Source organism: Hippoglossus stenolepis, chromosome 3 (genome assembly GCF_022539355.2).
Source record: "Hippoglossus stenolepis isolate QCI-W04-F060 chromosome 3, HSTE1.2, whole genome shotgun sequence".
Classification (NCBI taxonomy): Eukaryota; Metazoa; Chordata; class Actinopteri; order Pleuronectiformes; family Pleuronectidae; genus Hippoglossus; species Hippoglossus stenolepis.
Window position 1 is genome coordinate 26,838,499 of NC_061485.1, and position 54,278 is coordinate 26,892,776.

The 54,278-nt window shown below is 41.2% G+C and overlaps 2 protein-coding genes and 1 long non-coding RNA gene across 4 annotated transcripts; 2 read left to right on the forward strand and 1 right to left on the reverse strand.

The window, feature by feature from the left end:
• Positions 1-855: 855 nt before the first annotated feature.
• On the forward strand, positions 856-9,159 carry si:ch211-112f3.4 (EF-hand and coiled-coil domain-containing protein 1). Its single transcript, XM_035152432.2, has 9 exons — positions 856-1,686; positions 2,748-3,189; positions 3,279-3,413; positions 5,235-5,323; positions 5,565-5,706; positions 6,865-7,015; positions 8,112-8,228; positions 8,632-8,701; positions 8,794-9,159. The coding sequence occupies exons 1-9, from the start codon at positions 1,098-1,100 to the stop codon at positions 8,967-8,969; spliced, it is 1,911 nt and encodes a 636-aa protein (XP_035008323.2). The 5' UTR covers positions 856-1,097; the 3' UTR covers positions 8,970-9,159.
• Positions 9,160-10,102: 943 nt separating this feature from the next.
• slc41a1 (solute carrier family 41 member 1) lies at positions 10,103-39,939 on the reverse strand. Of its 2 annotated transcripts, XM_035149723.2 has the most exons (12): positions 39,642-39,939; positions 37,713-37,826; positions 36,679-37,476; positions 30,688-30,795; positions 23,180-23,251; positions 20,776-20,920; positions 19,627-19,773; positions 17,340-17,487; positions 16,940-17,019; positions 16,263-16,397; positions 15,924-16,072; positions 10,103-14,612 (listed from the first exon to the last, which is right to left on the reverse strand). In XM_035149723.2, exons 3-12 carry the CDS (start codon positions 37,162-37,164, stop codon positions 14,427-14,429), a joined length of 1,656 nt encoding a protein of 551 aa, XP_035005614.1. In that variant the 5' UTR covers positions 37,165-37,476; positions 37,713-37,826; positions 39,642-39,939; the 3' UTR covers positions 10,103-14,426. The 2 variants fall into 2 exon arrangements, with proteins under 2 accessions (XP_035005614.1, XP_035005606.1); XM_035149715.2 differs by lacking the exons at positions 37,713-37,826; positions 39,642-39,939 and having other exon boundaries at positions 36,679-37,706.
• Positions 39,940-40,871: 932 nt separating this feature from the next.
• On the forward strand, positions 40,872-43,203 carry LOC118105303. Its single transcript, XR_004695111.2, has 4 exons — positions 40,872-40,952; positions 42,115-42,265; positions 42,449-42,522; positions 42,886-43,203. It is a non-coding gene; the product is annotated as an uncharacterized LOC118105303 (long non-coding RNA).
• Positions 43,204-54,278: the final 11,075 nt, after the last annotated feature.

A 54,278-nucleotide genomic window follows, 5' to 3' on the forward strand; every position in this document is an offset into this window, starting at 1 on the left:
TAGATTTACAAATCACAATTTGCCATAGGGCTAAACAAGCTGCGACAGGTGAGAGGTCTCTGCCCTACTCAAACCCACAGACTCTGAACTCACAGTACAAGGTTTTCATCACATCTGACAGGAGGACAGGATGAAATCATTTGCTACTTATTAATGCTCAGTTGATTCATTCTCTGCCAATTGGCAAATAGTTTTGGCACAAGTTCTGATATACTGAAATGTTGTCACTGTGTAATGCATCATGCTTTGGAATTCATGTGTGATTTGTGTGTATGTGGTCTAGTCATGGGAGTGTAATCAAGATGCTCCCTTTGCTTGTGGTTGTCAGGTATGTGATAAGTGGTGAGGTCAAGGTGTGCGAAGGTATTTCCGCTGGGAGTTGTTCAGTTTCAGGAAACTAAGTCGCATTTGACTTCCAAGGGAAGTTTGCCTGATGAGAAATGAGTAGATTGGGAGACTGCAGTCAGGGGGTGCTGAGTGTCAGGAGTCGTTTTACATTTTATTGTTGTTGCTGCCACACAGGGAGTGAGTCAGATCCACTCAAGATCCATTCTGGTAAAGGTGAAAACTAAAACCAACCATGACTCACTGTGGGCTGCTGTGGTTTGTTTTTGTCACAAGATGACAGGAGCCACAAAATACCCTTAAACTCTGGAAACTCTATCATTCACCTCCAAAACACACAAACTCACCTGTGTGACTCCGTAGTTCTCACTCCTGCAGAAAACTGTAGTGTGCCATCTCTTGATATGTGAGTTGTAATGGAGATTAACAACAGCACCGACATTCTCGCATAACTAATTATAAAAGGTGAAAGCCCCTTACTTGTAGTGCTACACACACACATGTGGTCAGACTCTGCACTCAAAAGGGTGGAGTCGGTGCAGTGGGATTTCTTTCCCCACTCGAGGGCATCAGATCTTGACTTGATGCGCCGGGAAGGAATCCAAGGTGAGGCTTTCACGGAATTACGCTGCGTAAAACCAAAGGAGGGAGGGTTTTCTGGTTTGAAGTCATATCCTGTGCTAATTTCCATAGTTCCATAACTTTTATTTGGTGACCTCTACGAAGAAGAAAATCGCACTTTATGTGAAGTCATGGACCGCAGAGCATTTCCCCTGTCGCGCGTCGACCCGTCGCCGCGAGCAGCGCGTAAAAGCGAGTGGCTCCGGAGCGCTCTGGCGCACCACCACTCCCCCGACCCCGGCGTGGAGAACGAAATCGTCGTCCTGGCCACAGGCATTGACCAATACCTGCAGGAGGTCTTCCACCACCTGGCCTACCCCAACCGGGACGACACAGTGACGGCGGAGGATTTCGGAGCGCTGTGCGCAGTGCTGGGGCTCAACGGAGCTGGGGGGAGGACGAGCAAAGCAAAGGACGGGACAGGCGATGGAGAGAAAGACGAGGAGGATGAAGAGTTTAGGGATGTGTGTTCTCGGCTGCCCTGTCAGCTGTCATTTAAAGACTTCCACTCTCGGCTGTGTGGGTATTTCCGTGTGCGCAGTGCGCGCAGAGGCACCGGGGACTGCGCCGGGCGCTTGCCCCTCACTGAGGACACGGAGCTGGTGGAGAGACAGATCCGACTGCGGTGGCCGCGGGTCAGGCGGAGGAAAAATGTCAGTTTTGATCTGCCCGGGGACCAGAGTGGACCTGTACCCAGTAAAAGTGGAGACCGTGAGACAGGTACTGTACCAGGACGACATGCTGTTGCTTTAAAAAACTTATTTCACCATTATTGAACGAACTCCTGCTTATTAGTGTATATGACATGATCTATAGTGACTCTGTTGTTGTACCTTGTAACTGACTATTATCTCCTGACTAATACACAGCAGGTATTGTTGTGAGGGAGGTGAGAGGGGAGGAAGCCCTGCAGGCTAAAGGCACCAATTACTGCAACTCGTTTCCCCTCCTGTCATTTTTCTCTCAAGCAGCAGCACTCCCCTCTTTACTTTGTTTGGTGCTGTCACTCCTCTTCCATCTCCTGCACCATCTGCTCTGCCAACAGTCTTTCATACAGGAAGAAAAGTCTGATCAGTTACATATGTGGTAATACTCCATCCCAAGTCCTGCAGCACTACTGGAGAACTTTGCCCCTGCAAGTGTTTCTGGTACATTATTATATAACAATATTGATCCATCAACGTGTAAGCCTATTACAGTAGCTGCTTGAGGTGGAGCCAGTTGTAACTACTACTGTTTTCTTCAGTGGTTCCCAGCCTAAGGGTCGGGCCCCTCCAAATTGTCCCGGTATGCATCTGAAGGATCAAGACAAAAGTGATTCAAGTTTTTGGTCTTTTTTCAATTTAAATAAGAAAAGGGGATGAATGCCTCATGTTAGTTTGAAGGTCTTCCGCACTATTTGATGATAAGTTGCTAACCACCAGAAGATATTTGTGACCACTAGCGGATGTTAGTGATATATCAGTTGTGTACCTTAGTGTCATTGGGTGTCAATCACAAGACACTCTCTTCTAAGGCAGGTCCACCACTGGCTGATCAGACCTGGGTGTGTGTCCCTAACATCTTGGGGCCCAGTTGGGGTCTTTCTTCCTGATCCAGAGCCATTGGCTGCAGCGTTCGGCAGTCTGTGATGTGAATTTTTCCCTCATGTCTATGAAAAGACATTTTTTCAGTGTATTTTCTCAACAGTGCATTCTAGTTTAAGCTCATCATATGTTTATGTAAAATCGAACTGTGTAAAATAACTAATGACTCCTCACCTCTTTGATTTTCCTCTCCAGATGAGGTGTCAGCTCTGAGGGAGCTGGTGGAGGACCTCCGCTCGGCGCTGCAGGGGAGCGATGCTCGCTGCCTCGCCCTGGAGGTGGCCCTCCAACGGGCAAGGAGCTGCACCCTCCCTTCTCCCTCCAGCTGTACCTCCACTGTTTCATCTCCCACAACTTCCATCACCTTTGTTCAGGGAAAACTGGTCCCAACACACAGAATTAAAGGACAGTGCAGTGGTGCTGGAGCAGGCAGGGCGAAGAGAGCGGTGAGGTCACAGGACATCAGGGACACACTTCTGAGGGAGCTGAAGCTGATTCGCTCCTCACGTGACGGACAGCTGGGGGAGGCCATCAAGTTCAATGAGCGTTTGGAGAAGGAGCTGCAGTGGGCCTATCAAGGAGTGCGCAAACTGCAGGGGGCGGAGTCCGCACTGAGGAAAGAGAACAATCACATCAGGTTAGTTTTTATTGCTGGGAGTTTTTAAAGTTGACTGGAAGGATACAGTTTGAACTGCAGTGAAGCTGATTGTGCGTGATCTCCACCAGGAAGCGAGCAGAGGAGGCCAGGGAGGCTCTGAGTTTGGGGCTGCAGCGAGTTCGGCTGATCCAGGAGCAGGCACAGGCTGTTCCACAGCTCCAGTCCAGGATCAGTCAGCTAGAGACTGAACTGCACCAGTACAGGTAGAAACCCTCTGTGTGTTTGTGTGGGTGTGTCTGTGAGCATGGGTGTGTTCGTGCATCCATTTACACATCATTTGCCTCTGTGCTCTGCTGATTTGAAATTCAATGCATTAAAGCCCTCAGCTTAAGTTACACACAAGTGACAACTTAATTTGAGTGTAGGGTAAAATTAATATTAAATTAAATGGAAACTACTGCAATTCATGTTTAAGAGACTGTATAACCCTTGTTTGTGATTAGATCAAACAGATTCATTTGCAATTCCTCTGTGCATTAAATACATTTCTGATGGTTGTGAAAGAAACATTTGACATAACAAACTATAAATATTAAATCAGCTAATGTGATTAAAATTAAAGTTATCATGTCACAGATGTTTTTCTGAAGAAATAGTCAACAAATTCCTCCCACAACCTTATTTTTTGCTATTTCTCTTCTCACCAGTCTCATCTACCTTGTTTCAGGGAGCTGGTTCAAATTAAAAAGCTCATAATCCCCCGTATTCTACCAGCTCAGCACAAAACTAGCTGGTGTTCATGGTGAAACATTAAGCAGCTAAAGTGCCAGTATTTTCTAAGAAGTGGAAGAAGAACACAACAGTCCCTGTCTGACTGTAGCAACATACTTACAAAAATCCTGGTGGGTGTCGAACAAGCAGCGATGACCGTTCTTTAATATTAAAATGAACTACACTAGAATATGTTACATGCACAGTTATCCCCAATGTTCTGCCAACTTCAACGTGCACACAGTCCAATTGTTTTAATCCTGGTTTAATTGTAATCTGTGTATTTCAGATGTAGACATGATGAGAATCGAAAATCTAACATGTTAATGTGCAAAACTAAATATAGCAGGTTGCTCTTACTGGCAACAGCTCACAATAAGCAGATAGCAGTGTAACATGTGTATTTCAAGAACATACTGTAGTTTAGGATCACATAAGACTATATCAGGAACAAATATGAGTGTCAAGCTCAACAGTTTGTTGTTTTATCAGACATAGAATGTTCAAAAAGAAAGAGTCTACGTCTAGTACACAATGTCATGATGGAAAGAATGGAATGTCCGAATCTTTTGCCATCTCTCCTGTTTGTAACCAGATTTCAGATTTGTTTTAGTCCACATCTGCCTGATGCCCTTATTAACGTATATAAATGACAAATGACTGCAAGTTGTTATGGGCTATGAATTTCCCGTGTAGTCTGACATGTCTCACAGTGCCATGATAATATGAATCTGACATAGAAAGATACTGTGTGAATGACTATTTTTACATGAACAAAAATATTTCTACTCATGATCTTATTCAGACATTATTTCTCCCTCAGCTCAGAAATGTGACTTGTTCATAGTGACAGCCATCCTGTGCACAGGGAATGTGTTGTCAAGCAGTTGGTAACATATTGTTAACTAACCTAAAGAATGTAAGGATGTGATTAAGACACGTCTACATAATGAGACTAAGGTCTGAATACTCCATGTTTTATTTTGATTCATGCTTATTCTGAGTATGACCTTATTCAGGTTAAGATCATCAGAAAATGCTGTTTACATGCAGGTCTTATTTATCAGCTTGATATCAGAATATTAGTGACCCTGCATGATCTAAAACATCACATGTGGTATCTTTTGTGACTCTACTGTATGTGTGTGTGGTATAATTACGCAGAATTGTGTGACATCAACCTTTATTCTATGCGAGAGGAGAGGAATGAGGACAGTTTTCATTAGACAGGTCCAAGTCAGTGTATAAATTACATAAGAGGTGAAATGACCCACATAGAAAAGCACAGATTTTAAGTTGTTCTCTACCTTTAGCTCCCTCAGATCCGGCTGTAGCTGCCTCTTAGACTCCTCCTGTCAACAAACGTATCCATTCAGAGCAGAAGACACATGCAACAGGACAGGTGAGTGATGAATCACTGAGCAATGAGGGTTCAGAGATAACGTGTTCTTAACAAAGCTTTTGTTTGCAGTTTGTCTTTGGGATTTGGAAAGTTTTGTATTGGTGGGGGAAACATTACTCATCCAACAATGCTTTGCAACGACAAAAATCACCTTAAATTTATGTCAAAATATCAATTCATACATGTGCATGATCCTTAAGTTGTCTTTGGGCAGTAAGGTAAATACCTCTGTTGTGTGCAGATGCAGATTGTCTGCAGAGAGCAGTGGAGGGGAGAGCTGCCTCTGATGAAGAGGAGGAGGACAGGGGGCCAAGGGAGGAAGGAGAATGGTGCCGGTTAGAGGTGAAGAAGCAAATCAGCCAACTGCACGACTGTGGCAAAGGGTAAGCAAACATTTAACTCACACACACACACATGTCACCTGTATTAGTCCCACATCATGTCTGGAGCTTCAGTGGGTACCTGTAACTTTCTTTGTTAATGACATGACAGCTCTCCAAAAGTGAGGCCAAAACATCTTGATCATCCCCTGGTGGCTGGCTGCAGTATAGATCATAAACCCCTGACTTGTGATTGGTTGCATGTGTATCGCGGATCTACTCCCCTATTATAGGGGACCTATTCTGGTTTTTCAGTCTTTCTCTGTCCTCTAGTGGGTTGTATATGGGTTTTGTGAATGTATACTGTGTGCATGGTCCAAAATCCCAAAGTCCGCAGCCGAGGGAGCAGTTTTCCGGAGGGTGATGAAACGGCTCCTAGTGGAGTTTTCTAATACTTCCACCCCATCATAAATGCCCAGCAGCTAGTCAGACAAGCCCCCAAACAACGGGACAAATTGCAACCTAAGATGGGAGGAGGAGAGAGCAGCGTTTGTAATGCAAGTTAAATTTAGTTTTTCGGTGCTGCCTTAAAAGCTGTCGGAAAATCAAAACACTACACAGAGTTCAACCAAGCGAAAGTCTCCTGGTCTACACAGTTTGCCTTTTTACTACGGCCCAGTGGGCTTTGTAACAGATTGTTTTTACATATTTTAAATGAATTACACCTGTATAATAAAAAAAAACGTCAGTGTTGTGTTTAATTGCAGCGACGTCTAGCGAGGGGGGATAGGAGCTGAATCCAGTCGTGAGAGTCTCTTGCTGCTGCAGTAATGAATAGAATAAAGAAACTAAAGCATTTTCTGAACATTGGAGCCTGTAAACCTTTTCAAGTAGTGCCCCAAATTAAAATTATGAACCCCAAAAAACGAGCATAATAGGTCTCCTTTAATACGGCACAGATTCTGGCACCTAATGACGTCATCAGCACTAGATGGCAGCACCCACATCCAGGATATTTTGGCTTCACTTTTGTACAGTGGGTGGAAGTGGAGAGGAAGTATCTTTATATACAGTCACTGGCTACAATAGGTGCTAGCCATTATGCTACGTGAGAAATTCCAATCAGACTTTGTGAAGTGGGTGTAGATAGAGGTACAATTACACACACAGACAATCACACAACACACACACAACAATCACATCTCTTTTGTCTCCTTCCAGATGTCGGAACCAAACGTTCCATCATCTCTCTCAGAGTCACCTGCATGATAAGAACCTCATCAGCACTCCTAAAGACAGCGGAGGGAGCCCGGGCTGGAGGGGACCAAACCACGAGCAGCAAGAGAGAAGCAGAGGCCTTGAAAAAGAAAAGGTGAGAGACAGATGATGGTAGCTGCAGTTAATGAGTTCCTTTGAGACTAAGTAACATATTTAAATCGTTGTAGGCAACAGGGTCAGAGAATGAACTCTCTGTGGATTACTAAAGAATGAGCTGAACATTACCTGTTAGATTAATTATTATTGTTCAAGTCTCAAAAATGTTTTAGACGGAACATATTTAGGTCTTAATGTTTTTTCCATTGTAGGTGTGCTAGAAAGTACATATATACACACATATACATTTACACATAGAAAGAATAAACATAAAATACCCCAAAACTGTATATTGCATGAGTAAATAATAATAAGTAGTGACAGTAGTTTATAAACAAGGTTTCATAAAAAATACCTATTTTTCCTCTTTAAGGTGAAATTATTTAAACAAAAAAGCAAAAATTCGAGAAAAACTTAAAAAAGAATGAAATACATTTGCACGTCAGTCTTTTTTAAAATCTTCTTTTCTCAATAATTATCCAATGACCCATCAGATTTATCATGTTAACATTTGGAGAGGCCACACCTTTATGTTCGAACCCCTGGACTAAACCAGCCAATAACAACAACACCACAACCCTGCTGTAGTATTAACTATCACAATATTGTAATTATGACAATGACGGGGTAATCAGACTCTGATGCAGAGAACACTCAGGGACAGACATGGGCTTAAGGCACCAGCTGTTGTCTTCGTCAGATCAAATGTTCATACACAAGACGTCCGTAGAAAAGCAAGCAAAAGGGAAAACAACAGAGAAAGGCAGGCAAGAAACACCAGCTTGACATGGAATGTATTCGCACAAGGGTTACAAAACAAATCTGGCAGAGAAGGAAGGGGAAGGGCAGGCTATTATTATTATTTACGGGATTCCTTGGCAGAAAAGTGCAGGAACAGGAAACTCTCTAGGTTTATAGTCATATACTGATTTTTAAAAATTGTATACAGTAAATACACATTTTGAGACACAAGTCACTTCTAATGGAGTATTTTTACATTGTTGTGTTGGTACTTTTATTTAAGTTAAGAATCTGAATGCTGTTTCCGAAACTTGTTTAGCTTGTTTGCATTAATTTGTTCCTCCTTCCGGCAGCGGCCTGAGGAAGAGGAAGATCAGACAAGGCTGGATGAGAAAGAAAAGACGCGTCTGTCTCTGCTGGAGGAGAAACTCACAGCTGCCCTCACACTGCTGCTGCAGCTACGCAACAAGGTGCGACACAAACACAGTTCACACACTCCGCACACCGTTCACATCAGCAGCACCCATACACACCTCTTCACTGCCATCTAGAGGTCATCGCAGGAGGCCATTTTGTGTCACTGATCCAGGTCACAGTCATTTATGCTTGAGAGCTACTTTCACCACAAATTCATTTACTCATGATTGTAATTAGGATTCTACATACTGTCTTATTCCATTCAGGGACAGTGGAGGTTGAGTTCAGGGAGCGTATCCCATCATGCTTCTGGGCAGGTTGCTTTCATAGGTGTGCAACCCAGATGAACAAAAACATGTTGCACTCATGATGTGATTTTAATTTTTTTAGACTCCTTTGAATCAGTGTCCCACCATATAACATCAAAAAGTTAAAAGCTTGTATTTCTTCCTGTAGAACATGTCACGCAGGGTGCTGGGGAAGATTGTGATGGACGCTCTTGATGTCTGCAGCAGGGCTGGAGATGGTGAGTCTGTTCAACAGCTTTCAAATAGTCCAAATATTCACATTTTAGTGTTGCTTCACTTTTTAAAGGTGCTTTTCAATTTCTCCACCCAGGACGATCCAGGGTCCTACAGGTAGCTGATGCTCTTTGCCTCCATCTGTCCTCTAGTGATCTTCTCGGAGACGGAGGGGACAATGGAGGTGGAGGAAGAGACAGCAGAGAGAAACTCCTGGTTACATCTTCTGGGCGTCAGACCAGCAGCCCCAACCCTCTACTCATCTCCTGTTGAACAAGCTACTTAGATGGTACTTTATGGTTATCATCATCCTCCTTTTTTGGACTTGTTTGCACCCTTGCAAATTTCCCAGTTGCGTATTACACATTTTTAAAACTGGTTTTAATGTATTTAAAGTTTAATTTTATTTCCTTCATTAAATGTCTTAGCGTTGTATTTAGTATTTATTTAATGTAAACAATTACAGGTGACCCATTATGCTTTTTAGCATAGTATAGTAAATATAATAATAAAGTTTTTATACAAACCCTTGTTGGAACCTTGTGTAAAGAGTTAATGCACAAACCTTTGATGAGATGAAAGGAAAATGTGATTGTTTCAGCGCAATTTCATTCTCTGTGCTTTCTTTATCTGGGGAATAAACTTCCCACTGATAAAACCAAACAGTAGCTTCACTCATTTTCGCAGGGTCACTTACTAAAGGCCACTTGCATGAAAATACATTTTGCAAGTGAATCAACTTTAACGTTTCACATGAAAAACCCGCCGGGAGGTTTTAATAGTTTCTAAACACAAGGCATGGGGTAAAAAGGACTTCACACGTGGCGCTACAAGTAATTGCTGTTTAAATGAACGTCCTATATCCTCTCTATTTTAGCCCTGTTTTTGGTCTACCTACTTCTGTGGGAAATATCTGCCTTCTTAGCTTCACCAGCAAAGTCTGTGTTAGCTGGTTGTTGCTGTTAGCTGGTTGTTGCTGATCAGGTTGTGTAGAGCTTTTTGTGCCTGGTATAATTTGTAATTATAAGTTACAGTAAAGAAATACAAATACATACTAATAATAACAATAACAATAAATAGCAAATGAAAACATTTAACTTTCTTTATAACAAATCAGTGAGGTACTTTTTCTGTAAAATGTGTCTATGTAGATGTGCCAAATAGGGTTCTTACTTACTAAACACACTTGTGGGTGAACTTTCACTTCCAGTTGGGAAGTCATCTTGATCTCAACAAATACCAAAGAAATACATTTTGATATTTATTACTACTAGAAATTTTAAGGTAAACTTTCAGTGTGTAAAAACACGTTAAATATGCTCTACAAATTTAGGGGGGTTTGCCCGGGTTAAGAAAACAATCAGTACATTTCCAGTTAAACAAAAACAGACACAATGACAGGGGAATGGTATGAAATAATATAGTCCTTTATTTCCAGCAATTTACAAAGTCCTGCAGGGAGAAAGCCTTCCTCCTGCCTCACAGAGGGAGGGCTTTTACAAGAAGAACACACAGAGAACATAAAGACCTCAGCCCCAGTAAGACTGTACATGTTTCTACAGCAGTTTCTTCCTTATAGGCAACATTACTGGCTGGGACAGGTGGACATTTAGAGTCTGAATCAAAGTCTCGATCTTGATGTGGATGTTGGCAGCCTGAGGATCAGCATGGTTCCCTGTGAGTTCAGGGGCTCAAGGGTTTGAAGCACTGAGGTTAACAAGGCAGTAGTTGGATGGAGGGTTTTAAGGCTGCGTGTGTTATATAGCAGAGGAAACATCATTTTTTGCACTTGTATTGTTTGTAGGTTGATATATATATTACTTCTACTGGTAATTTGAATTCAGACCTTTCATGAGCCCTGTAAATCCAACCTGCTGGTTTTCCACTCAGCTCGTCCTGATTTTTGCAGATTCACTTGAACAAAAGGTTGTAACTGACGCTGCCAGCCCTTACAATCTTTATTACATTACACATCATAATCAACATAACGTACATCTTTTATTAATCAAAACTAATCAAAGAGTTGCTACTCAGTGGCACACCTAGCTCCTGATTGGTTACTCTGACTCGAGCTTGGCTCTGATAGGTTAAGGCCTTTCTATGTCTTATAATACCTGCATGAGACAAGTTGTGTGTGTGTGTGTGTGTGTGTGTGTGTGTGTGTGTGTGTGTGTGTGTGTGTGTGTGTGTGTGTGTGTGTGTGTGTGTGTGTGTGAAGTGTGTAAGACTGGTATTAGGCACTGTGCTATTCATTAGCATCACCGACATCCTATTGCGTAAGCGCCAAAAAGCTCTACTGGCCTTTGCAAAAAAAATAGAACACATTAAAGAGAAGAGAAAATGACAATAACATGATTATAAAGAAACTGAGCCAAAATGAAATTACAAAATAAACAACCTTATATATAGAATAAATATAGTATGTACAATTTGCTTTGTGTGCTTCTAAAAATAAATAGACAAAGCATTACTTGCCCCCCTTATAGAAGTATTCACAACTTTCCATTGACATAGAGGCAGAATGCTGGCACCTGGTCAGTAAGAGAGTGGAGTATACAGACTGAAAGATGACGGATCGAAGGACGCAACTTTTTCAACATGGTAAATGTTGAGAAAAGGCGAATGTGACTCAGGGTGGACACCAGTGGGTTTGAATCAAGGGGGACACAGAGCTGCACAGAGAAGTTGGGCAGTTGAGAGAATCCCTGTGGTGCCCTCTGTTGTCTATTCTGCAGATTACAGTACTTCTGTGTTTGACCAGCGTCAGAGAAGTTGCTTCATCTTTACAGTGGTTGTTTTGCTCAGGGAAATTCATGACACAAAACAAGAATCATCAATAGTTAAAAAGATTAGGGGAAGGAATAAAAAGAAAAAAATCACAACTGTAACATCATTGACACATACAAAAAAATAATCTGACTAAAAGATTTTTGACAGATTAAAAAATCACATTTTGCACATCCTATGTGCCCTGCACATGCATTCTGCTGGCCCCATTGAAACAGCACAGAAGTTTGGCAAGCGCCGGATAAGTCAAGCATCACATGCAGGTTTCTCCTAAGACACTGGGCTTCACCTCTGGGTTAACGTCTGTACTCGGTACAGTCTGTACTCACAGCTTCCTTTGTCGTTCCCCTCCTCACATGTAAGCCCTTAGAGAGAGAGTCCGCTCAGGTCGGCTGAGTCTGGTGGACGTTTATGTGAGTGTGTGTGTGTGTAGTTATTTCATTATTTTTATGTATAAAAAGTTTTCTATAACTTTAAGGACCCAGTCACACCAGACACTACCAGAGAAAAATGTATTTGTATGTCTGAATATAGATATCAGACAATTAGGAAAGAAATGTGTTTGCGACATGAACGTCTGGCTAATGGCTCACAAGAGACTGCAGCTCTATCATGGAGCAGACAGTTTATTCTAAAGTATAAAGTATAAAATGTATTGCTGTAACACAGCTAATATCTTAGCTAGCCTCAGATTCCTATAGGTTGGTGCCAAAATCCAAACAATTCCTCGTCGATGCACAAGCTGTGATCAAACAATTTATAAGCATTAGCAACAAGCTGCAACTCACAGTAGCTCCGCTAGTTCCGATTTTCTCTGTGCTGTGGCTTTTACTAAGCCCTGGTGTTTTATTGTCCATATTGTAAATCAGCTAACAAAAGCTAACACAACTTGCCAACTGACAGAAACCTTGCTGGCTTCAATAATCACTAATGGGGCAACAAGTTAACACAGTTTGTTTAAAAGATGGATATCCTGTTTCATTATTGTCTATTGCTAATATGATAGCTCCCTCCATTTTAGATTCCTTTCACTCCCCACACTCGCAGGACTTTTAACCACAAGTAAAGTTCACTTGAGTTGAACTCAATGTGAAATATTTGCTTCACCAAGGTCTGATTCAAGAGGGAGCACACTGGAAGTTGTTGTAAAAGGATCATTTGCAGGGGTTTATGGGATGCATAGTTCCTTCACTCGAAAGGAACGGGAACTCTACTTCTGGAAGCAGAGCAGGCAGTCATCATTACGCTCTAGAGCAGCTACATTTTTTGCTGTTTTTTGCTGTGTGACTGGGTCCTCGGACAGCTTTAAGCACGACCCTGATCTTTTAGTGAATCTGAATCTAATCGCAACACAATAAAAACCAATAACACCAACATCCTAATCCGAGGATGGGACCTGTTGACCAACCTCACAGAACATAATCAGCCCGTCTTTCACTTGAACAATTATGTGGTCCAGCACGGCCAACATTTTTTTGGGGAATCTAAATCAAATACCTAAAATCATCAGCAACCAGAACCTTCTCTGTGGAGTCAGACTGTGCCAGCTGAACCCAACTGAGCACTTCCTATGAGCATGCTTACTTTCACCCTCTGTACCAGCTGGGAAAGCTCTGTAGGTTTGTTCCAGTCTATTGCAACATGTTGAGCCTCTTGTCACTTACTGTAAGCCTGGCTTGGGCAACACAAAAACAACAAGAAGCCTGCACAAGTAGAGAGTTGGCAGATGGTTTCATACGGGGGGGGACTGGTGCTATTCTCATCCAATTGCGACAAACCGATTGGTACCAAAAATAATCACAGTGAGCTGCGACAAACACTTGAGGTGTGTGCATTTTCCTTCCTTACAAACAGTTGCCCGCATTTTCCACACAGTACTTTCCACAGTTTTGTGTTTGCTCACTTTTTAATGAAAGTTTCTGGCGCAGGACATTTCACAACTGTAGTATTTAGCAAAATTGGTAGAAATGTAAAAGAGACAGATTATTGTGTGAATGAACACACAAGTATCATTGGTGGGAACATTTAAATTGAGAGGCGGAGGTGAGTCTGTTCCTGTAGCAGGCTGACTTTAGCATTTTTTAGGCAGTGAATCTGATTCCAGGTCTGAAATAAAGAGTACTTTCTTGTGCAGGAATAACCTCAGAAATTACAACCTTGAGTCCCTGCCCTGATTCAAATTGAACTATCCAATGAAAAAGTGCTTTATCTTGTTCTGTTTGTGGTCCAGTCCCCTGTAGTAAACCCTCCCCAAGCCTGTTTCCTGTTGTCACAAGGCCAGAGTAAAACAGAGAGAGCCTTGTGTACTCTATTAAATCAAAAACTAAACACATTAGATTTCATGTAATATTCTTTCTGGATATATGGCAAAGCACTTGGTGATTAAGTATTCTAGGCTTTTTTGAATGTAGTTTTTTTGCTGTCTCTGTCGTCTTGGTTTCAAGTGTTGAAAGTTGATCTTAAAAAATGGTAGGGCTAAAAGTCCCCATTGAAAATAATGAGGACTGGCCATCCAAATAGAACAGGTATCGATTCATATCAAATACATTATTTACCAACAATCATTGTCAATAGAGTGATAATAACAAAAGTAGTAGGACTAAGTTATTAAGTAAAGTAGAGGAGGAGTACTGGAGTTTGTGGGGTTGGATCCATCAGGTGCAGGTTTGTTGGGTGGTTGACAAGGAGATGTGTGTGTTTCCAGTGTTTCTGCAGTGAAACAAAGATTCTGTCTGGATTCTTGGCAGCAGCTGTGGCGCATCAGCATCCTGAAATCCTGAAGGTGAAACGCTGCCCTACTGCACTATACCCTCAATGAGAGCCCTACAAGAGATTAGCCCTTTAATGTAGACATCTTCCAGTTTCAGATAATGGGTGAGGTTCGTCACTGTCCATGTGTGCAAGTGTACAGTTTTGTTTTTGTGCGTGTGTCTGTGCATGCATTTAGTTGCCCGCATTATTTTCTCTGTCCCCGATGAACCAGCATATGTGGAAGCAGAGGGCGAGGAAGCCGGTTCCCAGCAGGTCACCCAGGGCAGTCAGGTAGGGGATGGAGAAGTTGTCGGGGTCCATGCCTCGACCCCACATCCAGTGGACCATCCAGTCTGCCAGGTAGAGGAGGATAATCACCTGGAGCGAGACAAAGAAGAAGCAAACTTTATTCTACTGGAACCACACTCTCAATTCTTGATAAGCAACAAAAAATAAAGATATATATTCCTGGCTGGGGTCAGTTTATGGGGAAATTTACACTTTCATAATCTTACAATGATGAGCACAAATTCAACTAATCTCACAATAGTTTGTGAGACTTTATCTTAAGGTCAGTGGTGCAGAATTTCACAGTTTGTTAGGTAAAATTAGCAAGATAGTAAAATGTGCCTACATAAGCAGGTGCACAATGCACATACACTCATTAACAGATTACAGCTCTGTTTCCTCTGCAGAGGAATGGCAACTCAACCCTTATAACAGCAATGACACAGCTTTTAAAGGGAATGGGAGATGCCACTCTAATTGTTTTACTGCAGGTAATGACCAAAACACAACCGTGATCCTGGTGCAGCAACCTTTATTTTGTCGTTAAACTAGTATTTTAACATGCCCTTAACGCTCTCATGTGCTCTAGACCTACTTTGTCAGCCACTTGTGCAGGACGTGCACAGACATTTTGGGTGGCAGGGGCTCAAGTGAAAAAAAGGGGACTTCTCATAATTATTTATTTAAAAAAATGTTTTATAATAATACCCTTAATACCCTCACACTAACACAATTGTTGAATACTCAACAGTAGTTAAATGAATAGTTATTAGATTAGATTATGCAGTTTAAGGCAGGACACTACAGGGAAAAACGTTGTTTTTCTGTGTACTGGTCAATTTTGAGATTTTGGTCTATTTTGCTTCCATGTCATCTTTCACTCTAATGGAAAGAAAACTTTGTTTGTTTTATCACCACTCAGCTCCACACAAGAGAAGAGAAACCACCACAACTGGAACAGGAGCGGGGAGGTGCTGCCTGTCTGACATGACTGTGATGACAATCAAACTTAGAACTGATCTCTACAAAAACCTGCTGAATTCATATTTATGTTCCTGGACAAACTGGGCGTCGCTTCTTCTGCAACAATGAAGTTAAAACACCGCGCTGCGTCTAACCCTGATGTCCTGACTATGCGAGTCACGTTAAGTCTTGTGTTGTGTAGCAGGTTTAAATGTGTGTAAATAAAACCTAGAGAGTGAATCAAACAAACACAAAGTAAACTTCAGTGTCTTAATAACTTGTGATAAGTCATGGTGTTTATTGTTAAAGTGTAAAGTGAGCGCAGGTGAGAGGGGGAGTGAGGAGGAAACAGACAAATGGCACTTTCTCTCGAGAAAGAAAACGGGCAGGGAGTCGTTGCTCGTGGCAGACTCTGTGTACGTGTGCCTGTGTGTGTACCTGAAGTAGTGCAGCAGTCATGTAGAAGGTGACGAAGATGGGCGTCAGGGTGGTGTGTCCACCCCTAAGGTAGTTGATGGTGTAAAGGAAGACGAGGTGACCCGGAGCAACCAGGAGGAAGAGCACACGGGCCGAACGAGAGTTCACAGCTGGAAGAGAGAGAGAGGAGCCACTTTTAAACTAGTCACATGAGTAATGTTAAAAAGGACTGTGACACGATCAAATTCAGAGGAAATTAGGCTTTGCTCTTTGAGGGCAGATGCTGGAACTAAAAGGCATAATGGAAAAAATCGGTTTTAGAGAAACTGTGGAACACTCCACAGCTCCCCCGTGACTTACTGGAGCCTAAGAAGGAGGTGCAGGGTGTGGGGCACTTCCTGGGGGCGAGGTTGGGATCCCCCATGGGTAGACCGTTCATGTGAAGATAGGTGGAGATACGACTGGCCTGAACCGCCACCAGGTTTCCTCCCACACCTGACACACACACACGCATGCACGCACACACACACAAACACACAGGTTGAAAATATGGAAAAAGAGCAAAACACCCTTAGTATTGGCATCTGGCATCGAGTCAGTTTTGGTATTTTTTGCACATGAAATACCTAAGAACTTGGCAATAGGGAAATGCAACGTTTTTTCCTTCACTATAAAATTTGTTACCTCCATCTGTCACTTTGAAAGAAAAGTCACGTAACAAGACATATGCTCGCTTCGGGCATACATCACCCATCTAACATATCCGTATGTTTATAAAACAGATGGATGTGCTGACGGAAACAAATTTAATTACACAAGAACAGACATCTCTATATTTATTCCCTATCTCCAGGAATAAAACATCCACATTGACCTCTAACCTAGTACTGTATATTTGCTACGTAGTTATTTGTCTGCAGTTATATACACTACTCACTTGACCTTTTTCTATAACTTCCCCAACAGTCCCAAAAGGCATCTTTAATGTGTTATGTAAATGGGAGGCTTCTGGTTTTTTCGGTTTCATGGCTCCTTACCGTTGATGACCGGGGTGAAGACAGCGATGCCAGCAAAGTTTGGGTCGGTGACGGTCTTGTCGAGGATCAGACCACCGACACTGAAACACAGACAAATGGAAAGAACTGAAGTCATTGCTCTCTCTTCACGGCCTGTGATTATAACAGAGGAAAACACAAAGAAAAATCTGGGACATACAGTGTGTTAATTAGTAGAACATCATATTTTATATTTACTCTGGAAAATGGAGAAAATGTATGTGCATAAATGGCAGCAAGTTACAAATGGTGATAACAGTCTAAATATCATGTCAGTGCCTGAGAGTATGTTTACAGTATATGTACAGTAAAAGTGATTTTCATTTATTTTGACGGATTTTTTTTTAGATCAAATAAAGACAATGATGCCTGCTTGCTGTACCTGCTGATCGCCATGGCGATGATAACCGGCTCCCATCCAGAGTAGAGGACCTCTCTGGTTGATGGGATCTTCCTGGCTATCAGCACCCATAGGGGGCATATGGCCACAAACACCACACACACCAGCGGGTTGGCATAGTCATTGAATTCTGTAAGAGAAGAAGAAAAGGTGGATTAACACAGCAGGACAAAATGTAGGGGTTCAAAACCAACTGGACATTTGGCTTCTAAATTTTTATTGTAATTTCAACATAACTTCATGTACTAAAAAGCTCACACATGGCTCAATGGCTCATGGCTCACACATGAAAGTTGCCCTTTCAATAGAGGTGGAGACTTCTGTAAATATGAGGCATGAAGAGGTGACGTGAGGTGAAGAAGATAATTAAGGACTGTGGAGCGTGAAGTGTGATGATCTTATTTTCGTTATGTTCATCTTTCCAGTTACTTTAGAAGAAATTAACTTTGGGTAAAATGTGTCAAAAGAGCTTTGGTTCATTTGAAGCAGATCATTAATGTAGTGTTCATGATTTTATTTTATTTTTTAATTTTTGAGTGTGTGTAAAACATGTAACCGTCCAAATATTGTTTGAAGGACTCTATCAATATTATCATACAAGAGTCCTAAGGCTAAATGAAATGTGACCTAAATCAAATAAAAGACAGAGGAACTTAATAGCTGAAGCCTCAAATGGCAAATTAGAAATTAAAAAAAATATTCCATGCAAATATTAGTGCACCAATTAAAACCTTTTTATCTTGACTTTAATAAAAACTAAAACTTAGCATTATAGAATTTCATATTTTTCTAAATGGAATATAAGTGACTTGTGCTTGTGAGGACTCACCAGGATTGTGATTGGACTGACAGTAAGTACCTTGTCTTGTCTCTAGGAGGCAGTGTTACAACTACATTAACACCACAGGAGACTCCGAACCACCACAAACACTACTTTAAAAAACATAGTATGTCCACAAGACCCAAACACCAGCTGTGTTTTTGTGCGTATGAGACAAAATAACCCAAATAAGCTTAATATAGCAGCAGACTGTGGCATTTAGAGTGAGTAAGAGTGTCGTGTTTGTGGACACAGACTGATGTAAGAGTTATGAAATGACTCCACACTCGGGACGGTTTCATCAGTCCTGTGTGCGCCAGGGTTTGTTTGTCTGTGGCGTGGAACCCAAGGAACTGTGGGTTGTTTGGTTGAGCCGGGTGTGTCGCTGGTGAGGAAACTATCATGGAGCGAACAATACAGCTGTGGAGTTTCTCGCCATAAAACACAGCGAGGTCCGGTGTGGGCAGCTTTCATCCTTATTTACTGTGCACAGCTGGACACAGAGTCACATTTCACTCACTGTACTCTCCTGGTACGATAACATCTTCATAGAGGCTTTTGAAGTAGCATCAATAATGTAGCCACTATGATGAAGCTTTCTCTGAACTATTGCTTCTGTATTAATGATTCTTTCTTGTTGGTGGGCTTTTAAGAATCTTGCTACTAATTAGAGGCTTGACAGACTTGTGTATGTAGGTCACATCTATTTTTTTTTTCACTTGCCATGTTGCAGAATTGTTTTTTTTGAGAATTGGAGAATAAAGTCATAATATTGTGAGAATTAAGTCTAGGATAAAGTCACAATATAAAGCTATGTGTCATTTTACTGTTTGATTATCTGAAGATCGATCTGTGTTCAAATTTGGAATATGAAGCATCTTAATAAGTTACACTTTAGTACAAGTTGCACAAATAAGGTAATACTATTTTGTCACATCAGCCCCACAATATCATAAGTATCAGGACTTTTTAATGATTGTGTAAGAAACTCTCTATTCTGCAGAACCACACTTAGTTTCCTCTCTGGTGGAGAAGGAAATGTTGGCAGTGATCGACTGTAAATGTTAGGACTTTATTCTCGTAATATTACGAGTTTCTTCTCAATTGCAACTTGTAATTTTACGACAATATTCTTGAAGTCTCAGATGATCTTTTTCTTCAAGATGGCCCTAACACTGTGTCATACAAAAGACAATCCATCTTTATTACATTTATCTGTATGAGTAATATTTTACCATCTAATTTGATTTAAATGAATACAAATTTATTTCACACCCCATCTCCTCATGAACTCCTTGCCCACCTCTTTACAGCTGAACACTGCACTGTCAAACAACACAACTGTCCTCTCTTGAAAAACTGAGCACAATGCACCCCTTGATGAACATTACATGAGCCTCTGAATGTGTCCTATTGAATTCAATGTGAACTGGGTGTTGACTGTATTACCTAGTTCCTTGTACAGTCCTGTTGAGATGCCTGCCAGCAGGGACAGGGTGATCAGGTCTCCCAGGCTTGCAGCTATTGGTGTGGCCACATTGTCAGGGTTGATGCCAACCTTCCTGGATGCTATGATCACACCAATCATGATGAGCCCTGTGGGATTTCAGGATGTCACAACATTAAGTCACCAGAGGGCACGATCACACGCAGCTGCACATGTTGATGTGTGATAATCTGTGTGATAAACTGTGTTCTGCAGTGTCACCATGTATCATCTGCGTTTTGGTGTTTTATGACATATGACTTCAAACCAGGGTGAAGAGCAAAACACAGTGCAGAACATTACAGGGTCTTATCAAGGCTTTAAAGTTTAGAATACAGTCAATACTAATAGAAAATGAAGAATGCTAATGAATTAATCAAAGCAATTTCTAATCATACTTTCTACAATCATTTCAAATTGCACTTCAAATAGTTTTTTCTTTAATAATCCAATGTCGGCCTGACATTTTGCAAAACCTAATTTAAACCTTGGTAGCATGGTTAGAGAAATGCATGATGGTTCAGAGAAGAGACACTTTGAACAGTTTGGTGAATATCTGACTTTTCATTTAATGGCATCATGAGGTTGTCATTTATGGTTTTGAATGAAATAGCTCCAGAACTGCTGGATGGATTTCTATGACATTTGCTACACATGCTCATCTGTTACTTCTGAAAATAAGTTTTTTTCTTGGTCCTTCAACTGGTCAAATAAAACTTAACGACCAAACACCAAATTTTCCATTATTAGCATGCTAGCATGCTTAACGTGACGGTGAACATCATATCATAAACATTATTCCTGCCAAACATCTATTAGGCATTATCCCTGGATCATATTAGCATGGTCAAGTTATCTCTGACTGGCTAACTTAAGCAGAGAGTTAAATGAATCACTGACAGGCCTGATGAGATGTTTACACTGTGAATATCCCTCACATCCTGTTTAGTGACCAATTAAACCAGACTTTGTGTTGTTGGCGTCTTTGTGCCTGTGTAGACTTTCACTGCTGCTACTTATATTTGTAGCATTTTGTTTAAATCATGTTTTTTTGGAGCAGTGTTCCCCCTTCTTGGGAAACAACGAGACGATAAAGTGAAATGAAATCGTACCCAGCAGCAGAGAGGCTATGAATGCAGTGGCCACGCTGGATGCACACAGCAGCACGGCGTGGCCGAGCCGGAAGTGTCCCTCTGGGATCCAGCCGAAGATCACAGCAGCTATGGAGGCCAGGAACCCCACCACTGTGGCCTGGACCTGAACACACACACACATCACAGTGGTTCATGTAGCCATTGAATGAAGTCAACATGTAAAGTCCAGATGTTCTGTATGCGAGACTGTGCTGTTACATCTGAGCATCAGTTACTACTCACTGTTGAAGCTTTGCCTTCATGAATAAAATGTGACATATTCACTTATTTAACACCATAAACCAAAGAGAAGACGTCCATCCAGTTAAGCTTTTATTCTAAGAGAACGTCATCTCTAAACACAAAATAATAAACAGATGTACAAATTTGGTAACTTTGTTACAACTGACATCATGAGCACTGGTGTGAGCCCCTGTGAGGATTCTGCAGATATTACATAACAAGCTCACTTCAGAAGACAGCCCCACAGGAGAGGTGACTGACTCACTAAGACTAAATGAAGAGTTCATTTTGGTGATTGAAATACTGATTGAATAGTGTTCAAATATTCAAAACATACACATGTATGCAGCAGAAGGATATAGGTATTTTCAGCTATTCCTGCTGATCTACCTCTGCTCATGTTGAGGCTGGTTTCATCAGTCACAGAATTATGTTACATCACCAAACTGTGGGCTCATCCGATTTTACTCCTCGCTGATAACAAGCAACCTCTTCTGTTTGTTTTACGTTTGAGTGAAATCAGACTGACATTAAACATGTGAAATATTATGTCCAGCTGCTTTAACAGAGGGTTTGAATTCTCGTTCTGGAAATATGGAAAGTTTGTTAATAACTGTTTCTAGTCACATATTTTGTACAGTATCTGCACAGTGAAGTAAAACAAACAGCAGAGAAGAAGAGGCCGCAGTGTGAGCAAAGATAGTCAGTCATTACAAGGAAGTATTTGATTAAAAAGTTGTATACTACAAAATAGGAAAAGACGGTGAATATCACTTGAACGTTTGAAGGTCCTCCAAACTAGATTGACAATAATTCACCAACCAGCAGCAGAAGTCAAGGATCACCAGCAGATGTTAGCGACCAGAAGCAGAAATTTAGGGACATATCATCAGTTGTGTACCTGACAGAGTTATGTAGCTTTCTAAACACATTCATTTGGTTTTAAACCTGGCTTAGTTGGTACATTTCCATATTCAAAGTGTATTTTACTTTTTGTAGCTCTTTAAATTTTCCTAGACAAGAGATTTGCCTTCCTGGCTTTAAGTTTATCTTTCTCTAAAATGTAGGACCGTATCAGTAGTGGACCCCAGGGTCATAGGAAGTTACACCCTTAACTGAGGAAGGGGTGTGTCCCATAGCCAATCATGTTTTGTTGAATAGTGGGTTTGTAGGTTTTTTAAGAATATAACTTGCAGTTGTTGTTTCCATTTTCAAGAAATTATAGTCGGTATCAAGAGCTGGATCTAATCATCTTTGTAGAAATGCTGATAAAAGCTTGTTAGCCATCCTAGTGCCAACAGTTCCCAGTCCACAGTCCAGTTTTTAAAAACCTGTTTGGGTTGAACAACTTACAGGGACGGCTGTGGCTTAGGAGATGGAGTAGGTCGTCCACTAATTGGAATGATGGTGGTTCAATCCCCGGCTTCTCCGATCCACATGTCACATGATCGATAAGCTACCTAAACTTAACTGCTCCTGATGGCTGCGCATGTGGGTAAATAACAGATCAGATAATAAGGGGAGTTGAGTGTGATTGGCTTACTGGTTCTGACCAGAACATGTGTTGAGAACATGTCATTAATGTTGTATGTGCCCCATCATGATCATCCTTGAGTTTACTGCAAACACTATTGACTTATGTAACCACCATGTTCCCTGGTTTGGCCGTAACTTGATCCCTGAAAAACTGTGTAGATGAGAACCAGGGTTTCCCTTTTCTAGTTTTCTCTTATTTTAGTTTAGAGAACTTTGTTTAGCTATGATGAAAAAATGTGACAATTTAATCATGTCAAATTGTGTTCAGCTTTTTTGTGCATGAATAAGATAAAGATCCTGGACACAGACCATGTTCCTGTGACCAAATGCAGCTAAATGACAGGAAACATCATCACTCTGCATCTTCACATCCAATATAATGTGAAAGCAAAATCGAACTCGAGATATTGGATTATCCACTAACTGCATGTAAACTGAGCTTTAGAGCAATACGACCATCCAACTGAAATATATGTGATATATAACTCATGATCTGATTTCTTGCCATAACCAGATTTCTCCCGGTAGCGGTGTCTGTTGAGTGCCTGTTCGCCTGCTCAGAGATGCTCCGTGACACTGGAGTTGGGTGTTCTGTGTCGTTTACCTGAATGAGGGCCAAGTTCCCAATGATCATCTTCCACATGTCCTTGGTTGTGTCCATCTGACCAATATTAGCCTGAAAGAGACAGAAGAACACACAAGGTCAACACATTATCATCTGTGTGTGTGTGGGTGCACAGCGCGTGTACATGCTGTTGCCTCTTGGTCCCACCAGAACAATAAAATGTCAGTTCTCTGGACAAAGACACTCTGATCCGATCCCCCACCCTGCGGCCGACTCCACTTATCTCATCTCCTCTCTCTCACACACACACACACAAGTGCTCACACACGTACACATACACACCAGTGGTCTCAAGCATCAAGTATCTGTAGCGACAGTGGGCTACTGTGTGTCCAGAGCAATGATCCTAATGCTCATCCACAGTGAGAGGACACAAACAGAGGATCTCCTCTTCCTTTCTGTCCACTAGCATTTACATATGCAGAGGGAAGAGAAACATCTGGACACATGACAAGCCATACAAGTCTGGGTTTCGTAAACCCAGAGGGAGAAATGTGATCTGAATAAGGATTTAAAATTTGAATTCAAGGACGTGGAAATTCAGGTTTATGAAAAAATGTTGATAGTTTTGACCATCACATCATATTTTCTTGATGCTGTTGCTGAGAGCTGGGAACACGGTGACATAAATCATGAGCAGTCAGCCGATTACACAGGTTGTAAACAGGCCAGCAGTTCAGATCCAGAGGATCTAATCCACCGTATTTGGAGGCAAAACCAAAGAGAACATGCCCTAAATGTCCCAAACAGTGTGTACACAACTACATTGAGTACAGCAACGTTAAAGCTGAATCAGTACAAGCTGGATGTTAATTTTGTTCCTTACCCTAGTAGCCAGGTAGAGACGTGACAAGAAATTAATCCTGGGGGAGACCATGCGATAAATGTCCCTGGCCAAACACAAACTTAGAACATTGCAGGGCCTTAAACCAGAGGCCACCAGGTGTCCCAGTGAAATGAATACTGTTACTTATAGTTTCATCATTTCCCTTTGTTTTCTCTTCTGAATAACTTCACTGTTAAACCTGTCACACTGGTGTCACTTTTTAGCAATGATGAAATGTTTTCAGACCTCATCGGTTTACATTGGTAAATTATCCTATCATTACTAATATGAGTGATGGCTAAACAACATGATACCCCAGTTGTAATAAACTGGACCTAGTAGAGCACACACCTCCACCAAGGCCCCCCCTTCTGAAACCACACTTAAATTCACTACATCTGGATTTTTATTTGGATCAAATTAAATGCATTCATAAATATCAGTCCCTTCAATATGTCTGATTTTTAAATCCATTTCCATTGGATCCACACAGAAATAAAATGGGTTATTTCTGAGGTCACTCCCCACCCCTCTACTAAATTTCATGGAACTTGGTAGAGCAGTTTTTTGGTTGTCAAACAAACAAATATAGACGAGAACTCATTGGGGTAAGACATTATCCTAAGTCACCAAACCAGCATTGCTATTGTGGATGAAAGAGTGAATGTAATGACTTGCTACAGTGTTGCGTAGTGTTGGACCAAGAATTATCACCCAAAATGACAACTCAATACCCTCTAAAGCTATAGCTTAATATAACTATAGCTTTTTATTCAGATCCTATCAACCCTGCTTACTGTCATTTCCTGCGAGCAGCATTTAACCAACTGTTCACTACCTGCTGAGCTCCACAGCAACTAGCTGCTTAGCAACAACTTAGCGATTAGCTGGTTTAAATATCAAACATCTAGCAGCTAAAAATTCGATCAATTTGGCTGAAAAATAACTCAACAAACTTGAGTAAATATTTGACTTGAAAATCAACCGGTGGCCTGAAACATGACTGCAAATGTAAATGTTGTTCTGCCGTAATGTGTCTGCAGGCAACTGTTTGCCAACAAGTTATCCATTTACTGCTTTTTATGAGTAATCCAGCTTTAGTTTAAGGAATTTTCCCAAACTGTCAAATAAAAGATTAGACTGCAGGAGTATCTTCAGGACTGAATACTAATAGTGCGATCGTCTCGATATTAGAACTGAATTCTCAATTCTCAGGTTTTTACCCTGGCTTCCAGTTACAGGATTGATTGATGTCAGAGACTTATTCATTCTTCAAGACACTAAACTAACTATATTTCTGACATATTTGATGTATATAACAGGTCTCTCAGATCTGCAGGGGCTAGTCAGCTGCAGTGGTGCAGAGAGTTCAAACTAAACAGGGTGAAATGGCATTTAGCCACTATGCGGCCAACTGCTGGAGCCAGCTCCCAGTAGATATCAAATCCGCCCCAACTCTAACCTGTTTTATAATTTGAGCTTTTATACAGTTTCTATGGTGATTTTTTAATCGTTCTTTTACCATTTTACCTGTATAATTATTACTGTTTTATTTTTGTCAAGCACACAGAATGACCTCTGTGTACAATACAAATAAATGTTCCTTGCCTTCCCTTAGTTAATATTACTTCTTGGGTGTGACGTGTGAGTGAGTGTGTGTGTGTATAGCACCATCCCTGCTGAGTATGTCTGGCAGCTTGACAGGGTAAACTCACCAGCTTGATTGACGTGACGATCGCGTGTTTAGGATTGTTCGTCATTATAAATACAACCACGCCAACATCACACCTCGTACATCAGCCGCATGCTAATGTGCACATGGACATCTCCTGCAATAACAGTCACGCCTTCGCTCACAGGGTATTCCACAAACACTGATAAGTGGGTTTAAGGCGGCCAGATAAGAGAAAACTAAACATCAGCGCACAGCACTGGGAGCACCACACAATCAATTAACCTACACGGCAAGAGTCTCATGTAGCTGCTTTCAGACAGAAATTTTAATCTCTAAACCTCCTCAGGATCTTATTGAATGAGCCATTATTACATACAACAAAAGCTTTTGCAACTTTAGCTATTAAAAATTTGCTTTAAAACAAGCAATGCAGCACATAGATGAAGCTCACGCTAGCATCGCCTGGTGTTATGTGATGATGTGTCTGATTATGATGCCAAGTCCTTTGCTTTTGGTGTGTGTGTGTGTGTGTGTGTGTGTGTGTGTGTGTGTGTGTGTGTGTGTGTGTGTGTGTGTGTGTGTGTGTGTGTGTGTGTGGTCGGCTGGATTAGTGTTTGGATCATCAGAGGAATGGTTGTGAAAATGAATTATGATGGATGACATAAGGCGCATGAGAGGCTGAAATACCCTGAGATTTGAAAGCTTCAGTTGAATTATAATACCATTTATTTTCCACTGGAACATCTGTTGTTTACAAGGTTGGAATCCAAACAAACATGAAATGAGTGTTTGTCGACACATTTAATACACACAAAATGAGGATAAAGTAGGATTTTGTAGTGGTTGTAATCTCTGATTATCGTGTAACGCATGCTGTTGCACCTGCATTGCAACTTACAGGTGCTGCCAAGTTTCAATAATTCACAAAATATCCTTTTCCATGTCCTTACAATCAATTATGCTCAATAACACAAGAGGGAATGAGAGAAAACTGACAAAACAGCCACAAATAGTTTTTTTGTCAGACCAATGATAATGAAAACAAGGGACAAGCCTCATTTCAGTAAAACAGTCAAAGACAAAGAGGTTAAAAAGACAAAAAGGGAAAAAAAGGAAAAAGGAAACACAGTCATGTGAAATGAAAACTCCTACAGCCAGCCAGTATGAGGGATTACATGATTTTTTTCAGTAATAAGCGCATTAGGAAATTTACAGTGGTCTTAATCTGCTCATTATTAGTGGCAGCGTGGAAAGAATCGTGGTCCCGCTGGGGCCAGCCAGCAGAGAGCCAACAGTAATGTCTCAGGACAAACACCAGACTCTGGCCTGCTTTGTGATGCTGGAAGTGAGAACACTTTTATGTTGAACTGAAAAATGTTGCTGTCCATATGAAATCAGCTTGTATCATGGTTTCTACATTTTATGGTTTCTATGTTACAGTGATGTATTTCAAGACATTTTCAGTTATTGTCATTACTTTGAACAGAGCTGTGATTCCAAACATAAAGCAGCCACAAAGTCAGTTTTGAAGTGTTGGTGAAACATTGTTGAAGCAACTTCGAAATCTTACACTGATTCAACTTAACCTCTGCTCGCTGAATTAATATTGAAACATAACTCAAACATTACAATACATATCATTTAGCTGACGCTTTTATCCAAACAAAACACTAACTAAAAACAGCTTTAAAAAATAAATACTAATACTAATTATAATAACACTCAATAATACTGACAGACCACATTGTAGCATGGCTACATTGAGTCATTTCTTAAATAAATGTTTGAATTTTGCTGTAACAGGTGATGGATATTATTGTATCAGTTTTGAATAGGGATGCACTGATCTGATTTTTTCAGTCCTAATACCGATAATAGTACCTGGGCCTTGTGTATTGGCCCATCAATCTAATACAGACTGGGATCATTCTTTTCCATCTAAGGAAACATCGGACTTGTAATTTATTATCAAAATAACAGTGACTATGTGAATTTTTTATCCATGTAGATAAATGTGTGAAGAATGAATCTATGTGTTGTTTTTCATTGTGTTTTCATACTGCAGACACTGTGATGTCCAAGGCCAATTTCCCACAAGGACAATGAAGTCTATCTTGTCTTATATTTTATCACACAGCACCAGCAACCTGGAAGAAAATCTTCAAAATGAACAATTACATTTAAAGTGTGAAATGCCTCCAAACATCTGACCCTTTGTTTGTAGCTCCCTCCATTAGCTCTCCTTCTATCAAAGTGTCCAGGTACTGATGCACGACATAGTATGTAAGAGTAGATGTAAATTTAGAATAACATAGAATTTAACTGAATAGAGCAACTGCATTAATCGGCCTCATCACTATCAATACCTCATATTGGCTCATAACCAATCACATCGTTGGATCCCTTTTTGAAGTGTAAATGTATTTAAATCAACTTGCTGATTAATAATTATGCAATTGTAAGACTTTGACTAAATAATATAATGAAAGTCATAATTAGTGCTAATACATTCAGTTGATACAATAAGAATTTGGAAAGACAGCATTGGGAACATGCGTGTCACTCACTTTTGTCAACTGTCGAATTCTCAATGTCTTGTTACATTAATGTTACAGATATTTTTATGGTGTGAATAAGTTGAGCTGTCGTTGCTGGGTAGGCTGCTGCCTGCAATGCTAATCAGCCCCGTAACCTGTTTCCTACATAATGTGTAATGTAGCATCAGGTTCTACTTGTGGAAAACCTGTAACTCTACCAACACAGCAGAGTTAGCCTCTCACAGGAACGTACTGTCGCCTCCCAACTCAAAACCCACCTGGACTCCAATCAACTATACAAAGTCACAAACTCCTCCTCTCCTTGGATGATCACTCCCTCAACATCCTTATCCTCCTCGACCTCAGTGCTGCCTTTGACACCATCAACCACTCCATCCTCCTCACCCACCTTGAGTCCTCCCTCCACATCACTGGCACTGCCCTGGTTCAAATCACACCGCCACCAGTTCATCAGCATCAATAAATCCAACTCCAACACGGCCCAAGTCTCCCAAGGTGTCCCCCAAGGTTCGGTGCTTGGTCCCCTCCTCTTCATTCTCTACATGCTCCCCCATCGGTAACATCATACGCCACCATGGCCTCCATTTCCACTGCTATGCTGACGACACCCAACTCTACATCTCCACCAAATCCATCACTCCCGCCACTCACTCCACCCTCACAAACTGCCTCACAGATATAAAGACCTGGATGCAAAATAACTTCTCAAACTCAACAGCGACAAATATAAAATCCTCATCATCGGCCCCAAATCAATCACCAACTCCTGCCACAATTTCTCCCTCTCCATCGATGGCTCCACTGTTCCTGCATCCACACACATATGTAACCTCGTTGTCATCTTTGACCCAACCCTCTCCTTTGAACACCACGTCAACCACATTACAAAAACAGACTTTTTACACCTAAAAAACATTTCCCCAATATGCCCCTCCCTCTCCAGCCGCTGAAACACTCATCCACGCCTCCATCACCTCACGACTCGACTATTGCAATAGCATCCTTGACGGCACATCCACCAAAATCATCAACAAATTACAATACGTCCAAAACTCAGCTGCCCGTCTGCTCACCCACTCCCACACCAGAGACCACATCACCCCCGTCCTTAAAAACCTTCACTGGCTCCCCATTCAACAAATTATACAGTTTAAAATTCTCCTCATCACATACAAAACCCACCCGCAACCTCAGATCCACCAACACCAACCTCCTAACCCCTCTTACCCTGTCCAAGCACCGAACCTGGGCTTCTTCATCGCTTTTTTTAATGTAAAATAACTGTCTTTTAATTGCTAAACCTTGATGTTATTGTTTGTACTGTCACTGTTTTTACCATGTTAAGGGCCTTTGAGTACCTTTAAAAAGCACTATACACAGCATCCCATTTAGCATAATGCTATTCTCAACTTTAAATACTGTTAAATGTTGTCTGTCAATTTTAGTTGCTATTTCCACAGAATGCAAATACATTTTTGTTGACATCATTTCTTGCTACTCAGTCTGAGATAATTAACATATTCAGACAGAGGTTTGAGAGCTGAAACACAACAGACACCTGCTTTTAGTACAGCTTCAGGTGAAACAGTTGGGCAGGGTCAGTAATACTATTAGAAACACAAAGAGGAGGACAGGAATGTTGCTATCAGTTTGTGATAAACTCAGGTCACGTTTGGCAATATGACCTCTGACCCCAGGAACAATCAGCTTTGATGGATCTTAGAGGTTAGAGATGAGACAGATTGGGTAACTCTGGAGGGAACAACTGAAACAATCCTCCAAGTTATAATTACACAAGGACTTTTGTGGTATTATACAGAGGAAATAAATCAAATAATTAAAGAGACATAAATACTGTGTAGACATTTTTCCAATAGATGGAATACAATACAAAACTATGGCCTTTCTGGTATAGGACATACTAAAAGACCTAATCTTGAGGAACGCCAATATTTAGGATAAAACTTGCTCTGAAAATTCATATCGTGCGATGTTAAGTTATTACCTACTGATGCTTGATTACTCAGATCAATATCAGTATTGCAGACTGTGCAGAATGCACTTTTCACACACTTTCTTCAGCCAGGATTGATCTGCTCAGCTCATTGGATGCAATAATAAACATAACGATTATTATGTAAAATCATATTTAACTATCTGTGACATACTAACAATGTAACTTCATTTGCCAGATTGAATAAATGTTGAACATGCAAGCTAGGTTGCTAATACATATTTAATGTTATGCTAATGTTAATTTAATTCAAAGTCTTCTTTTGCTATTTAGCAAGTAAGATGTTCATTGCGCAATCGGTAAGACATTTTTATAAACAGTCTGTGGGTCAAGCTCACAAAGGGACAATGCAACTTAGAGTGACTATTAAACCACAAACATACACACACACTCACACACTGTAACATTTCTTACCGCTGTGGAAAGTCTGGAGGCCAACGTCATCTCTAGGTTGCCTTTGAGCCCCAGCAGCGCTGGTACCAGGATGAACACCTCCGACACCTCCGTAAACACTGTCCAGTGCTGCAACAATGACATGTAATATCACAATCAACAGTCAGTACACTACAATATTGACATGGAACATATCTGATTCACAGAAACACACTGTTATACATACATCTACAAAATGAATCCTTAGTTGGGAGAAGAATGTCTCTGGGTTTGTGTGACCTTGTTCTTTCATATTGATTCAGTGGTGTAACCAGACCTATATGATGGAACAGAGAGTCTGTCTCTACAGACCTTGCAGACTACAGTATGTATCACGTTGGCTCTCCTTTGACAAGAACAAGGTCAGTGGGTCTTCATGCTGAAATGATTTATGACCGTCCTCCTTTGCCATTTATTCTCCCCTTTCCCTTTTGGTTCCCCTCTTCCAACTTTACTTAAAGGTTCAGTGTGTAAGATTTAGTGACATCTAGTGGTGACAACCTTCAGTTGTCATAAAAACTCAAAAGGTTTTTAGTTTGTCCTGTTTCGACTACTGTAAAAAACATAGCGGCCTCCGTAGAGAGGACCCACTCCGGATATAAATATAAAGTATTTAAATATAAAGGCCCATTCTAGGGTAAAGAAAACTACAATTTGTACAGTTTAGGCAATTACACACTAGTGAAAACACCACTAGGATTATTTTATATTCAATTTCTGCCAATAGAACCCTTTCCCCTAAATCTTACACACTGAAGCTTTAACAATAGAGACCTCATATCTCACTATAATGTATGATGCATTACACATCACTAGTTATGGTAATAATGTTACTACTTAAGCAATACCAGCATAAAACCATTAGTATAAGTTGGAAATTCATTTCATCTTAAGAGTGTGTAGAGTTTCTAGCTTGGTTCCACACCTCTAAAGCACATATTTAATTTGTTGTTATCCAGGTCTAGTTTTGTGCCCATTGGTGGTTTCTCACCAGCTTGAGAAGCAGTCATCAAACTGGAGCTTTGTAGAGTCAAGGCAGGATTAAGAATCTGAACATTAGCCTATATTCTTTCCTAGCTATAGCTGCAGTGCAACAATCCTGAAATACAGCAGTAGAATAAGGGCAGCAAGTGTGGGTAAGGTGGACGTATTTTAAGTTTTTAACACCGTGAAAAACACTCCAAGCAAACAACATGGTAGCATCTGTGTTGACTGAAAACCATGTCGACTTGACACCATTGGATAAAGAGATGATGGGCTAATATTTAAATAATTTAATGCTGAATAAATGAAGTGAAACAAAATTGGAAGCAGGTACAGGTCAGTTTACCGGTTACCATGGTGGAAATAATAAATCCACAGCAGCAGGACATACTTTGCTGGTGAAGCATTTAAACACTAGATATATCATTACATTCCTTGGCCTTACTGTTCAGCCCCTACTTCAGCATAAAGGAGCTAAATGTTTGCTGTCTACATGAGCCCCCCGAACCAAAGGCTTAGTGTGTAGCAAAGTCAGCCAGGAGCAAGACAAGGAAATCTAAAGGGCAACTTGTGCAGATAGTGGCCCTACATGAGAAAATTACAAGTCATGTTTAGCACATGCTAGTGCACGTGTGTGTTCAGCCAATGTTTCCACATCCTAGTAGATGGCCTTTCATGAAAGTTATAGTCTGTATTCTTAGACCTGACCCTTGATACCCTCCCCCCTGGCAGCTGGACAGTCCTTTAGAGGTGGGTTGCCTGCGACTCCCAGGGCTTGGTCAAGTGCCACTTTCTGCTGAGCATCCATTGCAGTTCGTGCAGTGATAGCAGGTCCGTGGTCTACTGTGGCCAGAAACAAAGCAGTTGCTGAGGCTGAGGCCATCGATCTTTCTCCAGTAAAAGTGCTTATCTTTGGAGCTGCTCCCACAGGCCCCCAGCACTTACAGTCCAGTCTGCCCCAAGCTGAATCAATATTCACTGAGGCTGGCACGGAAAAGAAAAGAGAGGGAGAGGAGAAAATAGACAAGGGCAGGAAAATAGAGAGTAGCTGACGTTGAAGCTACATACAAACACAGTTGGCCTGCATTTCTCACACCAGCAAGCTTGCATATCTGTTTCAGTGTGTTGCTCCCACTGTGCATCCAGATGTACAGTGCTCATAAGGGGTGTCGTCTACACTTCACTCTGAGTTGTATCAGTAGGTGTGGCACCAAAACTCTAGTGTGGGTTAAACTCCTTCTGTCTATCCACTTGCTGTCATCCGGCCAAGCACAGCTCCCTTCTAACAGCCAACCCCTCAGCTTGGCTCACTGCCCTCTGCCAACCCAGCAGCCTTCTGAGCACCTCTGTGAGCGCTCCTCTCTTCTTTCACAGCCACATGCTTTCAAGCTTTCTCTCTCTCTCTGTCTCTACTTCTGTCTCAATCCCCTATCTCCCTCTTTGCCTCCCTGTGGTGATATATGTTGTTGTCTCCATGGAACACTGGCTCTGAGCCAAACAAGCCCTCCCTCCTCATGGCGACCTCCTCGGTTCTAAGAACTCTACAGGACAACCCCAGTACCACTGTGTACAGACCTATAGGAGCTCTGGTATGCAAGCCCCACAAGGGTCGAGTTGCCCAGTTGAGTAACATGGCCCCATTTTATTTGTGATCACTGTATTGCTGTACTAAGTGAGAGGCTGAACATGATGGCATGCAATGTAAATGACACTCTGAGAGTGTCACAGACACTACACCAGGTGGTGTGTTTTATTTACCTGTTGCTGACGCACAAATGGTAGAGTTAGGGTCCAGACTCGCATGCTAACACATGCCATGAAAGGTCAAATTTGAATGGCTGTACTGGAGTTGATCATGAAAGATGAGCATCAGCAATACAACAAGACCTTATTGGCATTAAATTGATGATCATAGAGGACCTGCATTCAGTGAATTGTGAGGGAGTGTAAGGACAGATTTAATTTTCCAGTGACAAAAATGCTAAAGAGTTTCAGTTAAATGGTGTCACTAGGAGCATGGAAGCTCTGCCATGTTTTTCAAAAAATCCTGATCAAGCTTTACGCCGAGTCCAAGAGAAGATTTGGACTACTGGCATCCATGGGTTAGATGAGGGTGGACAGACGGCAAAGCCTGACCTCTCTGACCAAGGGAAGTGCAGACAAGCAACCTAGAATGATTAGCCAGGGCTTGGTTCAACACAAAAGCATTCTGACCTGCTAATCCTTTCAATCTCTTTCACTCACATCCTAACCAAGTACCTGTCTGTGATATTGTCAGCTGTTAATAACTGTGAGCTAATATGTTGTAAATGATTAACAGGCTGACCAATATGAATAGAAGCAGTCAATCAATGCAAATGATTGGACACCATTGAATGTTTTGAAAAGAAAAATGTTTAGTCCATTAGATCATATATTCTTAACTTTTGGCGGGATTACACGGACTAATCCTAAGAAAAAAAAATTGAATACAGCTGCGTTTTAGTATGAGCTGTTACAACTTCTCTCAGCAGGGGCAGGTAGTGAAACTAAGAAGCTGGAAAGATGATTCACTTTGAGAGAATAAACCCACGTGCTGTTTTCCTGAGTAAAAACCAGGCAAGTGGATGTGGTTGGAGTGAAATGGTGTCTGGTGGGCAGTGAGGGCTTGGCTGGTGTTAAACCTTTATGTCTACTATGATTTCCTGTTTACTGCTGCCTGTAGTTTTACTGTGTTTGTTTTTGAGGCTTAAGTCCCACATATTTGCTTTATTTTGGTGTTTTTAGTCTACAGAGACCACAGGACAGACAGCTAGACTCTGAGGCAGACATATATGCACAACTGACTATGACACTACACTGCAGTCTTGATTTATAGTTTGACCGTATATATTACAGAATTGTAGGTGATAGAACCTTAAACTGTGTTATGTGAGTGCAAGTCACAAATCATCTATTTGAGCTTTGGCACTCGCATTCCCCCAAAAAATAGCAAGGCATGACCTTTACAAACCATGTTTAACCTTTAGTCCAAGTGAGCCAGTCGGTCAGCTTCAAACAACATGTCTGGGGCTGTGATGGTGTCTAACAACCCAGTTTAGACGAAACCATGCCAAATTCCGTATGACGAAAGCCTCGGCAGTGGCAAACACCGTAACACAAACCAATAAAGAAGTGGGTGGTGTTTTTTAAAAAAAAAACGGTGAGAGACCGACAGTTTTAGGTCATTCTGCTACTGCTGCTACCAAGTAGCTGAGCAGAACTATGCAGACGTCTTGCTCCTCTATACCAGTCTGGAGAGTCTTTTCTGGGCCAACCTCGAATGGGAATGACGCCAGAAGTTCTATGTGTTTGTGTGTGTGTGTGTGTGTGTGTATTCCACAGATAGTCGAAGTGAACAATGTTCAAAAGGTCAGATTTCAAAGAAGTCTTATAGAGAGTTGTGCATAATGCCAAGTCATGCACTGATCCAAGCCGCAACTTCTAAACTCAGACAGACAGACAGGCACATTAACTACAGGCTTAAACATTTTAGAGTTTTCTAGCTTACGGTTAGCAAAGGAACTGGCACAGTCAAACCAAACCAAAGAGAGAGAAAGAGAGAGAGGGAGAGACAATTACCTTCAGGCAAGGGCAGGGAGGATTAGCTGAGTTAGCGTTTCACGGTATCATGGAAGGGGCATTAGGCAATGAGACAACCTGCTAGATGCTCAGGATGAACTCATAAGAACAGGCGCTTCAGAAATGCTTCACTTTGCATGTCATAGCAAACATTTCTGTAAGGTTTGCCCACAGTCACGAGGATGGCTGACTCGAGGGGAACGATAAGGCCCTGTACCATCTGTATCTCCTGCTTCCCTGCCTCACCTCTGAAGGAATTGTGCACTGAGTGTTTTGGAAACTGGAGAAACCGCAGCAGCATGGTGCCTAAGTTGAGGCAGCATGAAAACTTCTTTGACCTCAAACCTCTGCATTCCTGGTTTAGTGAGGATACCTAACCACATAGTAATAGAGGCTTTGACACCGCACTGTGTTTTGTTTTCACTCAGACTCTAGCCCAAGTAGTGTTCTGCCATTTCAGGTGCTCAAAGAAACAACACTTATTCCCCTGCCTGTCCCCCTCCCGTGTGTGCCGAGTTCTTGGGGTCTGCCATGTTGGCATCAGTATGCGTGTACACAATGTGCCTGGACTGGTCTCCAGGCAGCCTGACACCTCCAGCTTTATCTGCACCACAAGCTGACTTTTAAGGAATATATGACCTGTCAGCATGACTCTGGCTGGCATTTCACTTAGATAAACTCTGAGCAGGACGGTCACTACAGTGAAGAAGGACAGACATTATAAAAGTACGTCACATTTCTAATAGAAGGATATGTGATGAGTGTGTGACACTGTCTCAGCCATGCATTCCTGAAGGCATGCGATCAGATAGGCCAGCAGCAGACATGCCACAGCCAACAGGGATCGCTTAACCAGTTAATTCAAATGCTCCATGGCCCCTTACACAGTGCAACTCAGTTCACAATGTCTGCCTGGAGCAACGGCTCTGCTACGAAGCAAAACTGTTAAACAGTAGATTAACTTACATTAACTTTACTGAGGGGTTAAATAAGACAGAGATCCTGTTGTTTCTCACAAATAACTGGTCTGTAAGAAAAGGGAATAAAAGTGGAGCTCTAATCACTACGTTAATGTCTGAATGAGGGTTTCTGGACATTTGAATACAACTAGTGCAACACTCCTAAATTGTTGGTGTGAAATTGTTTCAGCTGTTACATTTCTGAATCTCCCCATTATCTTCCTAAGAATCCAAAACATTACGTCATCCATCATTTCTATTTCTTGTTTACAGGAGCAGGACCCTCTTTGTTGATATGAAGAATATTTTTTCAAGGGAGAACTAACCACACTGAATCGTTTATTTTGCTTCAGCAGTTTCTTATTAGATTCTTACATCATTTTTTTATTAGTATATGCTGTTTACTACCTATATGTTTTGGATCACTCACCTGGACGATGTCAAGCACCATTCCTGCTGCCACTGTCCCGAACCCGGCCAGCAGGAAAGGGAAAACCACCTGTAGGCCAATGGAGAAGGAGGTCTCCTTGAGTGGCACCGGTGGTTCAGGGCTCTGGTCGGTGCTGGTGTCGTCGCTCTCGTTGCTCTGGCTTGCATTCTCCAGGAGAGCGTCCTCTTCCCGTTGACCTTTTGCGTTGGCACGGCAGTCCAGCGCCACCACAATCTCTGACCTCTCCTCATCCTCCCCGGTCTCACCGGCCCTCTCTGGGAAAGATGTGACCTCTGTGAGCTCAAACTCAGCCCCGGTCCCTGGGCTCACCTCCTCAGAGCCCTGAGTGAGGATTACCGGGTGGACAGAGCTGTTGGAATTGAGGAAGGCCGGTGTCAGGGGGCCTCCCTCCTTCTTCACCTCAATGGCCCCGGAGGACATGTCGATGTCGGGGAGTTTTTCTTGTTCTTTCAACCAAAGTACCATGCGGAAGCCTTTGGAAGACAGTGGGCTTGACAAAGAAAGCTCAACGTGCCTTGGCCTAACTGTTTTGGCAAGGTCAAAGTAGAATTGTCTACCTGATCTGGTATTGAACCTGATCAGTCCAATTGATTTATCCCATTAAAGAGGTTTACAGGAAGTGAATGTCTCTATTAAAGACAAGGAGAAAACTGCTCTGTGAGAAAAAACCTGCAGCAAGGCACATGCAGCTGAGCGTCTGCAGAGCCTGTGTTCCTGTCGGTGCTTCGGGAGCAGAACCAGTATGTTCTCCATTCACTGCAAGGTGCTCAGGGTAGGCTGACAAAAAAAAGAAGAAAGCATAGTTGATCGACACAGAAGAGAAGGGAAAACAATGGGCTCGGGGACTCACCACAGAAATCCCCTCCAGTCACTTAATTGAAAACAGTCCTCCAAAGTGCAGCAACAGTCTAAATCACAGGTCTGAAGTGGCCAGAGTGCAGCGCAGGCTGGTCATGCTCTCAGTCCACTGATCATGTCAGACTGGTTAGTGTACCAGGCAGGGAATGTCTCACCTTACACCACGTGGCCGCTTGGAGGTTTTCAAGGGAGATATTTAAAGGTCTGCAGTACAAGGATTGAATTACCGGCTGCAGAGAAGTCCCTCCCCAACCAGGGTGGAAAGTCACCTGGGAAAAGGACAAATTCATTAATTATTCATTTCAAATTTTTAAATTCCACAGTTTTGTTTCAAGTTTATTCCCAAATAGCTAGTTGATCTCAACTGCCTCTGAATGTGTACTTGTGGTGAAATTATCAATACAAAATGTATAAATATAAAGTATAGTGGTGTTCAGTATTTTTCTATTAAGTTTATTAGAAAACAATAATATACATATATAATAAACTAAGATATAAAATAACTTAAAATAAAACAGCTTGAAGAAAAACATTTGGCAGCAAGTGTGGATGATGAAAACTTTTTAAAGTACCATAACTTTCTTTTTGAGTTCCACAAACGCTGTGTAAGTCATTGTCACTGGCACTGTGGCAGAAGTCAGTGAGAATACAACAGTGAGTTTAAAAACTGTTTCATCCAGCGACGAATTTCCTCCCGCCGGCTAAAAATATTCCCCCATTAACAGAGGTGCAGCCTTACATCCTCTGGAATCACACGCACCACCTGCAAAGCCACCGCAATGCAAAGACAACTAATCCTGCCATACCTTTCAAAATAAACAACCCCACCATCCTGCTACAAGCACATTCTGAAGCCAGGTGGGAAATATGTGTTATGTTGAAACATTACACACAAAAGGTCAATCTAAGCAGATTTAAAGGACACATGCTTCCCAAATTACAGAAATACAATTAACAGCCTAACAAGAGGTATTTGAATCTTTTAATTATAAACAAATTTGATCTGTCTTCTATTCAATAATCATAAACTGGAAGGTTTATGGACAAATGCATGACCAGCTCCATATCAAACAGAGCTGATGGATTAAGTAAACTATTCCTGTTTGTGAAAACAAATATGACAGTGGAGGTGAGGCTGACAAATGTCCCTCTTCATTCCTTTTTTCCTTTCCCCAACCCAGAATCTCTCAAATATTTTTGAGGACCATTTAACTAGACCAACAACCGCTATTTGAAAAGCTTTTTGCCTTTCAATGTTTTATGGCAGGAACTGTATGAACTTCAGGACCAAAATAGTCAAACAGACCTTCAGTAGTTTGCCAGGGACCCCCTGCAACCTTCCAAGAACCCTGGTCCCCGGACCCCACTTTGGGAATCCCTGATCTACGCTTCACAAGCATCACAGAAATTCACTGAATCATATACAAACACAGTTTTACGATAGGAGGAACATAAACTGAAAAATATATTTTGGGCCTATTAAAGTCAGTTTAGCCTCTGAACTGACAACTCACATCTGGCACAGATGTCACGAACTATGTCCCCTGGCTTTTCACTTATATAAATAAATACATGACCACTTTTATTTTGAAGGCCACACTGCAGGCGTCCAGTGTCACTGCTGCTGACTTCACACAGCTCTCATCCGCCTGCATGTTGCGACATCCGCACACAGACTGTGGCTTTCCCCGCTGAAACAATCCTCTGTTTAGTAGTCAGGACCAACACCGCCCGAACCCAACATGGCAAAGGCGTAAATTAGTGCTCCCCTGGTCAGGCCTGAATAGACGAGCCCTCCTTCTTCTATTCTGCTGCTCATTTAAACAGGGCCAGAGGGCTGCGTGTTCCAGCACCGGGGCTGCGCACCAGTGTCACCGCCACTATCACCACGAGTATGTAACTCATGCAAAAATCATGAAAGCGCATGCACCGTCATTTTCCACTCTTTGTCATCCCCACACATATTTCATACACCGAGGGAACAAGCCGTGGCTCTCACAGTCTCTGTCTGTCTCTTTCTGAAATAACAGCAGGTACAGTCACACAGGGGCTCCTCAGCTGGGGGGGTCATGGGGGTGAGTTACCTTTCAGTGTCAGCGGTCCACAGGGGAGATGAGTGAGAGAACAAGGACCCCGAGTAGCTGCTGCATGTGTCCTGCAGCTCCTGGTAACGCGCTCAGGCTGAGGCGTGGACGCCGGTGCGCACGCCTTATGTACCGTTACCGGCTCCGCGCAGCTGCCTCAATGGTTAATGCTGGTTAATGGTTAAACCCTCCCCTCCCGCTTTTAAGGGCTGTGTCCTATAGTCTCTCCCGACCTCCGGTTACATTGCACCCGTCCAGTAGTGTTCTCCGCCGCCCGGCTGCCTGGATACATGCGCATCTATAATACACCCGTCCGGTGCAGGGGGCCAGGAAGCCACAAGGCGGGCCCTCCTCCTCCTCCTCCTCCTCCTCCTCCTCCACACTCTGAGATGACGATACATGCAGAGTACCCCTCCTCCCCTTTCTCACCACCACATCCCTCCCACCCCCCTCCTTTTTCTCCATTGCGCACAAGCGCGTCCCCTCCTCCTGCCCCCGTGCGGTGCCAGTCTCCTCCACAAGCCTGCTAATTTACTACCACGCCGAGATAGAAGTTTTAATTTAACAATGGGCCCATACTTCTGAATGAATGGCCATGTACGCTTATCGCCACTGTCTAACTGAAGCCGGCTGGATTTTAGTCACTCATCCACCAACTCATGGAATAAATAAAGTCTTACACAAGGGAAAGTGCTGAGGTTGCAACATAGTGACCTAAAGTGCGTAAGAAAGACATAGGGATTTGGAATATAAAGTTTATAAATATTAGTAATTGAGAAAGGCAAATTAATTATAGAGCTGCGGGTAGCATTGTGCGGGACCTGACCGTTTTGCTTGCGTTTTCTTCCTGCGTCCGTCACGCGGCGCTGGACCACGCCCAGTAACCACGCATTACGGTCCACACCATCAAGTGTGGACCACACGGTGACAATTTTTATGTAAATCGAATTAAAGTTGTAAAACGAGGCTTACCTCCTTTTGGCAGTACACTCTAAACCCGGATTTTATTTGAAATAAACTTCTTTAGTGGTCATTACTTATTCTATCTTGTTTTGTACAAACATCATGTCATTACTAAAACAAATTAGTTGTTTACTATTCAGCTGTAGCATCCAGTGTTAATGACCATGTTAAGCAGAGGTAACTTAACATTTTGCTTTTCTGTAAGGGAGGGGAGGGGCTTATTTGAATTTCTGTCGGTCAGAAGTTGGGACATGTTCTGTGTGAGGAGTCCCTTGCTTCTGCGTCAGACAGGAGAACTTGACCTGTGAGAACTGTGAGAGTTTGGAAGCATCACCACCAAGTGGAATGGTGAGTGTGTTTAAATTAAGTATTTTTCAGACAGCTCTCTGGAACATGATGGTCCAGTGACAACACATGCTTAACACAAACAAACAAACAAACATTATATACAACCTTGTCCAGCTTTAAGGGTGCTCCTTAACCCAACAAATTAAAAACACTAAAAAGGTAAAGTCAGGTTAGACGGAGAAGAGAGTCAAATAGGTTAGCATATAAGGTAACATTTAAGTAACGTCAGTGTTGTGATGTATTGTGTCTGGAGAATGACCCATATAGTCTATCGCAGCCAAAATCAGTCACCATCAGATCATAGTCACGTCTCAGCCGCGGATCCATGCCAGTCAATATATCGCTATTAACGGACGATGCAGAATCCCTGGACCACATAACCCACAACCATGTCATCGACGAAGGGTCGTCAAGTCAATAACATGTATTGATGGATGTTACTGATGATAACGTGAGAGGAAGAGCGTGTGTCACAGACCAGCTAACTGGTCTAGAACGACCACTTAATGCTTACAAGGAAGGTTTTAAGCCACTCTAACGTACAGATGGTGTCTTCTGAAAGTGAGATGTCCCAGAAGAGCTGATAGCGAAGCCGCTCACTCTGAGACGGCACAAGTAGCTGATTGGGGCGCAGTGCAGTGGTTGATAGGTATAACAGCCTTAGATATAATGGTATTTGGGCCTTGGGGAATTTAAATTCTATTCTAGATTTAACGACACTAATCGATTTCTTGGTCTTCTGGTTCTTTCGGTTCTGGTTCTTAAGTAAGTGTCAATGTGCTATAAATTTTCTGTCGGCTCACAGACTGCTGCCGATAGCGAAACATTAACTTTAAGTTATGAAAACAGTTTTTTTTAAAAAGCAGTGTTAATTAAAGTTACACCAAATGAAATGGTGTGTGTGTGAATGAAAAATTGTGCAAAACTCTCAGCTAAAATGTCAGCTAAACTCTGAATTTAGTGTTAGCATGTGTTAGCATGCATGTAGCATGTACTTGGGGCTCATGCTCGCTGTTCATACCGATTCCAAATGTGCACTGTGCTTTGTTGAAACAATGAGGCTCGTTAATGAACTGCTCATTATTTTAACCTTAAATGACTGTGATTATAGAGGTGCAGGGTGGTATTAATGTAATACTGTAACATTCTCTGTTGTTTTCAGGTTTACTTGGAGTTCAAAAGGTTTGGGGGCAAGAACCTCAAGCAGAAATTCTATGAAGGTGTTGATGGGCACAGTCCTGCACGTATTCAAATATTTTGATCCAATAGAGGGAAGGTTGGGCAGCTATTCACAGTTCTCACAAGATACCAAGGTTGCTGCATACCAATCATGTACTTGCCAATGTCATGACAACATTTTCTGAAAAGTTCTACTTGTGTAATTGTGCAATACAATCCAAATTGTGCTTGGTTGTTTCAGCTTTCATTTATAAACCATTCATTTATTGTCATTATATTATCTAACAAGTGTCATTTTACCCTCTAAAAAATGACAGAGCTGATATCCACACGGAGGCCTTCCCATTATTCTTGGGAGACAACCCGACAGACTTCTTCACTTCTACTTCTTGTAAGTAACTTCTTTCTTTATGTAAGCTTATCTAAACATATTGTATAAACTTGTACAATTATTTGTAAAACCATATGGGCATAGTTTTATCCATACAATTAAAAGAATAAGATATTGTTCCACTTTTCATGTGAAAATAGTGGTTTTTAATCTGCCAAAAATATTTCTCTTCACTGAGTACCCCAATCCACTGAGGCTGGATAAGTGGTCTATTGTTGAGCTCAAACTGTTAAGACATTTACACGAGTAAACGTATAAACTAGCAATAGCCGTTTCCAAGCTTTTTCGGCTACATCACTAAACATTTGTGATATTTATTTAATGAGTTGTCATTGTGCTCTTATGTTTATCTTCTTTATTAAGGACTCTGATGATGACCATATTGATATTGGGATCCTCCTTGTTGAGCATGAAAGTGCTGTGCTCTCGTCTTCCCTGCATCTCAGTTCAGCCTCAATGGAGATCATCATCGAGGGAGAAGTTTTGATGGGCCTGCCAAAGGCAATGTGTATTCTGTTTGGACTAGCATACTTATTTTATCCCAACTACCCTAAGTCTATGAAGTTCACAAATGGTGCTAGTTCTTGTGTGTCTTTACTTTTCTTTAGATTGACAAGCTTTTTCACTGCTGTGATAAAATATTTAAATGGTTTTGTTAACAATAAAATGCATTTGGAAATTTAAATTATTGATAATGTCTTACTTTCCATACAATTTTGTTGAAACTATGTATTTTGCTATCTCATATGATAAAATTAAAAGAAAAGACATTACTTACACTCTGTTTAACTTAAAATGATAATTTCATTAAACTAAGAAATAATCTATGTTAACTAATGATTTTGAGTGAAGATAGCTAATGTAAACTTGAATATGTGCTCTGATTAATTAAGTGTTTGTGTTAATACAACTTGACTGGTTAAGTTTTAGCTTAAATGGTTTAAGGCAACGGGCTTCCACGAAATTTTCAAGTAAAGTCAACTTATTCGGGTTAAGAGTGTAGGTGGTGCTATCAAGATCACTACATACAGACTAATACATCTGTTCCGGTCAAAAACACTGTTGTTTCTCTTCAGATTGTATAAATCTTTTACCTTTGCAACAGTCTAAGACATCAAAGGAATCTATGACCGCTGACACTGTGACATTAAAGCAAACTGACAACAAGGAATTCTTTGCTAAATGAATCATTAGAAGTGTTCTTTTATTTAAAACCTCGGTGGAGTTAAATAGTAAGTCACAAACAAGTGTTATTCTTTCAGCTTAACCCTTTGATACACAACATGGGTCAAAAGTTACCTGGTTCAGTTTTTTTTTCTTTATCTTTGCAATGAATGAATTTAATCTTTCAGTATTGCAGGTATTCCCCAAATAACTTGTTTTTAATCATCACAAATCCTTATTTTAATTTTAACCTTATACTCTTTAAATAAATTATTTTTGTATCACTACCCTTCTAATGCACAACATGGGTCAAAAATTCTTTGCTATATTCTTTTATAGCTTATTCTCCCTTCTACATTTAGGAGAAGGCTCCTTTGATAATATAGACGACCCATCTCCTATGTCATCAAAGGAGCCTAAAGGAGCCTAAATATCTTGTTTTTGATTACCACAAATCATTATTTCCCCTTTTCCTTTCTTACTTTATAAACAAACTTACATTTTGTATTTCTACATGACTTTTACACACATGGGTCAAAGATGACCTGTACACTATGTATTCGCTACAGAACACCTGCCATTCATTTCACACAGCTGCTTTTGCACATCTGATGCATTTAAGTCTTATTTTACAATCCATTACTATTGAGAAAGAGAAATTGGTGCAATACTAACTAGCTGTTAGCTAGCTAGCTTCTTTTCTGGCTAGCTAACCATAACTAGATCAGCAAAATGAACCTTAAAATATAACACTATATACTTAAAAGGCTGATTGAAATGCATTTGAAAAAAAATGCTTTTGATCTTCTTTATCCATAGTGTATGGCTGGTCACAATCATTTTAGACTTACGGTTGAAATGGTCACAAAGATGCTGTATGAAGGATGAGGAAAATGAGAATATGTATATTTTATATTACATTATTTCTGTACAGGAGAATAATGCCTGTCTAATTCCACAGATACTTCCTTCTCTCTTTAAGCAGTACCAAGGTCAGGTTATAGAAAAAGGGCCAACCAACAGTACGTCGTAGCGTCTACGTTGAGGGACTTTTATATCTAACTTCGATGCTCCAGACAGAGAGGCACCAACTTCAACTCTCACCAACTTAAACTCTTAAGCGTAATTCACCAGTGGCAAGACGTAATGTGAATTAGGAATGCATATTTAGACTTAACTATCCAATTTCATGGATGTGCTGTTAGAATGGGTGAGGCAAGTCGAGGAAGATATATGGGGATGATGTGGGAGACATCTTCAGACTTGGGGGTGACAATTGCTCAAGTAACTGTTAGCGTTTGTATATTGTTCCACCAGAAGGTGGAACAATAGTTTTAGTTATTTTACCCCGAGCCGTATTTCCAAACAAAATTATATAAAATAAAATGTGCAATTAATAAAACTTAAAACACTTTAAAGGGGTATATAGACTTGACATGTGAAATGCGGCATGCCACATCCCTTGGCCTCGCTATTTGCACATCCCTAAAATGCAGAGAAGTATTTGAAGCCATCTTTTTTGTCCTGTGACAAAAAGTCCAATACTTACTCTAGATCTTGTTTGGCTCTAGTTTTGCATGAAATCTGCAGTAAAAATATTTACCTCATCTTGATGGTATTCTCTGGTTTTGTATGAGTTTATTACTGCAATTTTTCAGCTTTAATGTTCACAGTCAAACTCAATATTCACATTATATAATATATTACTGAGACCTCTTTTTCTCCTGGGGACTGTGCAGTACGTGCATGTTTTGTTATCTTCTGACAGATAAATTGCTTGAGCCTCCTCATGCTGTTCCTAGGAGAGCAGCGGCTCTAATAACGTCCCCAGAGGACTTGCAGCTTTGTTGGGCTGTTTGCCTGTTGCTATACAGCCGCTCGGCTCAGCATCAGCAGCCCCTGCATTGCCCAGAGAGCAGCAGCTACAATCAATCCACACACCCCCACCCCAGCCCACCATTTTGCTGGCAAAGTTGTGAGCAGAGCCTTTTTTGCACATCAAGTGTAAACATCAAGTAATGACAGGGGAATGAGTCAGTCACACTGCGGCACACTGTGGTCTGAGGGTGGATGTGTTTGCTACTTTTTTACCCAGACTCGTGGGTGAGCGGGAACTTGTGACTTGCTTGTGGCCATCTTTTACTATTCTGCATATCTCTCTGAGTCACACAAATATGCACATGAGGAGTGAGAGTAAAAGGTCTGGAAGAAGATGTGCGGCTGGACGATGTCAGCGGATTCCTGCTCGTCATTGTGTATTTATGCTAAGCTAAGAAGCTGACATCAAGCAGTAGCTTCATACGTAGCGTACAAACAGAGATCTGCTCATCTCACTCTTAGCACTTAAGCAAATATACATTCAGTAATTCCCAAAATGTTGAACCCTTAGAAGACTCTCTGAGGACAAACTGCCACTCTGACTATGGCATGGAAAAAAAGGATATGTGTTTGATTATAACCTGTAATAAATCATCATCCTTAGAGACACATAGCAATTTAAGTGTGATCCTTTTATTTTGATGCTTTTGTTTAAAAAAATGCATTTTTACAATTCTTTGAATTTGCATATGCCGGACAGAAACGTGTGAATTTATCCACACGAATCATCTCAAGACAAAGTGCAGCCGCCTGTTCCAAGAAGCAGGTTTACTCAGTTAACCAGGAACAGCCCTTGTTAATCAGACCTTTATCTTTTTTTCCACATTTAGGAGGGTTCTGTTTCGTTTGTTAATTAGCAAAGATTTCCAGATAACACAGTTGGACTTTTTCCTGGAAGAGATTCATGCACGGTTAGTGCAAATAACAAGAGACAAATTTTAACTTCATTCTGTGTGTTTTTGGCAGTCATGCAGAGACAGAACATAAAGACATGTTAAAGGAGGATTCCTGTCATGTTTAATGTCCTATTTCTGAATAGTGGCATTTGTACATCTAAGCTACATGATACAATCAGTTGTGTGTAATATCTCAGGCTTATTCACTTTCATTCTATTCAAAATTAATTTAAGACGATCTGTTACTGTAAAGGAGATTTTCACCATTGCACTTTGAAAATAAAATAAAACCAAATAAAATGAACTAAAACTATTTTGACTGGCGCAGATCTTTCTCCATAGGATATATTTATTATATATTATTTTATTGTATCGTTTATTGTAATTTGATTCTTATCCCTGTTTACACTCTCTGTTGATGACTACAGACCCATCAGCTTCTCTGTAAGTCAGCACTCACCCAGTAAAGACTTTAACCTTTTTACTTTTTTGTGTCATTTGTACAAAATAACTCAGACTTATGATCTTTTTGTTTTGTCAAAAATGAAATAAAATACAATTATATAATATTTAGGGGAAAATATGACGATGATGCCGGTGAAGAGGAGCTTAGAAAAGTGAAGTTGTGTCTTCATGTTTTATCATCAACAGTTTTGTTGATGATGAAACCAAGTTTATCTGCCAAATCTGCTTGTAGTTGTTAATATTTTAACTCACGTACAGTTACATACACACATACATACACATCTCTGTCATTCATTGATAGGACAGGGGTTTTATAACTGCAGAAGTCATCTGTAAAACTGAATGAAAACAGAATGGTATCTGTCATGTACTTTCCTAAATGTATTATTGTGTGGAAATTACAACAAATCTTTAAGGCTGCATAAGTCAGTATTTCACATTATGCAACAATGAACAAATGAATATAATGAACCTACAGATAAGTACCACAGACTATGTAGCTTTTCTTAGTTGTATCCACAGCTACTTTTCTGCACCATTTAGCTCATTGACTAGAGACTAGCTGATGAACACTGCATTTTGTGGAACCACATATTTTTCACAGAAATCAGTGGAAATTAAAAGAGAGTAAAAAAATTAAAAGCCAATGAACATTCATCAGGTGGCAAGAAACAAAACTCAAGAATTAAATGCGTGAGGAGGCACCTGTAGGCTAAAAAGTTTAAATGCCTATATTATTTGCCAAATTATGCTGGAATTCATAGCTTTATTCATTGCTAACCATAAGTATAAAACAGGAGCTAAATTATTTTGGAAAAAATCCCCTCTAGACAATTATTGTGAACTCAAGTAGACCACAGCAAATGACTTTGATATCGGATTATTTTCCAAAACAGGAATTATTTCCTAGTACAAATACAGCTGCTTTTTAGCGTTGGTATTAATGATGATTGTCAAATGTCCAACTGAGACAGAATCGCAATGCAATACCAGAATGTGTAAATTAAAGCAGCTATGGAATCATTATAAAAAAATACATTATTTGCACCTTTTCGTGACACTTCGATTTAATAATTATTGAGTCATTGCATGTTTTCTGCTGGAAAAACTGAATCTTTTTTTTACATGTAAAAAGTCTCTTGGTTGCTCCTGGGGACATTCCAGTATGTTTTTCCACAGCCTTCCTAACCTCCTTAACTACCTTGGTATATAATTTCTAAAAGGGTCCTTAATGATCTTCAAGGAGCTGATGCAGTTACCTTGTTTCCAGATACTCTGGTGGATGGTAGATAGATGGCTTGGCACTGCCCAATGACTGTGGCCCAGTAGGAATGCAGGCATGTAGGGTGGAAACTCACGGGTTGTCCTTAAGAGGATTCAGGGGCTAAGAGGATTCATTCTTAGGTTCAGTACACATGATACAGTATTCAATAGACGAGCTGTAAGTCTTATTATATCCATCACTAGCATTTCCAACAGGATATCCTTTGTGTGTCTATAAATGCAACACATCTGGTGAGTGTAAAATATGTGGCCTGAAGGAATTTTCCCTGATGTGAGACACAATCCTCGTGCTTAAGAAATGGATCAGGAATCACACATTTTTCCTGTAGCTCTGGCTAACCACTAAAAAATCTTTTGACAAAGATCATCTCCTGATCAGAGCAAAGCACTGATCACTTCTGTATTGTTCACACCACGAGGACAACTACAAACCTTTACATTTTAAGGTCTCGACCTTACCATGGGAAGTACTTTGAGATTATGTATATCCAGATTTTGGGTTGTTTGTATTTTAAAAGGTGATTCTTTCTGAATGTAGATTTTAAATTAATGGAGCAATTAGGACATTGTGCCACACAGAGAATGTGCCTGGAAGAAAACAGATTTGGGAAAATCTGGCTTTAAATGAGAAGATTTAAATTAACCCTTATCTATACCAGTTATCCGTTGAGGGTCATGGTCGCCCCTCACCTGCCCCAATGCCACCCAGTTGATTTTGGGTGAGAGAGAGGTCGCCAGCGAATCACAGGGCCTAATTACTCATATTTACACCCACGGTCAATTTAGAGGCTCAAATCTCAAAGTGTTTGGACATTGGGAGGACATGCAAACTCCACACAGAAAGAGCCCATGAGCATAACCGGGATTGGAACCTTCTTGCTGTCAGGTGACAGGGCTAATCACTGCACCATGTCACCCTACACCTATCATCCCCCTCCTTTTTCAATTTCAGGTTTTGTCTCTTACCTTTCAGTAGCAATTGCTGCACACAACCAAAACATTAAGTGAGACCCATATTCACAGCCTACGACACATTTCTCAAAGTTAGGAACATACATCACAGATAATGGATTAAAAAAATGGGCGTTAAAGTTTCGTACAATGCTCACAGTCCTTAACACTGTATGTTTTGTCAGATATTTTCTACAGCTGTGGTGCAAGGTGATTAAAAGCAGCACCAAGTCGGATGATACTTCTTTGTTGTTGAATTATATACATTTGATAAGAATGTATTAATCCAGTGACAGGACATATTGTAACATTTTGAACCCAAAAGTTGAGTATGGAACAGTATGACCCCGACCTCACCTCAAAAAGACGCAGACTGGCAGTGAAGGGTGAAATAGCTAACTGAATGAAGACATGGTTAAGTGTGGACATACAGTACAGTGCACTATTGGGTCCTTCTGCTGGTTAATGATCCGCCAGCCTCCTTTTCCAAACCAGGAAGTGAGGTGAGGAGGGGAGACAAAACAGCACTGGGCCCCAGCAACACCTCGGCAGAGTGGCTGTCCCTGGCAACGACAAGGCGGTCTCTGCCAGTTTTGGGCCACTTCTGTGCCGGGGGGCTTCTTTGAGTCCAGAAGAATGTCGGGGGGAGATTTGGAAACCTTCCCTTAGCTCAGGATGAATGGCTGTTCACCGAACACACTCCCCCACTCTCACTCGCTTCCATCTCCTCCAATCTTCCAGTCCAAAAAACTGCAAAAGGCCCAAGTTTGAGTTTTCACTTTTTCTCCTCATTCTCCTGAGTCATACTCTGAGGTGAGAGTTCTGTCACCAACATCGTCACTCAGTCACTTCTTAGCTACAATGACTTCCAAAGATATCTAGATTCAACAAGTTGATTACAGGAGATCATGTGAAGTCATTAAAATGATGGCAGATGGAGAATGTACACTGGCTGCGAGCAAGTTAGCTCTAGCTAGCTAGTGCTGACTGTAGCTGTGTCTCAATGCAAGGCTGCATCCTTCAGAGGACCCTCCCATATAGGAGGCAGAGGGCCGAGTAGACCAAGCAGAACCAAATTAAAACATTCTGGTCCACAAAGACTTCTCGTGATCAGCATCATCAGCTCGCCCCGCCCTTTATTGCTGTTACCTGGCAACAGAGCTGCAGTTAAACACAACAAGGAAATTTAAATGCCCCTTGGTTTTCAATTGGACTGAATTGAATAACTTTTATTTTTATTCATTTGTTTTTTGCCGTGTATTTTGAGAAGCAGTTTGTAACCTTGTTTAGATAAGTGCTTTACAAATAAAGTATAAAAATATATAGTTTTTTATAGTTTTTTAAAAAACGCATGATACTCTAACCCTAACCTCCATGAAAACCAGTTAGTCACTGAAGCAAATAGATTCTTGGGATGGTTTGGGCCAGGATGGATCCAACCATTGGTTGGGTCCTTCAACCATTTGAAGGACCCAAATCAGCCGCTGAAGGACGCAGTCTGTGAATTGAGACACAGCTTGATTCCGTGGTGATCTGTCTGTGTGTTTTTGTTCAGCTCCATCTCTCACTGAACTCAACAGAAACTTCAGTTCTGTTATTTATTTGTAGTTTCTCTCCTTCTTCCTCTCATCTCTGGACATTTCAAGCAAATTAATAAAAGCCCCAGGACACAAACAACCTTTTTGCACAAAATGAAACATTTAGTTTGCATGAATTTGAAATGCTTGAGCTAAGTAAAGACTAAGTTAAGTGCCTTTGTTGTACAGTTTTACTAATTTGTATTGTCATACCTCTGCTGTATGCATAGGCAACTTCTTGCTAGCTAGATAGCAATGATGTCAATTATCCTGCTGATGCCTTCATCTGTCTCTATCATGTGACCCCAAACTCAACAATATAAAATGCGAACAGATAAGCTTGCTGGCAGTGATGCTAGCTCAGCTGCTCCCTTGACTCCACTGTAGGCTACTTCCTGTAGTTGTGTACTAGTTTTGTGAACAGCCAGGCGGCTGCGCGCTTGAGAGCGGCGCTTCCGCGTCCGGTGTAAACCCGGCGTAACGAGTGGGGGGGCTCTGTGTGTTTGACCAGTGTTACAGTAGTGCTGAACACTGCGGAAGTCTTCCACACTGCTGGCTTTGTGGCGTTGACACAAATTCCAGCTCACGCATGGGAGAGCGAGCGGTCGCGCCCGAGCAGCTGCTGCAGCCTCCCAGTCCCAACGATCCAGACAAATGCCACATGTGAGTGAATCGCGGGCTGACCAGCGCGGAGAAATGCTCGTCCCGTGTGAACAGGGAACGGCGCTGGGAACATGGGAACGGCGCTGCGCTGCCTTGCAGCCTCGCAGCCTCGCTGCCTCCGGTGTAAACCCGGCGTAACGAGTGTGGGGGACGGGGGTGGTAGGGGATGTAGGGAGACTTCCAGTGCCTTGTTACGACACAAAACCCAGGAAGCTCAATCGAGTCACTCAAGCATGACGTTTCTGACTTAGAGGAACTATAACAAAACGCGCGAGTGTTTTTTTCCCAGAGTTTTTGGGTTGGTAGACATGCCAGATACCCACATTAACCTGTAGAAGCACTAACAAAGTGGAATTTGCATGCTATGTCCCCTTTAAGACATTTGAGTAGACGTGTGTGGACGCCCTGACCTTTGACTTCAAGCTCTTGTAATGAATGAGCTGCGACCTTTCAAATGGTTGTAACATGGAAAAACCAAAAAGTGACGATTGATGGAGTTACTTATTCAGACAGAAACTCTGCAACGTTGAAATCTGTTTGTAAATGACAGAAAAGTGTTAGAGAGTAACTGGCAGCTTGGTGTGCCTTTGGGTGTGTGTGTGTGTGCATGGGAGGGTGAAGAGTAACCTCCTGCAGGCAGCACATGGTTCACCCATTAAACAAAACAGAGATCATCATCACATCATGGAGAGATTGAAAGTGAAGAACGGAGACAGACATAATTAGTTTGAGGTCAGAACAGTGTGGATCAGACCTGCCCTGTGTTAAGGTTTTTTTAAAAGTTTGAACCTTTCCTGCCCCAACGCTACGTATCATGTATAGTTTGCAAGACTGATTTGTAATGCAAATGAATACTGTAATGCAATGAATTATTATCTTTGTGTTCTTTAAGATTACGTTGGTGTCCATTCATTAGATTACAGTAAAAACATCCATATGCAAGTACTTGGTTGAGTTATATAATCCATTCAAACAAATGTCACACCTGTTTCTATTTCTGTCAGTTGGCTTTTCATTGTCAGTCTCAGCTGTCAATCATAATGTTTCACCCCGATTTTACAGCTTTAAATAAATTATTAAAATGAACTTATCAGAAACATGAGCATACACCAGAGTGATAAGAAATACCTAAAATGACAAAGTCCATCTTTAAGAAAAATGTATTTGAAGTGTTTTGTTTTTTTTACTTTTTAGTTTGTCCCATCTGTGGACATGGAGAAAGTTTATGACCTATATTGCAATCAGTGAGCAGGGGGCAATCCAGATGTTTTGGCTTCACTTTTGGGGAGCTGTCATATCTTTATATACTGACGATGGTTAAGAGGGGTGTATTACATTAAAAACAATCTGCTTCTTGGTAGAGACCAACATCCCATGTACTGAGGCTTGTGATGTCGTGTCTCGTTCACGTCACAGTTGCCGTGCGTGACGAACAGTCCGTCAAACATAATTGCAGCTTCAGTCCTCTGGGTTAGGGTTAGGGTTAACCCTCTGCTGTTATTCTCCTTTCGTGGGCTAAAAGGCTAAACTCATGGTGTAAATGACAACTTTTCGAGTCAAAATTTGAACGTCTGGGCTTACGGACACTTGGATGACACCACACAAGCAGTATGGAGGCATTTTATGTATTTTTTTCTGTCGTTTTTTTACCTTTGAAGAATCGGTCACCAGTTAATTCAATTGTATTGGATTTGGCTGCAACACTGTTTACCCCTGAAACTCCAAAAGTGTTTTGTAGACTCAAACACTACAACCACCCCTCCATCGACATAGTGGTGAGTAGATAATGAGTACATTTTCTTTTTTGGCTGAACAATCCCTTTAAGCTGTACTATAGAGAAAAAAAGAGGAAGTGGTAAATAATACCATTCATCACACACTTTCACCAGACTGTACCTTTTTATACAACTTTTTCACCCTTTTCCTCTTTGAAGATTAAACTTAGTATTTAGTATTAGTATTAATAAATACATTTATTTTTGAATACTTTGTGTACTTTTCTTGGCTCAGTTACCACAGTGTATCTTTACTGTCTATCAGGTGCATTATAAATGCACTGTGGCAGCACTTTCACTAAATGATCATAGGCCATTTGCATGTAATCTTTCCCTTTTCAGACATATTTTCTATTAAATACACATTTATTTTCTTCAGTCATGTATTTAAACTTTGAGTCACCTAAACATTTAATACCCGCCCCCACTCAGTGTCTCTGCTGCTTTTTCAGGGAAATTAGTCTGACTGAGTTAATGTGGAAAAAACACAGAGAGGAATAGAGCAGCCACAGAGAGCGCTCAAGACACGCAGCCTGCTGCACTTGAATGCAATCAGCCCGTTTTAGATTGGATGATGTCTAAAATGTGTGTGTGTGTGTGTGTGTGCATGAGTCATTTATCCTCACACAGGAAGTTAGTGCAGATGTAGAGTAAGCTGTGCATAAGCATTTACCCCAAGAGCCTGGGCAACCATCAGTAAACCTGGCCGTAACATTCACTACAGTTACATGCACAAAATATTCTGGTGTTTGCCCTTATTCAGAAAAAGACAATATTTCTTCTAAAATGCTCCATGGTTAATAAAAGTGAATTTTCTTCTAATATTTCCCCCTGCCATGCAGCCATGCAGCTCTGATTAATGTAAAGGGGCTCGGTCCTTTCTAACTTAATGGCCCCTTATTGAGTCCAAATTAAGTACTTCATAATGTTTAAAAATAGTGAATGTTTTTCCAGAAATGTGGGCTTTTATTTTGGGTATGCTTCCCTGCCCCAGCTTTAAAAACTCTGTCTATTCGGTTTGTGTCCGACACAAGGAGCTGACAGTAAATTCTGTCACAAACTTGACAAATGAGATGCTCATTCCCAATGTGCTGTAAACATGT

What these genes read in the sequence shown, in the direction of transcription:
- si:ch211-112f3.4 (XM_035152432.2), top strand. Translation starts at nt 1,098, where the DNA reads ATGGACCGCAGAGCATTTCCCCTGTCGCGCGTCGACCCGTCGCCGCGA. An exon ending in ACTGAACTGCACCAGTACAG is followed by an intron (nt 3,414 to 5,234) that starts GTAGAAACCCTC and finishes CTCTACCTTTAG; the next exon opens with CTCCCTCAGATCCGGCTGTA. An exon ending in GAGGCCTTGAAAAAGAAAAG is followed by an intron (nt 7,016 to 8,111) that starts GTGAGAGACAGA and finishes TCCTTCCGGCAG; the next exon opens with CGGCCTGAGGAAGAGGAAGA.
- slc41a1 (XM_035149723.2), bottom strand. Translation starts at nt 37,164, where the DNA reads ATGGTACTTTGGTTGAAAGAACAAGAAAAACTCCCCGACATCGACATG. An exon ending in GGAACTTGGCCCTCATTCAG is followed by an intron (nt 20,921 to 23,179) that starts GTAAACGACACA and finishes GTGTGTGTTCAG; the next exon opens with GTCCAGGCCACAGTGGTGGG. An exon ending in CACCTCCTTCTTAGGCTCCA is followed by an intron (nt 16,073 to 16,262) that starts GTAAGTCACGGG and finishes TCTCTCTTCCAG; the next exon opens with CTGTGAACTCTCGTTCGGCC.